Raw genomic sequence first — 72089 nt, 5'->3', positions numbered from 1 at the left:
CCTGCACATCGACTTGGTACTGGTACCCCCTGCACATCGACTTGGTACTGGTACCCCTGCACATCGACTTGGTACTGGGTACCCCTGCACATCGACTTGGTACTGGTACCCCTGCACATCGACTTGGTACTGGTACCCCAGCACATCGACTTGGTACTGGTACCCTGCACATCGACTTGGTACTGGTACCCCTGCACATCGACTTGGTACTGGTACCCCAGCACATCGACTTGGTACTGGTACCCCAGCACATCGACTTGGTACTGGTACCCCAGCACATCGACTTGGTACTGGTACCCCAGCACATCGACTTGGTACTGGTACCCCTGCACATCGACTTGGTACTGGTACCCCAGCACATCGACTTGGTACTGGTACCCCTGCACATCGACTTGGTACTGGTACCCCTGCACATCGGCTTGGTACTGGTACCCCTGCACATCGACTTGGTACTGGTACCCCAGCACATCGACTTGGTACTGGTACCCCTGCACATCGACTTGGTACTGGTACCCCAGCACATCGACTTGGTACTGGTACCCCAGCACATCGACTTGGTACTGGTACCCCAGCACATCGACTTGGTACTGGTACCCCTGCACATCGACTTGGTACTGGTACCCCAGCACATCGACTTGGTACTGGTACCCCTGCACATCGGCTTGGTACTGGTACCCCTGCACATCGGCTTGGTACTGGTACCCCTGCACATCGGCTTGGTACTGGTACCCCTGCACATCGGCTTGGTACTGGTACCCCAGCACATCGACTTGGTACTGGTACCCCAGCACATCGACTTGGTACTGGTACCCCTGCACATCGGCTTGGTACTGGTACCCCAGCACATCGACTTGGTACTGGTACCCCTGCACATCGGCTTGGTACTGGTACCCCAGCACATCGACTTGGTACTGGTACCCCAGCACATCGACTTGGTACTGGTACCCCAGCACATCGACTTGGTACTGGTACCCCTGCACATCGACTTGGTACTGGTACCCCAGCACATCGAGCTTGGTACTGGTACCCCTGCACATCGGCTTGGTACTGGTACCCTGCACATCGACTTTGGTACTGGTACCCCTGCACATCGACTTGGTACTGGTACCCCTGCACATCGACTTGGTACTGGTACCCCTGCACATCGGCTTGGTACTGGTACCCCTGCACATCGCTTGGTACTGGTACCCCTGCACATCGACCTGGTACTGGTACCCCCTGCACATCGGCTTGGTACTGGTACCCCTGCACATCGGCTTGGTACTGGTACCCCTGCACATCGGCTTGGTACTGGTACCCCTGCACATCGGCTTGGTACTGGTACCCCTGCACATCGGCTTGGTACTGGTACCCCTGCACATCGACTTGGTACTGGTACCCCAGCACATCGGCTTGGTACTGGTACCCCTGCACATCGACTTGGTACTGGTACCCCTGCACATCGACTTGGTACTGGTACAACTGCACATCGACTTGGTACTGGTACCCCAGCACATCGGCTTGGTACTGGTACCCCTGCACATCGACTTGGTACTGGTACCCCTGCACATCGACTTGGTACTGGTACCCCTGCACATCGACTTGGTACTGGTACCCCTGCACATCGGCTTGGTACTGGTACCCCTGCACATCGACTTGGTACTGGTACCCCTGCACATCGGCTTGGTACTGGTACCCCTGCACATCGGCTTGGTACTGGTACCCCTGCACATCGGCTTGGTACTGGTACCCCTGCACATCGACTTGTACTGGTACCCCAGCACATCGACTTGGTACTGGTACCCCTGCACATCGGCTTGGTACTGGTACCCCTGCACATCGACTTGGTACTGGTACCCCTGCACATCGACCGGTACTGGTACCCCTGCACATCGACTTGGTACTGGTACCCCTGCACATCGGCTTGGTACTGGTACCCCTGCACATCGACGTGGTACTGGTACCCCTGCACATCGACTTGGTACTGGTACCCCTGCACATCGACTTGGTACTGGTACCCCTGCACATCGACTTGGTACTGGTACCCCTGCACATCGACTTGGTACTGGTACCCCTGCACATCGGCTTGGTACTGGTACCCCTGCACATCGACTTGGTACTGGTACCCCTGCACATCGACTTGGTACTGGTACCCCTGCACATCGGCTTGGTACTGGTACCCCTGCACATCGGCTTGGTACTGGTACCCCTGCACATCGGCTTGGTACTGGTACCCCTGCACATCGACTTGGTACTGGTACCCCTGCACATCGACTTGGTACTGGTACCCCTGCACATCGACTTGGTACTGGTACCCCAGCACATCGACTTGGTACTGGTACCCCAGCACATCGACTTGGTACTGGTACCCCAGCACATCGGCTTGGTACTGGTACCCCTGCACATCGGCTTGGTACTGGTACCCCTGCACATCGACTTGGTACTGGTACCCCTGCACATCGACTTGGTACTGGTACCCCAGCACATCGGCTTGGTACTGGTACCCCAGCACATCGACTTGGTACTGGTACCCCTGCACATCGACTTGGTACTGGTACCCCTGCACATCGGCTTGGTACTGGTACCCCTGCACATCGACTTGGTACTGGTACCCCAGCACATCGACTTGGTACTGGTACCCCAGCACATCGGTTTGGTACTGGTACCCCAGCACATCGGCTTGGTACTGGTACCCCTGCACATCGACTCGGTACTGGTACCCCAGCACATCGGCTTGGTACTGGTACCCCGTGCCCCGTGTATATAGCCACGTTTTAATTGTTAATTTATTATTACTTTTCTATTTCCTTTCTCTGCATTGTCGGGAAGGGCCGTAAGTAATAATTTCACTGTTAGTCTACACCTGTTATTTTACACAGTATGTGACAATTAACATGTGATTTGTAGCCTTCAATCCAGCCCATCAGTAGGTTGGATCTTACCTGCAGCGGTCTCCGTAGGCGCACACACCTCTCTGGTAGAACTTACAGATGGTTGAAGGTTTACTGGTGGTCAGGTCATGAGAGAACATGCACCTAATCCCTTCTCGGCAAACACCATGGAGAAAATACCTGCATAGCAACACAAGAAACCGGCAGAATTAGCAGCGGTTAGCTATGATCATGAGGTTAGCTATGAGACCTACTGATAGCTACTTATTGAGGCCTGGTGTTCAGGGATAGAGTCTGATTAGGTTCATACACTAGAGTGATTGGTGGCTACTGGTTAGCAACAGAAACGGTCTAACATCATCAGCTTCCTCCTGGTAGTTGTCATTCATACAAGCTAGCCTAGCTAACTAGCAGCAAAGCTAACATAGCTAGCTACCGGTAGCTGCACTTTCTAGAGCTAACTAGCAAGCAAAAGCACCAATCGCGTGATTCATGGAAATGTTCACTTTAAGCAACACACTGCAGCATGTTTTCACAAATATATCGCACCAGAATCGTTAGCGGCATCCCAGCTACTTTAGCTAGCTAGCTAAGAAGCTAACATCTGCCAAATGCAAGAAATAAAACATCACACAGCTCGAGGTAAGAAACACTCAAGCAACAGTAAAAACATTAAACACGGTACAAGTTCTACCTGCAGGTGACTTGCTTCGTGTTCATGTTTTATCCTCAATAATATTGGGGCAACGGTATTTATGTTCCCGTTGTCACGTTTGAGTGCAAGCAAAAACTTCCGCCTATAAACCACCAGACTCGATGAACGAAAGGTTCCGAGGGGAAGGTTCAAGACGGGTAAGCAGCCAGGAGTCTCGAGCATACGACATGTATGTTTAAATACGATTATCTTTAAGAATACATAGTTATTCTTTATGAATATTTTTTTTTTAACGCGTTCAAATTGCTTCCTTCTTTAGCAACGTGTGTCACCTCGCTCATGTATTTCCCGGTTGAACCTTCCAATGGACTGCACTGTCTTGAAGTTTAACCATTGTGGAAGAAAAATCTATAGTTTTGACAAAAATAAGCTCCAAACAGAAAACACAGGGCGAAAATGCCCAATCTGTCAGGAGCAGATGAGATTCAGCCTCCTCGAGGCACCTGTCATAGTTCCGTGTCCATTTAGTAATGGACACAAGGTCCGGTGCGCCTTCCTCATTGGATCCTCACTGGGACCTGCTTTTCTCAGGTAAAATCAACACTTTACTGATATTCTTACTGTATATCTTACTCATATTGTCAACAACTGTTTATTTTTGCAACATTGAATGTTAAAATGTAAATCATTTTAAATGTGTATTTTCCCCTTTCATGTGTCTTCCTGACCGGACCTGTCATGGTGTTTGTCACAGTGAATGGCAGGACTCTGAGCTGCATGTTGGAGTTACTAACTCACAAGGTGCCTTCAGATTAGTTTACTTGCAGTTTGTGTGAGTTAGACTGGACTAGGTAACTAGATCTGATGTCTGTGTGTGTGTTCAAGGTGTGGTGTACAGCTACACCTCCTCAGGAGTCCAGAGAGAGGACCAGGGCTGGGAGCAGTGCCTCTGTGTGCCGCTGGTGGCCCCCGGGACTGGCAGCTTTGGAACAATGTGGGACACTGAGCTGGAACAGTTCTCCCTCCTCTCCACCTGGTCACGACACAGGTGAATATTACGAATGGAAATAGTACATTCTGAAAACCTAATAGTTAAAGATGGTGGTGCCACTTTAGAAATCCCACATAAAGAATGCCTTTAATATAAAGGGGTTCTAAGTAGTTTACAATAACAAAAACTTCAACATGATTATAGTGAGCTCCAAAAGTATTGGTACTGTGACACATGTTTTGTTTTTGCTCTGTACTCCAGCACTTTGGATTTGAACGGATACAAATAATTTGAGGGTATTTTCATCCATTTCAGGTGAACCGTTTAGAAATTACAGCTTTTTGCACATAGTCCCCACATTTTAGGGAACCAAAAGTATTGGGACACTTGTGTATTAAAGTAGCAAAAAGTTAAGTATTTGGTCCCATATTCATAGCACGCAGTGACTACATGAAGCCTGTGACTCTACAAACTTGTTGGATGTATTTGCTGTTTGTTTTGGTTGGGTTTCAGATTATTTTGTGCCCAATAAAAATGAATGCTAAATAATGTATTGTGTCATTTTGGAGTCACTGTTATTGTAAATAAGAATTGAATATGTTTCTAAACACTTCTACATTCATGTGGATGCTACCATGATTACAGGTAATCAATCCTGAATGAATCGTGAATAATGATGAGTGAGAAAGTTAGACGCACAAATATCATACCCCCAAGACATGCTAACCTCTCACCATTACAATAACAGAGGCATTTTTGGGGGGTATGATATGTGCATCTAACTTTCTCACTCATTATTATTCACAATTCATTCAGGATTATTCATAATCATAATATGGGACCAAATACTGAATTTGTCCCAATACATTTGGGTCCCTAAAATGGGGGGACTACTGTATGTACAAAAAGTGCTGTAATTTTTACGGATGAAAATACCCTCAAATTAAAGCTGACAGTCTGCCCTTTAACCTTAGTCATTGTATCATTTTAAATCCAAAGTGGAGTACAGAGCCAAAACAACAACACGTGTCACTATTGAAGCTCACTGTATTTGCTCCAGGTTTGAAGAGGAGCGGGAGTTTGGCTCGTGTTGCTATGGCTTTGCCCTGTCCTTCCTGAACCAGCTGAGGAGAGCAGAGGGCAGAGAGTCAGTCACCAGGGATGACTTCACACAGCAACATGTCCTGCCCCATGTTAAGACTGCCTCCAAATACATCACAGTCTACCAAGAGATCCATCAACATGGTTTCTACATAGCTGATTATTAAGATGCTTGTATTTAGTGTAATTTTCGTTGGGGTTGGGATAAAGCGTAAGGACCTTCCGTTGGACCTTGTATACAATTGGACAATAAAATAATATTCTTCTTTTGCTATTGTTAATGCATAGTTGTTGGTCGGCACAGATAAATCCTGATGCTTTTCATTTTTAAAAAGTAATTTACTTTGTCTGCTCAAGGGTGTAAAATACAAACTTTCACAAAAGCTCTGACGAAGGCCCGGAGGCCGACACGTAAGCTTGAATAAAAGAAGTTATACTAGCAAGAGCAGTGTGCGGGGTTAATTTTTCTATCAAGTAATCACATTATTCACAATCAACTGCAACCAGACAACTCAGAAGTGGGAGTGTTTTTTAAATGATCTCTGTAAAGGAAACCATACTGTATAGTAGCATACATGGAAAAACTATCTCCAACAAACACTGAAACAATACATGTGTTAACACCACACTGTGTAAATGACAACACCAAACAAAATATAATTATTGTAAAATTGACTGTGTCCATAAAATATATATAGTATGTATAGGGCGGCAGGTAGCTTAGTGGTTGAGAGCGTTGTGCCAGTAACCGAAAGGTCGCTGGTTCTAATCCCCGAGCCGACTAGGTGAAAAATCTGTCTATGTGCCCTTGAGCAAGGCACTTAACCCTAATTGCTCCTGTAAGTCGCTCTGGATAAGAGCGTCTGCTAAATGACTAAAATGTAAATGTATAAGCTGGAAGTAGAGGCCTAAGCATTGTTGTTCACTAGTTTACTCCAATTAAGGGAGGGGTGGTGGGGTTGGAAAGTAAAAAAATATATATTTTTAAAGGATGTATGTATGTATGTATGTATGTATGTGTGTATAAACTCAGCAAAAAAAGAAACGTCCCTTTTTCAGGACCCTGTCTTTCAAAGATAATTAGTATAGTAAAAATCCAAACAACTTCACAGATCTTCATTGTAAAGGGTTTAAACACTGTTTCCCATGCTTGTTCAATGAACCATAAACAATTAATGAACATGCACCTGTGGAACGGTCGTTAAGACACCAACAGCTTACAGACGGTAGGCAATTAAGGTCACAGTTATGAAAACTTAGGACACTAAAGAGGCCTTTCTACTGACTCTGAAAAACACCAAAAGAAAGATGCCAAGGGTCCCTGCTCATCTGCGTGAACGTGCCTTAGGCATACTGCAAGGAGGCATGAGGACTGCAGATGTGGCCAGGGCAATACATTTTTAACGTTTAACATTTAAGACTCCCGAGTGGCGCAGTGGTCTAAGGCACTGCATCGCAGTGCTAGCTGTGCCACTAGAGATCTTGGTTCGAGTCCAGGCTCTGTTGCAGCCGGCCGCGACCGGGAGACCCATGGGCGGCGCACAATTTTTTAAATAAAAATATCAACAACAAAAAAAATAACATGTATGCATTCACTAACTGTAAGTGGCTCTGGATAAGAGCGTCTGCTAAATGACTCATTAACTGTAAGTGGCTCTGGATAAGAGCGTCTGCTAAATGACTCACTAACTGTAAGTGGCTCTGGATAAGAGCGTCTGCTAAATGACTCACTAACTGGAAGTGGCTCTGGATAAGAGCGTCTGCTAAATGACGTAAATGTAAAAAGTCATTTAGCAGACGCTCTTATCCAGAGCGACTTACAAATTGGTGCATTCAACTTAGGATAGCCAGTGGGACAACCACCCTTTTTTTTTTTTTATGGGGGTTGGGGGAGGGGGGGTAGAAGGATTATTGTTATCCCATTCCAGGTATTCCTTAAAGAGGTAGGGTTTCAAGTGTCTCCGGAAGGTGGTCAGTGACTCCGCTGTCCTGGCGTCGGGGGGGAGCTTGTTCCACCATTGGGGTGTCAGAGCAGCGAATAGCTTTGACTGGGCTGAGCGGGAACTGTGCTTCCGTAGAGGTAGGGGGGCTAGCAGGCCAGAGGTGGATGAACGTAGTGCCCTCGTTTGGGTGTGGGGTCTGATCAGAGCCTGAAGGTAAGGAGGTGCCATTCCCCTCACAGCTCCGTAGGCAAGCACCATGGTTTTGTAATAGATGCGAGCTTCAACTGGAAGCCAGTGGAGTGTGCGGAAGAGCGGGGTGACATGAGAGAACTTGGGAAGGTTGAACACCAGACGGGCTGCAGCGTTCTGGATAAGTTGTATGGGTTTAATGGCACAGGCAGGGAGCCCAGCCAACAGCGAGTTGCAGTAATCAAGTGCCTGGATTGACAAGTGCCTGGATTAGGACCTGTGCCGCTTTCTGTGTAAGGTAGGTTCGTACTCTGCGAAAGTTGTAGAGCATGAACCTGCAGGATCGGGTCACCGCTTTGATGTTAGCGGAGAACAACAGGGTGTTGTCCAGGGTCACGCCAAGGTTCTTTGTACTCTGGGAGGAGGACACAATGGAGTTGTCAACCGTGATGGCGAGATCATGGAGCGGAGAGTCCTTCCCCGGGAGGAAGAGCAGCTCCATCTTGCCGAGGTTCAGCTTGAGGTGGTGATCCGACATCCACACTGATATATCTGCCAGACATGCAGAGATGCGATTCGCCACCTGGTTATCAGAAGGGGGAAAGGAGAAAATGAATTGTGTGTCATCTGCGTAGCAATGATAGGAGAGACCATGTGAGGATATGACAGAGCCAAGTGACTTGGCGTATAGAGAGAATAGGAGAGGGCCTAGAACTAAGCCGTGGAGGACACCAGTGGTGAGAGCACGTGGTGCGGAGACAGATTCTCGCCACGCCACCTGGTAGGAGCGACCTGTCAGATAGGACGCAATCCAAGAGTGAGAGTTTTCCACTTGTGTGGGTTGTAGACTCCGTCTCATGCTACCACTAGAGTGAAAGCACCGCCAGCATTCAAAAGTAACCAAAACATCAGCCAGGAAGCATAGGAACTGAGAAGTGGTCTGTGGTCACCACCTGCAAAACCAGTCCTTTATTGGGGGTGTCTTGCTAATTGCCTATAATTTCCACCTGTTGTCTATTCCATTTGCACAACAGCATGTGAAATGTATTGTCAATCAGTGTTGCTTCCTAAGTGGACAGTTTGATTTCACAGAAGTGTGATTGACTTGGAGTTACATTGTGTTGTTTAAGTGTTCCCTTAATTTTTTTGAGCAGTGTATATTTGCGGGGAAAAAACATATGGGGGATTGGAAGTGATGCAGACAATTACATTGATGGAAGTTACAATCTATCTGCAATATTAAAGCTGATCTACCCCCTAAAAACAAACACACATAAAAAAATACAAAAAATACAAATAAAAACGTGTTATTAACAACACCACACCACACCATGTGTTATTGACAACACCACACCACACCATGTGTTATTGACAACACCACACCATGTGTTATTGACAACACCACACCATGTGTTATTGACAACACCACACCATGTGTTATTGACAACACCACACCATGTGTTATTGACAACACCACACCATGTGTTATTGACAACACCACACCACACCATGTGTTATTGACAACACCACACCATGTGTTATTGACAACACCACACCATGTGTTATTGACAACACCACACCATGTGTTATTGACAACACAACACCATGTGTTATTGACAAAACCACACCATGTGTTATTGACAACACCACACCATGTGTTATTGACAACACCACACCATGTGTTATTGACAACACCACACCATGTGTTATTGACAACACCACACCATGTGTTATTGGCAACACCACACTACACCATATGTTATTGACAACACCACACCATGTGTTATTGACAACACCACACCACACCATGTGTTATTGACAACACCACACCATGTGTTATTGACAAAACCACACCATGTGTTATTGACAACACCACACCATGTGTTATTGACAACACCACACCATGTGTTATTGACAACACCACACCATGTGTTATTGACAACACCACACCATGTGTTATTGGCAACACCACACTACACCATGTGTTATTGACAACACCACACCACACCACACCATGTGTTATTGACAACACCACACCACGTGTTATTGACAACACCACACCATGTGTTATTGACAACACCACACAACACCATGTGTTATTGACAACACCACACTACACCATGTGTTATTGACAACACCACACCACACCATGTGTTATTGACAACACCACACCACACCATGTGTTATTGACAACACCACACCATGTGTTATTGACAACACCACACCATGTGTTATTGACAACACCACACCATGTGTTATTGACAACACCACACCACACCATGTGTTATTGACAACACTACACCATGTGTTATTGACAACACCACACCATGTGTTATTGACAACACCACACCATGTGTTATTGACAACACCACACCATGTGTTATTGACAACACCACACCATGTGTTATTGACAACACCACACCATGTGTTATTGACAACACCACACCACACCATGTGTTATTGACAACACCACACCACGTGTTATTGACAACACCACACCACACCATGTGTTATTGACAACACCACACCACGTGTTATTGACAACACCACACCATGTGTTATTGACAACACCACACCATGTGTTATTGACAACACCACACCATGTGTTATTGACCACACCACACCATGTGTTATTGACAACACCACACCATGTGTTATTGACAACACCACACCATGTGTTATTGACAACACCACACCATGTGTTATTGACAACACCACACCACACCATGTGTTATTGACAACACCACACCATGTGTTATTGACAACACCACACCATGTGTTATTGACAACACCACACCATGTGTTATTGACAACACCACACCACACCATGTGTTATTGACAACACCACACCACGTGTTATTGACAACACCACACCATGTGTTATTGACAACACCACACCATGTGTTATTGACAACACCACACCATGTGTTATTGACAACACCACACCACACCATGTGTTATTGACAACACCACACCATGCGTTATTGACAACACCACACCATGTGTTATTGACAACACCACACCATGTGTTATTGACAACACCACACCACACCATGTGTTATTGACAACACCACACCACGTGTTATTGACAACACCACACCAGGTGTTATTGACAACACCACACCACACCATGTGTTATTGACAACACCACACCATGTGTTATTGACAACACCACACCATGTGTTATTGACAACACCACACCATGTGTTATTGACAACACCACACCACACCATGTGTTATTGACAACACCACACCACGTGTTATTGACAACACCACACCATGTGTTATTGACAACACCACACCATGTGTTATTGACAACACCACACCATGTGTTATTGACAACACCACACCACACCATGTGTTATTGACCACACCACACCATGTGTTATTGACAACACCACACCATGTGTTATTGACAACACCACACCATGTGTTATTGACAACACCACACCATGTGTTATTGACAACACAACACCACACCATGTGTTATTGACAACACCACACCATGTGTTATTGACAAAACCACACCATGTGTTATTGACAACACCACACCATGTGTTATTGACAACACCACACCATGTGTTATTGACAACACCACACCATGTGTTATTGACAACACCACACCATGTGTTATTGGCAACACCACACTACACCATGTGTTATTGACAACACCACACCACACCATGTGTTATTGACAACACCACACCACGTGTTATTGACCACACCACACCATGTGTTATTGACCACACCACACCATGTGTTATTGACAACACCTGTCAGCTTCCTGCTTCCCCCTGTTTGTCTCCTGGCCTCTAGAGGTCAGCTGTGTTCCCCCTTTGCCTTAGTTTTTCCTCATGTGTCCTAATTAGCTTATCTATGTCACCTGTGCCTTGTTTCCCCTTTGAGTATTTTAGCTGTGTGTTTTCCCCTTGTTTCTCACTTGGTTATTGCGTCCTGTCTATGTGTCTCCTGCTTTGTCCCACCGTATCAGTCCTAGTAAGTTATTCGAAGTTATCTTTAGTTTGTTTTTCTCCCCTCGGGGAGTTGTTTTGTTTTGCCTCCTGTTTTGGAACATTAAATCTACTTACCTGGAGTATTGCCTTGGGTGTTTCATTTGGGTCCTACAACATCTCCTCTGTGGCTAAGGGGTAGTACCCCCAGCTCTACACATTTGAGACCGGAGTTCTAGCCCGGCTTGTGACAGAATAACCAAGTCAATCATGGACCCAGAAACACTCAGTTCCCAGGACCTGTTGGCGGTGATCATTCGACATGAGGCTTCTTTCCAGCGCCATGAAGCCGTTCTCAGCCGACAAGAGGAGCTGATGGCTAGACATTCTCAACTCCTGGCCGAAATGATGAGTTCCCTTCACCAGCTCTTTGAACGCCTCCTTGGTTCTCCCCCTTTCCCCCGGTCACCTCCCAGTGACGACAGGCCTTCTCGGTTGGCGGAGCCCCGACTACCACCTCCCAAGCCCTTTTCTGGGGATCCAAGCTCTTGTCAGGGTTTCCTCACCCAATGCTCCCTCACCTTCGAGCTCCAACCCTCAAGTTTTCCCACAGACCGTTCCAAGATTGCCTACCTCATTACCCTTCTTTCAGACAAGGCGCTCGCCTGGGCCTCTGCTGGGTGTGGCAGTCCCAGGAGGCCTGTTGTGACTCCCACGCTGCATTTGTAGAAGAGTTCAAGCGGGTGTTCGATCATCCTGTCAGTGGGCGGGAGGCTTCCAAGCGCCTACTGTCTCTCCGTCAGGGCCCCCGAAGCACGGCAGATTTTGCCATTGAGTTCCGAACCATAGCAGCAAGGAGCGGATGGAATGATGAAGCGCTGAGGGTCTGCTTTCAGGGAGGGTTATCTGAGCCCCTTCAAGATGAGTTAGTCACCCGTGAACCAGCTGAAGATCTCGAGTCCCTCATAGCCTTGGCCATCCGCCTGGACAATCGTCTAAGAGAGCGGAGAACGGCTCGCCGTCAGGTGTCTCAGTCCCAAGTTCCTCTGAGCAGCTCTGTTTCTCCTGTTTGGACTCCGTCATTCAGAGCTGCCCCGGCTCCTGAACTGCCCCAGGATTCCCCGGAGAGCATGCAGTTAGGCCGTTCCAGGCTTTCTTCCAACGAAAGGGAACGTCGCATGAGGGAGCCGTCGGTGCCTCTACTGCGGGGTTGCCGGCCACTTCCGCTCCACTTGCCCCGAGCTTTGGGAAACGCCTGTCCCCGCCCAGCTACAGGAGGGTTGTGATGGGGAAAATTAGAGCTCCTCCTACTAACGCGGTCCTAGCTATTCCAGCCACTCTGTCCTGGGAGGGCCACCAGCATCGGGTCCAGGCTATGATCGATTCCGGTGCCGCAGGTGATTTTATGGATGTAACCTTGGCTAAGGAACTTAAGATCCCTACCCAACTACTTCCTCAACCCCAGGCAGTTACAGCCTTAGATGGCAGACCTCTGGAACCAGGAAAAGTTACTGAGGCGACTCAGTCCCTGCGACTTACCATCTCTCAACACCAGCAGGAGGAGACCTTCTATCTCATTGACTCTCCCGAGTATCCTATTATCCTGGGTCACCCTTGGCTATGCAGACATAATCCCCAGATCGACTGGCCTACTGGCACCATTCTTAGCTGGGGTCCCACTTGCCAACTCACCTGCATGCTTCAGAGTTCCTCAGCCCCTAGTACCCAGTTTCAAGAGTCTGTTGACGTCTCCCGAGTCCCCAGTGTTTACCATCGGTTCAAAGCAGTGTTCAGCAAGGCCCGGGCTACTGCCTTACCGCCTCATCGCACTTATGACTGTGCCATTGATCTACTCCCTGGGTGCTGCCCTCCTAGAGGTCGGATCTTTCCTTGTCCTCCCCGAGCACGCAGCTATGGACACCTACATTAAGGAGTCCTTGGCAGCCGGCCTCATCTATGCCTCTACTTCCCCGGCTGGGGCGGGCTTCTTTTTTGTTGAAAAGAAAGACGGGGTCTGAGGCCTTGTATTGATTACCGGGGACTCAACAAGATCACGGTTCGGAATCGATACCCTCTTCCTCTCATGGCCACTGCTTTTGAGCTGCTTCAAGGGGCTTCCATTTTTACTAAGCTGGATCTCCGCAATGCTTACCATCTCGTGCGGGATCCGCCAGGAGACGAATGGAAGACGGCGTTCAACACGCCCACGGGACACTATGAATATCGGGTGATGCCGTTCGGGCTCACCAATGCCCCCGCAGTATTCCAAGCCCTGATTAATGATGTTCTCCGGGATATGCTTAATCTGTTCGTCTTCGTGTACCTGGACGATATCCTCATCTTCTCGAGGTCACTGAAGGAGCATGAGGGGCATGTTAGCCGGGTTCTCCAGAGGCTCCTTGACAATCACCTCTACGTTAAGCCTGAGAAGTGTGAATTTCATGTTTCTCAGACTCAGTTTCTCGGGTTTATTGTCACTCCCGGGCACCTAGAGATGGATCCCAAGAAGGTCAAGGCGGTCCACGATTGGCCCACACCTGCCACGGTCAAGGAGGTTCAACGGTTCATTGGCTTTTCTAACTTCTATCGGAAGTTCATCAAGAATTTCAGCTCGGTGGTAGCCCCCTTGACGACGCTTACCAAGGGAGGAGGGACCAAGATTCACTGGGGTCCGGAAGCAGCAGGGGCCTTCGAGGATCTCAAGCGCCGCTTCACTTCTGCTCCGATTCTGGTGACCCCTGACCCAGAGAGACCTTTCGTGGTGGAGGTGGACGCCTCAGAGGTGGGGGTGGGAGCCGTCCTGTCACAGAGGGGTGCGGATGGGAGATTACACCCTTGTGCCTTCATGTCTCGCCGCCTGTCTGAGGCCGAGCGCAACTACCACGTGGGGGATCTAGAGTTGCTTGCGGTTAAACTGGCCTTGGAAGAGTGGCGCCATTGGCTTGAGGGGGCTCAGCACCCTTTCCAGGTTCTCACAGACCACAAGAACCTGGAATATCTCCAACAGGCTAAGCGGATGAACCCTCGGCAAGCACGATGGTCCCTTTTCTTTAATCGATTCCAGTTCATCCTGACTTACCGACCTGGCACCAAGAACGTCGGCCGGATGCTCTGTCTCGAGTCTATTCTCCCGAGGTACAAGAGAAGCCCTTGGCATCGATTATTCCGAGGTCTAGGATCGTCGCACCTCTTCATTGGGAACTAGAAAGAGGGTACGAGAAGCTCTTGCCCATGAGCCCGATCCAGACGGTGGTCCTGCCGGTCGCCTGTACGTTCCTCTCTCGGTTCGGGGCCCGCGTCTTGCAGTGGGGTCATGAGTCGCCCTTGACATGCCATCCTGGCAGTGCTCGCACACTGGAGTTCCTCCGACGGCGGTTTTGGTGGCCGTCCATCAAGAAGGACGTGCAGGTCTATGTTGAGGCCTGCCCTGTGTGCAACCAGGGAAAGTCGACACGCCAGCGACCCCAGGGACTGCTCCATCCCTTACCTGTTCCTCGAAGGCCATGGTCACACCTTTCTCTGGACTTTGTTACGGGACTTCCTCTATCCCAGGGCAACACCGTCATCCTTGTGGTGGTAGACCGTTTCTCTAAGGCTGCCCGGTTTATTCCCCTGCCCAAGCTGCCCCTCGGCTAAGGAGACTGCGGAGCTCCTCATGAACCATGTCTTCCGGATATTTGGCATTCCCCTGGACGTGGTCTCTGACCGAGGTCCCCCAATTCTCGTCCCGGTTTTGGGGGCCTTCTGCAGGCTTATTGGGGCCACAGCCAGCCTATCGTCAGGATTCCATCCAGAGTCTAATGGCCAAACGGAACGGATTAATCAGGATCTGGAGACCACCCTGCGGTGTATGGCGGCCAGTAATCCCACGTCTTGGGCCACCTATATCATTTGGGCTGAATATGCCCACAACACCCTCCAGTCCTCAGCCACCGGATTGTCCCCCTTCGAATGCCAGTTCGGTTACAACCCTCCTTTGTTTCCAGAGGAAGAGGCGCAAGTTGGTGTTCCCTCGGCCCAGCGCTTTGTCCAACGCTGTAGGCGGACCTGGAAGAAGGCCAGGTGTACCCTCCTTCGGACCTCCCAGAGATACCAAAGTCAGGCTAATCGCCACCGCCGGACGGCCCCTAGTTTCCGAGCTGGTCAGAGAGTTTGGTTGGCCACTAAGAACTTGCCCCTCCGGGTCGAATCCAAGAAGCTTTCCCAGAGATACATCGGCCCTTTCCGCATTTCTAGAAAGGTTAACCCTGTGTCGTATCGTTTAGTTCTGCCTCGCTCCCTTAGAGTTAACCCCACTTTCCATGTTTCACTCCCTTAAACCTGTCTTGTCTTCTCCCTTTTGCCCCCCACACAGACCCCCGCCACCTCCCAGGATTATAGACGGCCAGCCAGCCTACACAGTCCGCCGGATACTGGACTCCCGGAGGGTCCAGAACTCTCTGCAGTATCTGGTGGACTGGGAGGGCTACGGGCCAGAGGAGCGCTCCTGGGTTCCGGCCAGGGACATCCTGGACCCAGGGTTGATCCGAGATTTTCGCACCCTGGGGCCAGGGTGTTCTGGAAGGAACGTCAGGAGTCGTTCCTAGAGGAGGGGGTCCTGTCAGCTTCCTGCTTCCCCTGTTTGTCTCCTGGCCTCTAGAGGTCAGCTGTGTTCCCTTGCCTTAGTTTTTCCTCATGTGTCCTAATTAGCTTATCTATGTCACCTGTGCCTTGTTTCCCCTTGAGTATTTTAGCTGTGTGTTTTCCCCTTGTTTCTCACTTGGTTATTGCGTCCTGTCTATGTGTCTCCTGCTTTGTCCCACCGTATCAGTCCTAGTAAGTTATTCGAAGTTATCTTTAGTTTGTTTTTCTCCCCTCGGGGAGTTGTTTTGTTTTGCCTCCTGTTTTGGAACATTAAATCTACTTACCTGAGTATTGCCTTGGGTGTTTCATTTGGGTCCTACAACATCTCCTCTGTGGCTAAGGGGTAGTACCCCCAGCTCTACACATTTGAGACCGGAGTTCTAGCCCGGCTTGTGACAACACCACACAACACCATGTGTTATTGACAACACCACACTACACCATGTGTTATTGACAACACCACACCACACCATGTGTTATTGACAACACCACACCACACCATGTGTTATTGACAACACCACACTACACCATGTGTTATTGACAACACCACACCACACCATGTGTTATTGACAACACCACACCACACCATGTGTTATTGACAACACCACACCATGTGTTATTGACAACACCACACCACACCATGTGTTATTGACAACACCACACCATGTGTTATTGACCACACCACACCATGTGTTATTGACAACACCACACCACGTGTTATTGACAACACCACACCATGTGTTATTGGCAACACCACACTACACCATGTGTTATTGACAACACCACACCACACCATGTGTTATTGACAACACCACACCACGTGTTATTGACAACACCACACCATGTGTTATTGACAACACCACACAACACCATGTGTTATTGACAACACCACACTACACCATGTGTTATTGACAACACCACACCACACCATGTGTTATTGACAACACCACACCACACCATGTGTTATTGACAACACCACACCATGTGTTATTGACAACACCACACCATGTGTTATTGACAACACCACACCATGTGTTATTGACAACACCACACCACACCATGTGTTATTGACAACACTACACCATGTGTTATTGACAACACCACACCATGTGTTATTGACAACACCACACCATGTGTTATTGACAACACCACACCATGTGTTATTGACAACACCACACCATGTGTTATTGACAACACCACACCATGTGTTATTGACAACACCACACCACACCATGTGTTATTGACAACACCACACCACGTGTTATTGACAACACCACACCATGTGTTATTGACAACACCACACCATGTGTTATTGACAACACCACACCATGTGTTATTGACCACACCACACCATGTGTTATTGACAACACCACACCATGTGTTATTGACAACACCACACCATGTGTTATTGACAACACCACACCATGTGTTATTGACAACACCACACCACACCATGTGTTATTGACAACACCACACCATGTGTTATTGACAACACCACACCATGTGTTATTGACAACACCACACCATGTGTTATTGACAACACCACACCACACCATGTGTTATTGACAACACCACACCACGTGTTATTGACAACACCACACCATGTGTTATTGACAACACCACACCACACCATGTGTTATTGACAACACCACACCACACCATGTGTTATTGACAACACCACACCATGTGTTATTGACAACACCACACCATGTGTTATTGACAACACCACACCATGTGTTATTGACAACACCACACCACACCATGTGTTATTGACAACACCACACCACGTGTTATTGACAACACCACACCATGTGTTATTGACAACACCACACCATGTGTTATTGACAACACCACACCATGTGTTATTGACAACACCACACCACACCATGTGTTATTGACAACACCACACCATGCGTTATTGACAACACCACACCATGTGTTATTGACAACACCACACCATGTGTTATTGACAACACCACACCACACCATGTGTTATTGACAACACCACACCACGTGTTATTGACAACACCACACCATGTGTTATTGACAACACCACACCACACCATGTGTTATTGACAACACCACACCATGTGTTATTGACAACACCACACCATGTGTTATTGACAACACCACACCATGTGTTATTGACAACACCACACCACACCATGTGTTATTGACAACACCACACCACGTGTTATTGACAACACCACACCATGTGTTATTGACAACACCACACCATGTGTTATTGACAACACCACACCATGTGTTATTGACAACACCACACCACACCATGTGTTATTGACCACACCACACCATGTGTTATTGACAACACCACACCATGTGTTATTGACAACACCACACCATGTGTTATTGACAACACCACACCATGTGTTATTGACAACACAACACCACACCATGTGTTATTGACAACACCACACCATGTGTTATTGACAAAACCACACCATGTGTTATTGACAACACCACACCATGTGTTATTGACAACACCACACCATGTGTTATTGACAACACCACACCATGTGTTATTGACAACACCACACCATGTGTTATTGGCAACACCACACTACACCATGTGTTATTGACAACACCACACCACACCATGTGTTATTGACAACACCACACCACGTGTTATTGACCACACCACACCATGTGTTATTGACCACACCACACCATGTGTTATTGACAACACCACACAACACCATGTGTTATTGACAACACCACACTACACCATGTGTTATTGACAACACCACACCACACCATGTGTTATTGACAACACCACACCACACCATGTGTTATTGACAACACCACACTACACCATGTGTTATTGACAACACCACACCACACCATGTGTTATTGACAACACCACACCACACCATGTGTTATTGACAACACCACACCATGTGTTATTGACAACACCACACCACACCATGTGTTATTGACAACACCACACCATGTGTTATTGACCACACCACACCATGTGTTATTGACAACACCACACCACGTGTTATTGACAACACCACACCATGTGTTATTGACAACACCACACCATGTGTTATTGACAACACCACACCACACCATGTGTTATTGACCACACCACACCATGTGTTATTGACAACACCACACCATGTGTTATTGACAACACCACACCATGTGTTATTGACAACACCACACCATGTGTTATTGACAACACCACACCATGTGTTATTGACAACACAACACCACACCATGTGTTATTGACAACACCACACCATGTGGTATTGACAAAACCACACCATGTGTTATTGACAACACCACACCATGTGTTATTGACAACACCACACCATGTGTTATTGACAACACCACACCATGTGTTATTGACAACACCACACCATGTGTTATTGGCAACACCACACTACACCATGTGTTATTGACAACACCACACCACACCATGTGTTATTGACAACACCACACCATGTGTTATTGACCACACCACACCATGTGTTATTGACAACACCACACAACACCATGTGTTATTGACAACACCACACTACACCATGTGTTATTGACAACACCACACCACACCATGTGTTATTGACAACACCACACCACACCATGTGTTATTGACAACACCACACTACACCATGTGTTATTGACAACACCACACCACACCATGTGTTATTGACAACACCACACCACACCATGTGTTATTGACAACACCACACCATGTGTTATTGACCACACCACACCATGTGTTATTGACAACACCACACTACACCATGTGTTATTGACAACACCACACCATGTGTTATTGACAACACAACACCACACCATGTGTTATTGACAACACCACACCATGTGTTATTGACAACACCACACCATGTGTTATTGACAACACCACACCACACCATGTGTTATTGACAACACCACACCATGTGTTATTGACAACACCACACCATGTGTTATTGACAACACCACACCATGTGTTATTGACAACACCACACCATGTGTTATTGACAACACCAAATCATGTGTTATTGACAAAACCACACCATGTGTTATTGACAACACCACACCATGTGTTATTGACAACACCACACCATGTGTTATTGACAACACCACACCATGTGTTATTGACAACACCACACCATGTGTTATTGACAACACCACACCACACCATGTGTTATAGGACTGACCCTAACCCTTTACAGTGAGCTATTTAGACAGTATAGGACTGACCCTAACCCTTTACAGTGAGCTGCCTAGACAGTATAATACTGACCCTAACCCTTTACAGTGAGCTGCCTAGACAGTATAGGACTGACCCTAACCCTTTACAGTGAGCTGCCTAGACAGTATAGGACTGACCCTAACCCTTTACAGTGAGCTGCCTAGACAGTATAATACTGACCCTAACCCTAACCCTTTACTGTGAGCTAAGGACTGAGCAAAACACAGGACTGCCGAACAGAGGAGTATGGGGACAGGATAGGTGCAACCTGATAGGCCCCAGACGATCTGTGACAAATGAGAAGGTTGTGTGAGTTGAGCGTCACAGACCAGAGAGGTTAAATTACCCTGCTCTCCTGCTAGGGTGTTCGTGCGAAGACCTAGCACTGGGTAGGGAACTTAGTAAGCTACCTAGTAGGGAAGCTCTATTTGCTCTGTTTCCATGGAGAAAAAGAGTGTGATTAAGTTCAGCCACTGTCAGAAGGATATCTTCTGTTTCTACGTCCCAGAGAAATGTCCAGAGTGTGGAGTGAGCTTCATCGGTGGCAGGCTGGAGCAGGCTCCTATCAGTATCCCCAACCCATTTTCTAATGGACACAAGACTCCATGCTGCTTCCTGGTCGCACCTGCTGAGGAAAACAACCTCAGGTAACCAATGACTACTGTGTTGGTGTAAAAGGCAACATGCAATTCTTAGCAGATGAACCCTAACCCTTAGGACTAACCCTAACCCATGGACAGCTGTTCCACACATCATATTGCTGTGTTTAGGGAGTTGGACTACTGGGATTACAGACAATATATGACCAATCTACAGAGATTGACTGTAGATTGATATTGCTGTGTTTAGGGAGTTAGGGTTAGGACTACTGGGATTACAGACAATATATGACCAATCTACAGAGATTGACTGTAGATTGATATTGCTGTGTTTAGGGAGTTAGGGTTAGGACTACTGGGATTACAGACAATATATGACCAAACCAAGAGATTGACTGTAGATTGATATTGCTGTGTTTAGGGAGTTTGATGGAGGCTCAGACCTACACACTGGGATCACAGACACTAATGGTAGGTTCCATTTCCACACATACTGTAGCTGTACATGCTACAACTTCCCTTCACAATTTAACATCAACATGTCATTAAGACTAAAACTGCATACGCTTAATACTGACAGTCAGTGTATTTGTTCTATAGGACTGGTGTTCAACTACACTAAGCCAGGGGTCCGGCAGGACCAGCGAGGCTGGGAGATGTGTATCAGTATTCCCCTGATCCAACCAGACATGTTCAACCTCCTCAACCAGTGGGACCAATACCTCAACAAGTTCTCAGACGCCGAGATGTGGGACCCAGCATACAAAAGGTGCACCTTCGTATTGAACTTTAAGATCCTATTACTGTATTACTGATATAGGAACAGTTGATAAATTATTACTGTATTACTGACAGAGGAACAGTTGATAAAGTATATTACTGTATTACTGACAGAGGAACAGTTGATAAAGTATATTACTGTATTACTGACAGAGGAACAGTTGATAAAGTATATTACTGTATTACTGACAGAGGAACAGTTGATAAAGTATATTACTGTATTACTGACAGAGGAACAGTTGATAAAGTATATTACTGTATTACTGACAGAGGAACAGTTGTTAAAATATATTACTGTATTACTGACAGAGGAACAGTTGATAAATTATTACTGTATTACTGACAGAGGAACAGTTGTTCAAATATATTACTGTATTACTGACAGAGGAACAGTTGATAAATTATTACTGTATTACTGACAGAGGAACAGTTGTTCAAATATATTACTGTATTACTGACAGAGGAACAGTTGATAAATTATTACTGTATTACTGACAGAGGAACAGTTGATAAAGTATATTACTGTATTACTGACAGAGGAACAGTTGATAAAGTATATTACTGTATTACTGACAGAGGAACAGTTGATAAATTATTACTGTATTACTGACAGAGGAACAGTTGATAAAGTATATTACTGTATTACTGACAGAGGAACAGTTGATAAAGTATATTACTGTATTACTGACAGAGGAACAGTTGATAAAGTATATTACTGTATTACTGACAGAGGAACAGTTGATAAAGTATATTACTGTATTACTGACAGAGGAACAGTTGATAAAGTATATTACTGTATTACTGACAGAGGAACAGTTGATAAAGTATATTACTGTATTACTGACAGAGGAACAGTTGATAAAGTATATTACTGTATTACTGACAGAGGAACAGTTGTTAAAATATATTACTGTATTACTGACAGAGGAACAGTTGATAAATTATTACTGTATTACTGACAGAGGAACAGTTGTTCAAATATATTACTGTATTACTGACAGAGGAACAGTTGATAAAGTATATTACTGTATTACTGACAGAGGAACAGTTGATAAAGTATATTACTGTATTACTGACAGAGGAACAGTTGTTCAAATCTATTACTGTATTACTGACAGAGGAACAGTTGATAAAGTATATTACTGTATTACTGACAGAGGAACAGTTGTTCAAATCTATTACTGTATTACTGACAGAGGAACAGTTGATAAAGTATATTACTGTATTACTGACAGAGGAACAGTTGTTCAAATCTATTACTGTATTACTGACGGAGGAACAGTTGATAAAGTATATTACTGTATTACTGACAGAGGAACAGTTGTTCAAATCTATTACTGTATTACTGACAGAGGAACAGTTGTTCAAATCTATTACTGTATTACTGACAGAGGAACAGTTGATAAAGTATATTACTGTATTACTGACAGAGGAACAGTTGATAAAGTATATTACTGTATTACTGACAGAGGAACAGTTGATAAAGTATATTACTGTATTACTGACAGAGGAACAGTTGATAAAGTATATTACTGTATTACTGACAGAGGAACAGTTGTTAAAATATATTACTGTATTACTGACAGAGGAACAGTTGATAAAGTATATTACTGTATTACTGACAGAGGAACAGTTGATAAAGTATATTACTGTATTACTGACAGAGGAAAAGTTGATAAAGTATATTACTGTATTACTGACAGAGGAACAGTTGATAAAGTATATTACTGTATTACTGACAGAGGAACAGTTGTTAAAATATATTACTGTATTACTGACAGAGGAACAGTTGATAAATTATTACTGTATTACTGACAGAGGAACAGTTGTTCAAATATATTACTGTATTACTGACAGAGGAACAGTTGATAAATTATTACTGTATTACTGACAGAGGAACAGTTGATAAAGTATATTACTGTATTACTGACAGAGGAACAGTTGATAAAGTATATTACTGTATTACTGACAGAGGAACAGTTGTTAAAATATATTACTGTATTACTGACAGAGGAACAGTTGATAAATTATTACTGTATTACTGACAGAGGAACAGTTGTTCAAATATATTACTGTATTACTGACAGAGGAACAGTTGATAAAGTATATTACTGTATTACTGACAGAGGAACAGTTGATAAAGTATATTACTGTATTACTGACAGAGGAACAGTTGTTCAAATCTATTACTGTATTACTGACAGAGGAACAGTTGATAAAGTATATTACTGTATTACTGACAGAGGAACAGTTGTTCAAATCTATTACTGTATTACTGACAGAGGAACAGTTGATAAAGTATATTACTGTATTACTGACAGAGGAACAGTTGTTCAAATCTATTACTGTATTACTGACAGAGGAACAGTTGTTCAAATCTATTACTGTATTACTGACAGAGGAACAGTTGATAAAGTATATTACTGTATTACTGACAGAGGAACAGTTGATAAAGTATATTACTGTATTACTGACAGAGGAACAGTTGATAAAGTATATTACTGTATTACTGACAGAGGAACAGTTGATAAAGTATATTACTGTATTACTGACAGAGGAACAGTTGTTAAAATATATTACTGTATTACTGACAGAGGAACAGTTGATAAAGTCTATATTACTGTATTACTGACAGAGGAACAGTTGATAAAGTATATTACTGTATTACTGACAGAGGAACAGTTTATAAAGTATATTACTGTATTACTGACAGAGGAACAGTTGATAAAGTATATTACTGCATTACTGACAGAGGAACAGTTGATAAAGTATATTGCTGTATTACTGACAGAGGCACAGTTGATAAGGTATATTACTGTATTACTGACAGAGGAACAGTTGATAAAGTATATTACTGTATTACTGACAGAGGAACAGTTGTTTTAGCATTGAGGTATTGTATTAAAGTATTGTAATGAACATGTTTATCTTCTGGTCCTGTAGGTTTAATGAGGAGACCCACAACTGCTACAACTACACCCTGATGTTTCTAAACTGTGTGCTAGCAACACAGGGGAAAGGTTCTCTGACCAAAGACCAGTTCACTCAGAGCTTCGTCCTGCCCAGGATCAAGAGAGCCTGGAAATACACCACAATGTGCAGGGAGATATCACAGAACTACTTTTATATAGTGGACAGTCCTGTTAATACTACATAGTAAATACATCACAATGTGCAGGGAGATATCACATAACTACTTCTATATAGTGGACAGTCCTGTTAATACTACATAGTAAATACATCACAATGTGCAGGGAGATATCACATAACTACTTTTATATAGTGGACAGTCCTGTTAATACTACATAGTAAATACATCACAATGTGCAGGGAGATATCACATACAGTGGGGAAAAAAAGTATTTAGTCAGCCACCAATTGTGCAAGTTCTCCCACTTAAAAAAAGATGAGAGAGGCCTGTAATTTTCATCATAGGTACACGTCAACTATGACAGACAAATTGAGGGGAAAAAAATCCAGAAAAATCACATTGTAGGATTTTTAATGAATTTATTTGCAAATTATGGTGGAAAATAAGTATTTGGTCACCTACAAACAAGCAAGATTTCTGGCTCTCACAGACCTGTAACTTCTTCTTTAAGAGGCTCCTCTGTCCTCCACTCGTTACCTGTATTAATGGCACCTGTTTGAATTTGTTATCAGTATAAAAAGACACCTGTCCACAACCTCAAACAGTCACACTCCAAACTCCACTATGGCCAAGACCAAAGAGCTGTCAAAGGACACCAGAAACAAAATTGTAGACCTGCACCAGGCTGGGAAGACTGAATCTGCAATAGGTAAGCAGCTTGGTTTGAAGAAATCAACTGTGGGAGCAATTATTAGGAAATGGAAGACATACAAGACCACTGATAATCTCCCTCAATCTGGGGCTCCACGCAAGATCTCACCCCGTGGGGTCAAAATGATCACAAGAACGGTGAGCAAAAATCCCAGAACCACACGGGGGGACCTAGTGAATGACCTGCAGAGAGCTGGGACCAAAGTAACAAAGCCTACCATCAGTAACACACTACGCCGCCAGGGACTCAAATCCTGCAGTGCTAGACGTGTCCCCCTGCTTAAGCCAGTACATGTCCAGGCCCGTCTGAAGTTTGCTAGAGTGCATCCAGAAGAGGATTGGGAGAATGTCATATGGTCAGATGAAACCAAAATATAACTTTTTGGTAAAAACTCAACTCAGTCGTGTTTGGAGGACAAAGAATGCTGAGTTGCATCCAAAGAACACCATGCCTACTGTGAAGCATGGGAGTGAAAACATCATACTTTGGGGGCTGTTTTTTCTGCAAAGGGACCAGGACGACTGATCCGTGTAAAGGAAAGAATGAATGGGGCCATGTATCGTGAGATTTTGAGTGAAAACCTCCTTCCATCAGCAAGGGCATTGAAGATGAAACGTGGCTGGGTCTTTCAGCATGACAATGATCCCAAACACACCGCCCGGGCAACGAAGGAGTGGCTTCGTAAGAAGCATTTCAAGGTCCTGGAGTCTCCAGATCTCAACCCCATAGAAAATCTTTGGAGGGAGTTGAAAGTCTGTGTTGCCCAGCGACAGCCCCAAAACATCACTGCTCTAGAGGAGATCTGCATGGAGGAATGGGCCAAAATACCAGCAACAGTGTGTGAAAACCTTGTGAAGACTTACAGAAAAACGTTTGACCTGTGTCATTGCCAACAAAGGGTATATAACAAAGTATTGAGAAACTTTTGTTATTGACCAAATACTTATTTTCCACCATAATTTGCAAATAAATTCATTAAAATCCTACAATGTGATTTTCTGGATTTTTTTTCCTCATTTTGTCTGTCATAGTTGACGTGTACCTATGATGAAAATTACAGGCCTCTCTCATCTTTTTAAGTGGGAGAACTTGCACAATTGGTGGCTGACTAAATACTTTTTTTCCCCACTGTAACTACTTTTATATAGTGGACAGTCCTGTTAATACTACATAGTAAATACATCACAATGTGCAGGGAGATATCACATAACTACTTCTATATAGTGGACAGTCCTGTTAATACTACATAGTAAATACATCACAATGTGCAGGGAGATATCACATAACTACTTTTATATAGTGGACAGTCCTGTTAATACTACATAGTAAATACATCACAATGTGCAGGGAGATATCACATAACTACTTCTATATAGTGGACAGTCCTGTTAATACTACATAGTAAATACATCACAATGTGCAGGGAGATATCACATAACTACTTTTATATAGTGGACAGTCCTGTTAATACTACATAGTAAATACATCACAATGTGCAGGGAGATACTGTATCCTGTTAGAGAGACGGAGGAAGGATGAGGAGGAAAGAAGGCTTGACTGTTTGATACAAGAGGACAGAGACTGAGGCAGTCGCAGCGCCACACAGAACATGAGTTAAAATGACCATGTTGTGACCATCATCCCAGAAACCCTGGACTCACTCCAATTCACATACTGCCCCCAACAGATCCACAGATGATGCAATCTCTATTGTGCCCTCAGAGCTCATCACTAAGCTAAGGACCCTGGGACTAAACACCTCCCTCTGCAAATGGATCCTGGACTTGCTGACGGGCCGACGCCAGGTGGTAAGGGTAGGTAACAACACATCTGCCACACTGATCCTCAACACGGGGCTCCTCAGGGGTGCGTGCTCAGTCCCCTCCTGTACTCCCTGTTCACCCACGACTGCATGGCCAGGCACGGACTCCAACACCATCATTAAGTTTGCTGACAACACGACGTTGGTAGGCCTGATCACCAACAACGATGAGACAGCCCTATAGGGAGCAGGTCAGAGACCTGGCCGTGTGGTGCCAGGACAACAACCTCTCCCTCAACGTGATCAAGACAAAGGAACTGGTCATGGACTACAGGAAACAGAGGGCTGAGCAGGCCCCCATCCACATCAACGGGGCTGTAGTGGAGTGGGTCGAGAGCTTTACGTTCCTCGTGTCCACATCACTAAGGAATTAACATCGTCCAAACACACCAACACAGTCGTGAAGAAGGTACAACAATGCCTCTTCCCCCTCAGGAGGGTGAAAAGATTTGGCATGGGCCCTCAGATCCTCAAAAGGTTCTACAGCTGCACCATTGAGAGCATCTTGACTGTCTGCATCACCGCCTGGTACGGCAACTGGAAGGCACCGGACTGCAAGGCGCTATAGAAGGCGGTGCGTACGGCTCACTACATCACTGGGGCCGAGCTCCCTGCCATCCAGGTAGAGGTCTTCACGGATCCACCTGTACCCGAATACCCGAGACGGGACACAAATGGGTCCGGATCCAGAATTCTAAATTATCTCACGGGTTTGGGTCGGATCTGATTATCACGGGTATGTGTCATTTTAACAGACTTGTCCGGAAGGACCAATACAAATCCGAACGTGACTGCTGCAGTAGAGAGAGAGAAATGGTATAATTTATGCTGCTGCTCTTTGCTTTTCACAAGAATGGAGCGTGACGCGTGACGCGTGACGCGTGTAGCTTGTAGTTGGCCAATCAGAAGTCATCAAAGCAGCAATAGGCTACAGTCAGGGAGGCTCCGTGTGGCAGAAGTTAGGAGATATAATCAATGGAAGGAGAAGGACCAAGAGGCAATAGGTAGGCTGCTACTTAATAATGGAGTTGTTATTTGTAACTCTGTAGTACGAGAATGCAGCTTCAATTAGCCTAGCTAGCTAGCTTAACGAGCTTCTCCTGGTTTGATGCAGTAAAGACAGGTGTAATCATATTGGATGATCAATAACCAAGCTATGGAAGCTATTCATCTACTATAGCGCAAGTCGGCTTGGTTGGTTGGTTGGTTGGTTGGTTGGATGGTTGGTTGGTTGGTTGGATGGTTGGTTGGATGGTTGGTTGGTTGGTGTCTTTAGTCTCTCCCTCCCTGTTTCCGTGTCACTCGCTCACACTCACAGTAGCATTCACACAGCACCTGCTAGAGCATCACCTCTCTACCTCATGTCCCTCGCGTTTTATCAGCTCGTTAATAAAGTAGCTTTTAGTCTATTGATCTAAGTAACATAATAAAAAAATCCCCTTCAAAATCTGTCAGTTTAAAGAAAAAAAGAAAATAATCTACTTCATATTCATAATCTCCAGCACCACCTCATCAACCAATTAGTAGGCAATGCCTCCTCTTAATTGGTTAAAATCACACGATGCACAGTGATGATGTCATTGGAAACACTTATCTTCCTCTATCTTTTTTACTAAAAAACAGAAACGAGCCATTTTCACATGTTGATGGTGGAGTGGTGCTGGAGATGATGAACATGAAGTAGAAATTGTTTTTAATGTCCCTTTAAGCCTGATGTGTTTTATGGGCTGCATCTCAATCCACCACATCCGCCTATGTCGGCCTGGGCTGCATCTCAATCCACCACATCCGCCTATGTCGGCCTTAAGCATCTGCTACAGCGCTGTTTTGTCAGACCAGGAGACATCCCAAAAATCGGTCTTCTCACAAAAACGTCTGTAGCGTCCGAACTGTTTGGCCTACAAACTAATATGACCACTCTATGGAATCCAAACAGTTTGGGCTACAAACTACACTGAACAAAAATATAAACGCAACATGCAACAATTTCAAAGATTTGACTGAGTTACAGTTCATATAAGGAAATCAGTACAATTGAAATGAATTCATTAGGCCCTAATCTATGGATTTCACATGACTGGGAATACAGATATGCATCTGTTGGTCACAGATACTTTAAAAAAGTAGGGGCGTGGATCAGAAAACCAGTCAGTATCTGGTGTGACCCCCATTTGCCTTATGCAGAGCGACACATCTCCATAGAGTTGATCAGGCTGTTGATTGTGGCCTGTGGAATGTTGTCCCACTCCTCTTCAATGGCTGTGTGAAGTTGCTGGATGTTGGTGGGAAATGGAACACGCTGTCGTACACGTCGAGCCAGAGCATCCCTCAATGGGTGACATGTCTGGTGAGTATGCAGGCCATGGAAGATCTGGGACATTTTCAGCTTCCAGGAATTGTGTACAGATCCTTGCGACATGGGGCCGTGCATTATCATGCTGAAACATGAGGTGATGGCGCAGGTTGAATGGCACTACAATGGGTTAGGGTTAGGGTTGGGCCTGAGGAGCTTGCAATCGATAAAATGCAACTGTGTTTGTTGTCCGTAGCTTATCCCTGCCTATACCATAACCCCACCGCCACCATGGGGCACTAGCTTATCCCTGCCCATACCATAACCCCACCGCCACCATGGGGCACTAGCTTATCCCTGCCTATACCATAACCCCACCGCCACCATGGGGCACTAGCTTATCCCTGCCCATACCATAACCCCACCGCCACCATGGGGCACTAGCTTATCCCTGCCCATACCATAACCCCACCGCCCCCATGGGGCACTAGCTTATCCCTGCCTATACCATAACCCCACCGCCCCCATGGGGCACTAGCTTATGCCTGCCCATACCATAACCCCACTGCCACCATGGGGCACTCTGTTCACAACGTTGACATCAGCAAACCGCTCACCCACACAACGCCATACACGCTGTCTACCCGGTATAGTTGAAACTGGGATTCATCCATGAAGAGCACACTTCTCCAGCGTGCCAGTGGCCATCGAAGGTGAGCATTTTCCCACTGAAGTCGGTTACGACGCCGAACTACAGTCAGGTCAAGACCCTGGTTAGGATGACGAGCACGCTGATGAGCTTCCCTGAGACGGTTTCTGACAGTTTGTGCAGAAATTCTTCAGTTGTGCAAAACCACAATGTGTTATTCAATCTGTCTCTATGGACGTAGTAGTAAAAGCTAAATTCAGTATTTTATCAAATATTTATTATCATTATTATCATTATCATTATTATACCTACAGGGGTCCAAATAGCTATATGATCCATGGTAATGACCATCTTAAAAAATACTTTCAGAGGTTAATAATGTAGCTTAAAAATATACTTTTCTGCTGCTTCCCTCACTCGGATCGGCCGGGGTCTGGATCCGACCAGGTCTATATGGAACGTGGCTAGTTGTCCTCGGGTCTGTTCGGAACGGGTCTTGATATTTAAAATGTTTTAACTAATTTATGCGTATACTGGCCCAATGTTCTTACCTGCTACCCATAAGCTGCTGCTGCTGTTTAGGGTTAGGGCTAGTTACTATCTGGGTTAGGGCTAGGGCTAGGGCTAGGGTTAGGGCTAGGGTTAGGGTTAGTTACTATCTGGGTTAGGGTTAGGGTTAGTTACTATCTGGGTTAGGGTTAGTTACTATCTGGGTTAGGGTTAGGGTTAGTTACTATCTGGGTTAGGGTTAGTTACTATCTGGGTTAGGGTTAGTTACTATCTGGGTTAGGGTTAGTTACTATCTGGGTTAGGGCTAGGGTTAGGGTTAGTTACTATCTGGGTTAGGGGTTAGGGTTAGGGTTAGGGTTAGTTACTATCTGGGTTAGGGCTAGGGCTAGGGTTAGGGTTAGGGTTAGGGTTAGGGTTAGTTACTATCTGGGTTAGGGTTTAGGGTTAGGGTTAGGGTTAGTTATTATCAGTCCCTTTATTCCTAGTTATATGAACATATCTACCTCCATTACCTCGTAGCCCTGCACATGGACTCGGTACTGGTACTCCATGTATATAGCCAAGTTATCGTTACTCATTGTGTATTTATTCCTCGTGTTATCTTTCTATAACTTTTCTCTCTGCATTGTTGGAAATGGCCCATAAGTCAGCATTTCACTGTTAGTCTCCACCTGTTGTTTATGAAGCATGTGACAAATAAAATGTTATTTGATTGACAGCGAGGCCATGTTGTCTTCCTACACTAGAACACTGGGAATTACATTTACATTACATGCCTTCGACCACTGCGCCAACCAATTACCCAGGTCTCCTCTAGAGACCATTACCTGCGCCAACCAATTACCCAGGTCTCCTCTAGAGACCATTACCTGCGCCAACCAATTACCCAGGTCTCCTCTAGAGACCATTACCTGCGCCAACCAATTACCCAGGTCTCCTCTAGAGACCATTACCTGCGCCAACCAATTACCCAGGTCTCCTCTAGAGACCATTACCTGCGCCAACCAATTACCCAGGTCTCCTCTAGAGACCATTACCTGCGCCAACCAATTACCCAGGTCTCCTCTAGAGACCATCACCTTACACACACACAGAGCTAATGGATTAAGACAAGACAATTTATAGCATATTCTTAATCATAATCTCAATTTTTTACTTTTACTTTCGTCAAATAGAAAAAGTTGTTAAAAAGCATGTTCAAAAACAATGTTTATTGATACTTGATTGATAGTTACAACACTAAATTCCACTGAAAATCAGTCACTGAAATGGATGGAGGGCCTTCAGAAAGTATTCATACCCCTTGACTTATTCCACATTGTTGTTACAGCATGAATTCAAATCATTATTTTCTCACCCATCTACACACAACACCCCATAGTGACAAAGTGAAAACATGTTTTTAGACATTTTTGCTAATTCATTGAAAATTAAATACTGACATCTCATTTACATAAGTATTCAGCTCCCCGAATCAAAACGTTAAGAGTCAACTTTGGCAGCGATTACAGCTGTGAGTCTTTCTGGGTAAGTCTAAGAGCTTTGCACACCTGGATAGTACAATATTCTTCTTAAAATTCTTCAAGCTGTGTCAAGTTTGTTGTTGATCATTGCTAGATAGCCATTTTCAAGTCTTGCCACAGATTGTCAAGCCGATTTAAGTCAAAACTATAACTAGGCCACTCAGGAACATTCAATGTCGTATTGGTAAGCAACTCCAGTATATATTTGTCCTTGTTTTTTAGGTTATTGTCCTGCTGAAAGGTGAATTTGTCTCCCAGTGTCTGGTGGAAAGCAGACTGAACCAAGTTTTCCTCTAGGATTTAGCCTGTTCTTAGCTCTATTCCGTTTCATTTCATCATAACAAACTCCCTAGTCCTTGCCGATGACAAGCATACCCATAACATGATGCAGCCACCACCATGCTTGAAAATATGAAGAGTGGTACTCAGTGTTGTGTTGGATTTGCCCCAAACAGAACGCTTTGTATTCAGGACATAAAGTGAATTTCTTTGCCACATTTTCTGCAGTTTTTGGTGCCTTATTACAAACCGGATGCATGTTTTGGAATATTTTTATTCTGTACAGGCTTCCTTCTTTTCACTCTGTGATTTAGGTTAGTATTGTGGAGTAACTACAATGTTGTTGATCTATCCTCAGTTTTCTCCGATCACAGCCATTAAACTGTTTTTAAATCACCATTGGCCTCATGGTGAAATCCCTGAGCGGTTTCCTTCCTCTCCGGCAACTGAGTTAGGAAGGACGCCTGTATCTTTGTAGTGACTGGGTGTATTTATACACCATCCAAAGTGTAATTAATAACTTCACCATGCTCAAAGGGATATTCAATGTCTGCTTCTTTTATTTTTACCCATCTACCAATAGGTGCTCTTCTTTGTGAGGCATTGGAAAACCTCCCTGGTCTTTGTGGTTAAATCTGTGCTTGAAATTCACTGCTCGACTGAGGGACCTTACAGATGATTGTATGTGTGGGGTACAGAGATGAGGTAGTCATTCAAAAATCATGTTAAACACTATTATTGCACACAGAGTGAGTCCATGCAACTTATGTGACTTAAGCAAAATGTGTACTCCTGAAATTATGTAGGCTTGCCATAACAAAGTAGTTAAATACAAGACATTTCAGTTTAAATTGTTATTAATTTTTAAAAATGTCTAAAAACATAATTCCACTTTGACATTATGGGGTATTGTGTGTAGGCCAGTGACACAAAATCAAAATGTTACCCATTTTAAATTCAGGCTGTAACGTAACAAAATGTGGAAAATGTCAAGGGGTGTGAATACTTTCTGAAGACACTATGTACACAGCAGACAAAAAAGTTAAGATGTCATGTCATATGTCGTCCGTCTCTGTCCGTTCTCGTGATGATATCCATCTGCTTAAAATAATCTCCTAAAGATGAACAGATTAGAGAGAAAGAGGAGAGATGAGAAGTAAAGGGTTAGCAGAGCAAGGGTTCAATATAAATATAACATGCCATTTAGCAGACGCTTTTATCTAAAGCGACTTACAGTCATGTGTGCATGAGGATCGAACCCACTACCCTGGCGTTACAAGCGCCATGCTCTACCAATTGAGCTACAGAGGACCACCCATAACAGAGAAAGGGTTAACAGAGAGAGGGTTAACAGAGAAAGGGTTAACAGAGAAAGGGTTAACAGAGAAAGGGTTAACAGAGAAAGGGTTAACAGAGAAAGGGTTAACAGAGAGAGGGTTAACAGAGAGAGGGTTAACAGAGAAAGGGTTAACAGAGAAAGAGTTAGGGTTAACAGAGAAAGGGTTAACAGAGAAAGGGTTAACAGAGAAAGGGTTAACAGAGAAAGGGTTAGGGTTAACAGAGAAAGGGTTAACAGAGAAAGGGTTAACAGAGAAAGGGTTAGGGTTAACAGAGAAAGGGTTAACAGAGAAAGAGTTAGGGTTAACAGAGAAAGGGTTAACAGAGAAAGGGTTAACAGAGAAAGGGTTAACAGAGAAAGGGTTAGGGTTAACAGAGAAAGGGTTAACAGAGAAAGGGTTAACAGAGAAAGGGTTAGGGTTAACAGAGAAAGGGTTAACAGAGAAAGAGTTAGGGTTAACAGAGAAAGGGTTAACAGAGAAAGGGTTAACAGAGAAAGGGTTAACAGAGAAAGGGTTAACAGAGAGAGGGTTAACAGAGAGAGGGTTAACAGAGAAAGGGTTAACAGAGAAAGGGTTAACAGAGAAAGGGTTAGCAGAGAAAGGGTTAGCAGAGAAAGGGTTAGGGTTAACAGAGAAAGGGTTAACAGAGAAAGAGTTAGGGTTAACAGAGAAAGGGTTAACAGAGAAAGGGTTAACAGAGAAAGGGTTAACAGAGAAAGGGTTAACAGAGAAAGGGTTAACAGAGAAAGGGTTAGGGTTAGACGGAAGTCGTACCTGAACTGTGACCCTGCAGAGACAGTCTGGAGAGGAGAGATGTTCCTCTGTCAGGTGAGATGGGTAGATGATGTAGCACAGCATCAAGTCCTAGAATACAATACACAGAGTAGCCAAGCATCAAGTCCTAGAATACAATACAATACACAGGGTAGCCAAGCATCAAGTCCTAGAATAAAATACACAGGGTAGCCAAGCATCAAGTCCTAGAATTCAATACACAGGGTAGCCAAGCATCAAGTCCTAGAATACAATACACAGGGTAGCCAAGCATCAAGTCCTAGAATACAATACACAGGGTAGCCAAGCATCAAGTCCTAGAATACAATACACAGGGTAGCCAAGCATCAAGTCCTAGAATACAATACACAGGGTAGCCAAGCATCAAGTCCTAGAATACAATACACTATATATACACTACACACTAACTACTACATAGACTATATACTACACACTGCATATACTAACTATAATACAACTCAATATTAGAAAGGTGTTCTTAATGTTTTGTCCACTCAGTGTATTTCTACATCTTAGTTATCTGTCAGGTGAGATGGGTAGATGAGGTAGCACAGCATCCACTCCTGGAATACCATATGGTTGACTTAGAGTTACTTAGTTATGAGAATGTGTATGTTATTGTGGAGAACATATTTGTATTAGGTGTAGACACCACCATGAATATGCCCCAAGGATAGGTAGGGGTGCATACAAATCCTAAAATTAGAATTTAATTATATTAGAAATAACATTGTAATTCTATGGTGGGCTGGACCCAGGCAGTAAGGTGAAGGTGCATTACCTTGGAAACGTTGCCGGTAATCCTGCTGAGAGCAGCCAGAGACCTCCAGCTGAACGGACGTAGAGCCCCTCCTCTGCACGGCTGGTGTACCTTCTCAACCACCACAGAGTAACTAGAGGGAGTGGGATGGAGATCAATATTTCAGATAAACACTGTTTAAACAATTAGTGGATCTCAATGGAAATGTTAATGTACTGTAATTCATACAAACCTTGAATGGTAGAAAGGTGGTCCTTTTCGGTAAAGCACTGCATGGAAGAGAAAATACAGTACAAGCCAATAAGACTAACAGAATCATCATAGCATCAAGAATCAAGACATCTGAGCGTCAAGAGTGTTTTGTTATGGTTGGAGGATCACAGTCAACCCATTAAAATAGGGGAGTCTAACTCATTCAATGGAGGGTCTAGTGTACATTTACATTTTACATTTTAGTCATTTAGCAGACGCTCTTATCCAGAGCGACTTACAGGAGCAATTAGGGTTAAGTGCCTTGCTCAAGGGCACATTTACGTCATTTAGCAGACGCTCTTATCCAGAGCGACTCACAAATTGGTGCATTCACCCTATAGCCAGTGGGATAACCACTTTACCATTTTTTTTGGGAAATGGTCTCTGTTGAAAATGGTCTTTCATTTCAACAGAGACCTAGACAACCAGGTGAGGGGAGTTCCTTACTAAGACCTAGACAACCAGGTGAGGGGAGTTCCTTACTAAGACCTAGACAACCAGGTGAGGGGAGTTCCTTACTAAGACCTAGACAACCAGGTGAGGGGAGTTCCTTACTAAGACCTAGACAACCAGGTGAGGGGAGTTCCTTACTAAGACCCTAGACAACCAGGTGAGGGGAGTTCCCTTACTAAGACCTAGACAACCAGGTGAGGGGAGTTCCTTACTAAGACCTAGACAACCAGGTGAGCGGAGTTCCTTACTAAGACCTAGACAACCAGGTGAGGGGAGTTCCTTACTAAGACCTAGACAACCAGGTGAGCGGAGTTCCTTACTAAGACCTAGACAACCAGGTGAGGGGAGTTCCTTACTAAGACCTAGACAACCAGGTGAGGGGAGTTAACCCATTAAACTAACAGTGAAACTATACCGCAAACATTCACAGTCAACCAATTAAACAGTGAATCTAAACCGCAAAGATTCACGGTTGTCATGACTCTCTTTGGTGAGGTGCCAGATCAGCTTGACACATGGTTGGGGAGAAGGGGGGGTTAATGGTTGGGGAGATAGATATCATCCTGACTAACATACCCTCTAAATACACCTCAGCTGTCTTCAACCAGGATCTCAGCGATCACTGCCTTATTGCCTGCGTCCGTAACGGGTCCGCGGTCAAACGACCACCCCTCATCACTGTCAAACGCTCCCTAAAACACTTTAGCGAGGAGGCCTTCCTAATTGACCTGGCCCAGGTATCCTGGATGGATATAGATCTCATTCCGTCAGTAGAGGATGCCTGGTTGTTCCTTAAAAGTAATTTCCTCTCAATCTTAAATAAACATGCCCCATTCAAAAATACAGAACTAAGAACCGATATAGGCCCTGGTTCTCCTCAGACTTGACTGCCCTTGACCAGCACAAAAACATCCTGTGGCGTACAGCATTAGCATCAAATAGCCCCCGCGATATGCAACTTTTCAGGGAAGTTAGGAACCAATATACACAAGCAGTCAGGAAAGCAAAGGCTAACTTTTTCAAACAGAAATTTGCATCCTGTAGCACTAACTCCAAAAAGTTTTGGGACACTGTAAAGTCCATGGAGAATAAGAGCACTTCCTCCCAGCTGCCCACTGCACTGAGGCTAGGAAACACTATCACCACCGATAAATCTACAATAATCGAGAATTTCAACAAGCATTTTGCTACAGCTGGCCATGCTTTCCATCTGGCTACCACTAACCCGGCCACCAACTCTGCACCCTCTGCTGCAACTTGCCCATGCCCCCCCGCTTCTCCTTCACACAAATTCAGACAGCTGATGTTTTGAAAGCGCTGCAAAATCTGGACCCCTACAAATCAGCTGGGCTAGACAATCTGGACCCTTTCTTTCTAAAACTAGCCGCCGAAATTGTCGCTACCCCTATTACTAGTCTGTTCAACCTCTCTTTCATAACGTCTGAGATCCCCAGAGATTGGAAAGCTGCCGCAGTCATCCCCCTCTTCAAAGGGGGTGACACTCTAGATCCAAATTGCTACAGACCTATATCCATCCTGCCCTGCCTTTCGAAAGTATTCGAAAGCCAAGTTAACAAACAGATAATTGACCATTTCGAATACCACCGTACCTTCTCCGCTATGCAATCCGGTTTCCGAGCTGGTCACGGTGCACTTCAGCCACGCTCAAGGTCCTAAACGATATTATAACCACATTGATAATAGACAGTACTGTGCAGCCGTCTTCATCGACCTGGCCAAGGCTTTCGACTCTGTCAACCACCGCATTCTTATTGGCAGACTAAATAGCCTTGGTTTCTCAAATGACTGCCTCGCCTGGTTCACCAACTACTTCTCAGATAGAGTTCAGTGTGTCAAATCGGAGGGCCTGTTGTCTGGACCTATGGCAGTCTCTATGGGGGTGCCACAGGGTTCAATTCTTGGGCCGACACTTTTCTCCGTGTATATCAATGATGTCGCTCTTGCTGCTGGTGACTCTCAGATCCACCTCTCACGCAGACGACACCATTTTGTATACATCTGGCCCTTCATTGGACACTGTGTTAACAAACCTCCAAACGAGCTTCAATGCCATACAACAATCCTTCAGTAGCCTCCAACTGCTCTTAAACACTAGTAAAACTAAATGCATGCTTTTCAATCGAACGCTGCTGGCACCCGCCCACCCGACTAGAATCACCACTCTCGACGGGTCTGACCTAGAGTATGTGGACAACTACAAATACCTAGGTGTCTGGTTAGACTGTAAACTCAACTTCCAGACTCACATAAAGAATCTCCAATCCAAAGTTAAATCTAGAATCGGCTTCCTATTTCGCAACAAAGCCTCCTTCACTCATGCTGCCAAACATGCCCTCGTAAAACTGACTATCCTACCGATCCTTGACTTCGGGCGATGTCATTTACAAAATAGCCTCCAACACTCTACTCAGCAAATTGGATGTAGTCTATCACAGTGCCATCCGTTTTGTCTCCAAAGCCCCATACACTACCCACCACTGTGACCTGTACGCTCTTGTTGGCTGGTCCTCACTACATGTTCGGCATCAAACCCACTGGCTCCAGGCCATCTATAAATCACTGCTAGGCAAATCCCCGCCTTATCTTAGCTCATTGGTCACCATAGCAGCACCCACCCGTAGTCTGCGCTCCAGCAGGTATATCTCACTGGTCATTCCCAAAGCCAACACCTCCTTTGGCCGCCATTCCTTCCAGTTCTCTGCTGCCAATGACTGGAACGAATTGCAAAAATCTCTGAAGCTGGAGACTCTTATCTCCCTCAATAACTTTAAGCATCAGTTGTCAGAGCACCTTACCGATCACTGCACCTGTACACAGCCCATCTGAAATTAGCCCACCCAACTACCTCATCCCTATATTGTTATTTATTTTGCTCATTTGCACCCCCAGTATCTCTATTTGCACATAATCTCTTGCACATCTAGCATTCCAGTGTTAATACTATTGTAATTATTCTGCACTATAGCCTATTTATTGCCTTACCTCCATAACTTGCTACATTTGCACACACTGTATATATATTTTCTGTTGTATTTCTGACTTTATGTTTTTTACCCCATATGTAACTCTGTGTTGTTGTTTTATTGCACTACTATGCTTTATCTTGGCCAGGTCGCAGTTGTAAATGAGAACCTGTTCTCAACTGGCTTACCTGGTTAAATAAAGGTGAAATAAAAAAATAAAAAAAAGGGGGGGTTAATGGTTGGGGAGAGGGGGGGTTAATGGTTGGGGAGAGGGGGGGTTAATGGTTGGGGAGAGGGGGGTTAATGGTTGGGGAGAGGGGGGGTTAATGGTTGGGGAGAGGGGGGTTAATGGTTGGGGAGAGGGGGTTAATGGTTGGAGAGGGGGGTTAATGGTTGGGAGAGGGGGGTTAATGGTTGGGGAGAGGGGGTTAATGGTTGGGGAGAGGGGGGGTTAATGGTTGGGGAGAGGGGGGGTTAATGGTTGGGGAGAGGAGGGGTTGGGCCGGTTTTATGACTTAACAGCCGGTCATAAATAGTTTGCAGACAAATCTCTGTTATAGAGAGACTTTTGCCGCCAAAACCCTTTTCTCCAAAAGATTGGACATTAGAACATTATTTCTAACATCCAAATGTTTGGAACGTTTGGTGGGGATGTAAACAATAATCATGTGGTTTATTATTTTGTGATGTCATTAAGGATGGTATAACAAATGAACTAACTCCGAAAGTTTCTGGGTCGGGTTTGGGTTTGGGTTAGCATCTAAATGGTTCGCATTCTGGGTCGGGTTAGCATCTAAATGGTTCGCATTCTGGGTCGGGTTTGCATCTAAATGGTTCGCATTCTGGGTCGGGTTAGCATCTAAATGGTTCGCATTCTGGGTCGGGTTAGCATCTAAATGGTTCGCATTCTGGGTCGGGTTTGCATCTAAATGGTTCGCATTCTGGGTCGGGTTAGCATCTAAATGGTTCGCATTCTGGGTCGGGTTAGCATCTAAATGGTTCGCATTCTGGGTCGGGTTTGCATCTAAAGTGTTCGCATTCTGGGTCGGGTTTGCATCTAAATGGTTCGCATTCTGGGTCGGGTTTGCGTCTAAATGGTTCGCATTCTGGGTCGGGTTTGCATCTAAATGGTACGCATTCTGGGTCGGGTTTGCATCTAAAGTGTTCGCATTCTGGGTCGGGTTTGCATCTAAATGGTACGCATTCTGGGTCGGGTTTGCATCTAAATGGTTCGCATTCTGGGTCGGGTTAGCATCTAAATGGTACGCATTCTGGGTCGGGTTTGCATCTAAATGGTTCACATTCTGGGTCGGGTTTGCATCTAAATGGTACGCATTCTGGGTCGGGTTTGCATCTAAATGGTTCACATTCTGGGTCGGGTTTGCATCTAAATGGTTCGCATTCTGGGTCGGGTTTGCGTCTAAATGGTTCGCATTCTGGGTCGGGTTTGCATCTAAATGGTACGCATTCTGGGTCGGGTTTGCATCTAAAGTGTTCGCATTCTGGGTCGGGTTTGCATCTAAATGGTACGCATTCTGGGTCGGGTTTGCATCTAAATGGTACGCATTCTGGGTCGGGTTTGCATCTAAATGGTTCACATTCTGGGTCGGGTTTGCATCTAAAGTGTTCGCATTCTGGGTCGGGTTTGCATCTAAATGGTACGCATTCTGGGTCGGGTTAGCATCTAAATGGTATGCATTCTAGGTCGGGTTTGCATCTAAATGTTGTATAAAATATATGATAAGTATGAGAATACTTTTGTGATGATAGGAATGTGATTTTAGTCTACTAATAAGATAATAGTTTTTCATATAAACTATGCACAGTGACTAGCCACGCCCCGAGTGACATCAGAGATCGTGTCATCACGATGGAACGCCCCTTTTACCCAGAGGGCATAAAAACAGCTTGAAAAACAAATTAACCTTTAGACCTGGAAGCGTGGAGCTGTGGCTACATGGCTTAAAATGGTTAGACCAGGAAGCGTGGAGCTGTGGCTACATGGCTTAAAATGGTTAGACCAGGAAGCGTGGAGCTGTGGCTACATGGCTTAAAATGGTTAGACCAGGAAGCGTGGAGCTGTGGCTACATGGCTTAAAATGGTTAGACCAGGAAGCGTGGAGCTGTGGCTACATGGCTTAAAATGGTTAGACCAGGAAGCGTGGAGCTGTGGCTACATGGCTTAAAATGGTTAGACCAGGAAGCGTGGAGCTGTGGCTACATGGCTTAAAATGGTTAGACCAGGAAGCGTGGAGCTGTGGCTACATGGCTTAAAATGGTTAGACCAGGAAGCGTGAGAGTGGCGACTGCACGTTTAGAATGGTTAGACCTTTGAATGAGAAAGACCAGACGACATGAAGCGCGAGCTCACGTTACAAATGGTTGAACCTCTACAGACCAGAAAACGTGAGACGGTAGTCCATACGTTTCAAATGACGAAACTCTCAATCTCTACACGAGAAGAAGACCACACACTAGACCAGGGTTCTTCAATTCCGGTCCTGGAGGGCCGAAACACTTCTGTTTTTTATTTCTACCTGGTAGTTAATTGCACTCACCTGGTGTCCCAGGTCTGAATTAGCCCCTGATTAGAAGGAGATGATGAAAAACAGAGGTGTCTCGGCCCTCCAGGACCGGAATTGAAGAACCCTGCACTAGACCGTAGCGTTATCAGTCTGCAGCTGGCATGTAAAGTTGTCTAGAGAACTTTCACTAAAGACACCAGTTGGGAAGGACCATCCCTCTCAGACAACCGTTGGTACATCTGAAGTATCTATTCTAACGAACACTCCATTCGAAGACAAGCCGAGTCTCACCGAAGTGGGATAGGACACTCAAACCCTTTTTGAGAAAGTGGTTCAACAGAGAGATGACGATCAAGGACAGCTACACGTAAATATGCATTGCATTTCTTATCCGAATGAGCGGTGGTTTCCAAATGTAACAACGATAAGTTGAATCTCTGTCTCTTACTTTCACTCTCTTTCTATTGACCCTCCTTCCCATAACATTTTAGTAATTTAGCAGACACTCTCACCCAGAGCGACTTACAGTTGGGTGAGTGCATACATTATTTTTTATTTATTTCATACTGGCCCCCCGTGGGAATCGAACCCACAACCCTGGCGTTGCAAACGCCATGCTCTACCAACTGAGCTACATCCCTGCCGGCCATTCCTTCCCCTACCCTGGACGACGCTGGGCCAATTGTGCGCCGCCCCATGGGTCTCAATTTTAGAATAAGGCTGTAACGTAACAAAATGTGGAAAAGGTCAAGGGGTCTGAATACTTTCCGAAGGCACTTTATCTCAAAATCATTGTCATGTGGTTCATCAAAATTCTATCCAAATCTAAATGAAAATGATACAAACTTAAAAGTAACTTCTATTGCCAACTATGTAAAAATAGCCTCCATAAAGCCAACAAATAAAAACATTGCAGCCTGCAGGTAGAAAATATCCAGATGAAAATAAATATCCTATAAATCACATTGGCTACACATGGCCTGTCTGCAACGAACTGGAAACACTGTATAAAATATTCTGGGTCCTCAGAGTTTCCTGCCAGTGACAGACACAGCTGTAGGATAAGAAGCAGTGCTTAACAGCTGTAGGATAAGAAGCAGTGCTTGACTTGGGCAGGAGCTCACCTGAGCTGAGTACTCAAATGTTCTACTGCTTCAACTCCTGTTCCTCTTATAGAATATTCGCTCAAAAGAGCTCCTGCATCTAAACGAACAGTACCAGCACCCAAAATGAGTACCGGAACCTATTAACCCTAACCCTAACAGTACCAGCACCCAAAATGAGTACCGGAACCTATTATCCCTAACCCTAACCCTAACCCAAACAGTACCAGCACCCAAAATGAGTACCGGAACCTATTAACCCTAACCCTAACCCTAACCCAAAATGAGTACCGGAACCTATTAACCCTAACCCTAACCCTAACCCATCTAAACGAACAGTACCAGCACCCAAAATGAGTACCGGAACCTATTTCAGTCCAAGTCAAGCACTGATAAGAAGTAATCAGGTACAGTGCCTTGCAAAAGTATTCATCCCCCTTGGCGTTTTTCCTATTTTGTTGCATTACAACCTGTAATTTAAATGGATTTTTATTTGGATTTCATGTAATGGACATACACAAAATAGTCCAAATTGGTGAAGTGAAATGAAAAAAATAACTTGTTTCAAATAATTCAAAAAAATAAATAACGGAAAAGTGGTGCGTGCTATGAAGCCCCTAAATAAGATCTGGTGCAACCAATTACCTGGGCAAAAAATCCCAGTGGCTAGATGTGCCAGCTATAGAGACATACCCCAAGAGACTTGCAGCTGTAATTGCTGCAAAAGGTGGGTCTACAAAGTATTGACTTTGGGGGGGGTGAATAGTTATGCACGCTCAAGTTCTGGTTTTTTGTCTTATTTCTTGTTTGTTTCACAATAAAACATAATTTGCATCTTCAAAGTAGTAGGCATGTTGTGTAAATGAAATTATACAACCCCCCAAAAAATCCATTTTAATTCCAGGTTGTAAGGCAACAAAATAAGAAAAATGCCAAGGGGGGTGAATAGATTCGCAAGCCACTGTATATATCAATGAATTGGCAAGGGCACTAAAACAGTCTGCAATTAATTAACTTATTATTAACTCACTGAGGTCAGTCCCGTACTTCACCCCAGGCTTGGGCACCCACCCCCTGCTGCGGAAGTAATGGTAGGCCATGTATGAAGTCTCAAAGTGGGGCTGGACCGACCGGAACATCTCCCACAGCTGGAGCACAGACAACGGCTCCTGAAGAGGGTTAGGGTTAGAACAAACAAGACTCTTAGCAAACAAGACTCTTACCAAACAAGACTCGCACCATTTAGATTTTAGTCATTTAGCAGACACTCTCACCCAGAGCGACTTACAGTTAGTGAGTGCATACATTATTTTTTTTATTTTTTTCATACTGGCCCCTGTGGGAATCGAACCCACAACCCCTGGCGTTGCAAACGCCATGCTCTACCAACTGAGCTACATCCCTCTGCCGGCCGTTCCCTCCCCTACCCTGGACGACGCTGGGCTAATTGTGCGCCGCCCCATGGGTCTCCCGGTCGCGGCCGGCTCGACAGAGTAAACAAACATGCACCATAACAGCAAAGGCTTTAGTTAATATGATCGTATAATATGTTTATAAGACTGTAGCTTCTTACCTCATTGTAGTAAACTGAAAGGCATCCTAATGCATAGACCAAGAAGAAAGCCTGAAATAAGAAAATAATGTTCAAAAGATTAGAAAAAGAGAAATACAGCGGGAGGACCCTACTCCTAATGTTGGGGTGCTATCTAAAGATCTATCCCTAGGTCACTGGTCACCAACCGGTCGATCTATCCCTAGGTCAGTGGTCACCAACCGGTCGATCTATCCCTAGATCAGTGGTCACCAACCGGTCGATCTATCCCTAGGTCAGTGGTCACCAACCGGTCGATCTATCCCTAGATCAGTGGTCACCAACCGGTCGATCTATCCCTAGGTCAGTGGTCACCAACCGGTCGATCTATCCCTAGGTCAGTGGTCACCAACCGGTCGATCTATCCCTAGATCAGTGGTCACCAACCGGTCGATCTATCCCTAGATCAGTGGTCACCAACCGGTCGATCTATCCCTAGGTCAGTGGTCACCAACCGGTCGATCTATCCCTAGATCAGTGGTCACCAACCGGTCGATCTATCCCTAGGTCAGTGGTCACCAACCGGTCGATCTATCCCTAGGTCAGTGGTCACCAACCGGTCGATCTCCAAGCCTTTCCTAGTAGATCGCCAAACATTTCTGTAAAAAGACCAACGATAAAGCCTTGTATCTCCTATTTTTTTATTTGCTCTGTTTGCGGTAAGTGCACTTGATTCAGCTGGCCTGCACACCGGGTAGTCGAAGTGTTCCCATTTTGAACCATTTCATGTGTCTGAAGGTACAAACTCTGCCTAACCGGCCGGCCCAGAGAGCAAATCAAGTGCACCTATAATAGGTCTACCGCTGGCCTATCAAATAGCTTAGATCACCTGCAGCTTTCACGATCCCACAGCGAAGTTGATAGTCGACCCCACCTCCTGATGTGATGGAGGTCATTGGTAAGTTAAAGATAGCAGCAGGTCATGATGAGATTGGTGCCTCCAGTGTCTTCCTCGATCACTGAGCCTCTAACGTACAGTGCATTCGGAAAGTATTCAGACCGCTTCCCTTTTTCCACATTTTGTTTCGTTACAGCCTTATTCTAAAATTGAATAAATAAATGTTTCCCCTCAATCTACACACAATACCCCATAACGACAAAGCAAAAACAGGTTTTTAGAAATGTTTGCAAATGAATTAAAAAATAAAAAACAGAAATACCTTATTTACATACAGTAACAGTCAAAAGTCTGGACACCTACTCATTCAAGGGTTTTTCTTTATTTTTACTATTTTCTACATTGGCCTGATTCACACAGTCCCCTCTGAACAGTTGATGTTGAGATGTGTCTGTGACTTTAACTCTGATGCATTTATATTGGGCTGCAATTTCTGAGGCTGGTAACTCTAATGAACTTATCCTCTGCAGCAGAGGTAACTCTGGGTCTTCCATTCCTGTGGCGGTCCTCATGAGAGCCAGTTTCATCATAGCGCTTGATGGTTTTTGCGACTGCACTAGAAGAAACTTTCAAAGTTCTTGACATTTTCTGTATTGACTGACCTTCATGTCTTAAAGTAATGGACTGTCGTTTATCAAATCAAATCGTATTTGCCACATGCGCCGAATACAACAGGTGTAGACCTTACAGTGAAATGCTTACTTACAAGCCCTTAACCAACAATGGAAATTGGCTCCAATCATGCACCGTCCACAGGGTATGGCATGGCATTGCAAAATGGAGTGATAGCCTTCCTTCTTCAAGATCCCTTTTACCCTGTACAAATCTCCCACTTTACCACCACCAAAGCACTCCCAGACCATCACATTGCCTCCACCATGCTTGACAGATGGCATCAAGCACTCCTCCAGCATCTTTTCATTTGGTCTCGTCTCACAAATGTTCTTCTTTGTGATCCGAACACCTCAAACTTCGATTTGTCTGTCCATAACACTTGTTTCCAATCTTCCTCTGTCCAGTGTGTGTTATTTTGCCCATCTTAATCTTTTTCTTTTTATTGGCCAGTCTAAGATATGGCTTTTTCTTTGCAACTCTGCCTAGGTCAGCATCCCGGAGTCGTCTCTTCACTGTTGATGTTGACTGGTGTTTTGCGGGTACTATTTAATGAAGCTGCCAGTTGAGGACCTGTGAGGCGTCTGTTTCTCAACCTAGACACTCTAATGTATTTATCCTCTTGCTCAGTTGTGCACCGGGGCCTCCCACTCCTCTTTCTATTCTGGTTAGAGCCAGTTTGCGCTGTTCTGTGAAGGGAGTAGTACACAGCATTGTACGAGATCTTCAGTTTCTTGGCAATTTTTCGCATGGAATAGCCTTCATTTCTCAGAACAAGAATAGACTGACGAGTTTCAGAAGAAAGTTATTTGTTTCTGGCCATTTTGATCCTGTAATCGAACCCACAATTGCTGATGCTCCAGATACTCAACTAGTCTCAAGAAGGCCAGTTTTATTGCTTCTTTAATCAGCACAACAGTTTTCAGCTGTGCTAACATAATTGCAAAAGGTTTTTCTAATGATCAATTAGCCTTTTAAAATGATAAACTTGGATTAGCAAACACAACATGCCATTGGAAAACAGGACTGATGGTTGCAGATAATGGGCCTCTGTACACCTATGTAGATATTCCATTACAAATCAGCCATTTCCAGCTACAATAGCCATTTACAACATTAACAATGTCTACACTGTATTTCTGATCAATTTGATGTTATTTTAATGGGCAAAAAAATTGCTCTTCTTTCGAAAACAAGGACATTTCTATGTGACCCCAAACTTTTGAACGGTAGTGTACATGTGGGTAGAGTTACAGTGACTATGCATAGATAAACAGAGTAGCAGCAGCGTAAAAGAGGGGTTGGGGTGTGGGGGACAATGCAAATAGTCCGGGTAGCCATGATTAGCTGTTAAGGAGTCTTATGGCTTGGGGGTAGAAGCTGTTAAGAAGCCTTTTGGACCTAGACTTGGTGCTCCGGTACCGCTTACCGTGCGGTAGCAGAGAGAACAGTCTATGACTAGGGTGGCTGGAGTTTTTGAAAAAATTTTGGGCTTTCCTCTGACACCACCTGGTATAGAGGTCCTGGATGGCAGGAAGCTTGGCCCCAGTGATGTACTGGGCCGTACGCACTACCCTCTGTAGTGCCTTGCGGTCGGAGGCCGAGCAGGTGCCATACCAGGCAGTGATGCAACCAGTCAGGATGCTCTCGATGGTGCAGCTGTAGAACTTTATGAGGATCTGAGGACCCGTGCCAAATCTTTTCAGTCTCCTGAGGGGGAATAGGCTTTGTCGTCCCTCTTCACGACTGTCTTGGTGTGTTTGGACCATGATAGTTTGTTGGTGACGTGGACACCAAGGAACTTGAAGCTCTCAACCTGTTCCACTACAACCCCGTCGATGAGAATGGGGGCGTACTCAGTCCTCCCTTTTTTCCCTGTAATGTAGTCCACAATCATCTCTTTTGTCTTGATCACGTTGAAGGAGAGGTTGTTATGCTGGCACCACACTGCCACCTCCTCCCTATAGGCGGTCTCATCGTTGTCGGTGATCAGGCCTCTGTTGTATCATCGGTAAACTTAATGATGGTGTTGGAGTTGTGCCTGGCCATGTAGTTATGGGTGAACAGGGAGTACAGGAGGGGACTGAGCACGCACCCCTGAGGGGCCCCTGTGTTAAGGATCAGCGTGGCGGATGTGTTGTTACCTACCCTTACCACCTGGGGGCGGCCCGTCAGGAAGTCCAGGATCCAGTTGCAGAGGGAGGTGTTTAGTCCCAAGATCCTTAGCTTAGTGATGAGCTTTGAGGGCACTATGGTGTTGAACGTTCCTCTTGTCCAGGTGGGAAAGGGCAGTGTGGAGTGCAATAGAGATTGCGTCATCTGTGGATCTGTTGGGGCGGATTGCAAATTGGAGTGGGCGTAGGGTTTCTGGGAAAATGGTGTTGATGTGAGCCATGACTTTCAAAGCATTTCATTGCTACAGACGTGAGTGCTACGGGTCGGTAGTCATTTAGGCAGGTTATCTTAGTGTTCTTGGGCACAGGGACTATGGTGGTCTGCTTGAAACATGTTGGTTTTACAGACTCAGTCAGGGACAAGTTGAAAATGTCATTGAAGACACTTGCCAGGTCGTCAGCGCATGCTCGGAGTACACGTCCCGGTAATCCGTCTGTGAATGTTGACCTACTTAAAAGTCTTACATCGGCTTTGGAGAGCGTGATCACATAGTCATCCAGAACAGCTGATGCTCTCATGCATGCTTCAGTGTTGCTTGCCTCGAAGCGAGCATAGAAGTGATTTAGCTCGTCTGGTAGGCTTGTGTCACTGGGCAGCTCGCGGCTGTGCTTTCCTTTGTAGTATGTAATAGTTTTCAAGCCCTGCCACATCCGACGAAGCCGGTGTAGTACGATTCAATCTTAGTCCTGTATTGACTCTTTGCCTGTTTGATGGTTCGTCGGAGGGCATGCGGGATTTCTTAAAAGCGTCCGGGTTAGAGTCCCGCTCCTTGAAAGTGGCAGCTCTACACTTTAGCTCAGTGCGGATGTTGCCTGTAATCCATGGCTTCTGGTTGGGGTATGCAAGCACGGTCACTGTGGGGACGACGTCATCGATGCACTTATTGATGAAGCCAGTGACTGATGTGGTGTACTCCTCAATGCTATCAGAAGAATCCCGAACATATTCCAGTCTGTGCTAGCAAAACAGTCATGTAGCTTAGCATCTGCATCAACTGACCACATCATTATTAACCAAGTCACTGGTGCTTCCTGTTTTAGTATTTGCTTATAAGCAGGAATCAGGAGGATAGAGTTATGGTCAGATTTGCCAAATGGAGGGCGAGGGAGAGCTTTGTATGCGTCTCTGTGTGTGGAGTAAAGGTGGTCTAGAGTTTTTTTTCCTCTGGTTGCACATTTAACATGCTGGTAGAAATTAGGTAGAACGGATTTAAGTTTCCCTGCATTAAAGTCCCCGGCCACTAGGAGCGCTGCCTCTGGATGAACATTTTCCTGTTTGCTTATGGCCTTATACAGCTCATTGAGTGCAATCTTAGTGCCAGCATCGGTTTGTGGTGGTAAATAGACAGCTACGAAAAATATAGATGAAAACTCTCTTGGTAAATAGTGTGGTCTACAGCTTATAATGAGGTACTCTACCTCAGGCGGGCAAAACCTTGAGACTTCCTTAGTATTAGATTTTATGCACCAGCTGTTGTTTACAAATATACACAGACCGCCACCCCTTGTCTTACCGGAGTCAGCCGTTCTATCCTGCCGATGTAGCGTATATTCCGCCAGCTGTATGTTATCCATGTCGTCATTCAGCCACGACTCAGTGAAACATAAGATATTACAGTTTTTAATGTCCCGTTGGTAGGATAACCGTAATCTTAGGTCGTCCAATTTATTTTCAAATGATTAAACGTTGGCTAATAGGATTGATGGAAGAGGCAATTTACTCGGCTGCCGTCGGATCTCATAAGGCACCCCGACCTACGTCCACGATATCTCTGTCTCTTCGTCATGCGAATGACAGGGATTTGGGCCTTGTCGGGTGTCTGTAGGATATCCTTCGAGTCCGACTCGTTGAAGAAAAAATCTTCGTCCAATACGAGGTGAGTAATCGCTGTCCTGATATCCAGAAGCTCTTTTTGGTCATAAGAGACGGTGGCAGAAACATTATGTACAAAATAAATTACAAATAACGCGGAAAAACACACATACTAGTACAATTGGTTAGAGGGCTGTAAAACGGCCATCTTCTCCGAAGTTCTCTGAAGTAATTTGCTTATTTGAGCTTTTCTTGCCATAATATGGACTTGGTCTTTTACCAAATAGGGCTATCTTCTGTATACCTTGTCACAACACAACTGATTGGATCAAACACATTAAGAAGGAAAGAAATTCCATAACTTTTAAGAAGGCACATTTGTTAATTGAAATGCATTCCAGGAGACTACCTCATGAAGCTGGTTGAGAGAATGCCAAGAGTGTGCAATGTAAAAAATAGTAAAAATAAAGAAAAACCCTTGAATGAGTAGGTGTCCAAACTTTTGATTGGTAGTGTAAGTATTCAGACCCTTTGCTATGAGACTCGAAAATGACCTCAGGTGCATCTTGTTTCCATTGATCATCCTTGAAATGTTTCTACAACTTGATTGGAGTCCACCTGTGGTAAATTCAATTGATTGGACATGATTTGGAAAGGCACACACGTGTCTATATAAAGGTCCCACAGTTGACAGTGCATGTCAAAGCAAAAACCAAGCCATGAGGTCGAAGGAATTGTCCGAGACAGGATTGTGTCGAGGCACAGATCTGGGGAAGGGTACCAAGACATTTCTGCAGCACTGAAGCTACCCAAGAACACAGTGGCCTCCATCATTCTTAAATGGAAGAAGTTTGGAATCACCAAGACTCTTCCTAGAGCTGGCTGCCCGGCCAAACTGAGCAATCGCGGGAGAAGGGCCTTGGTCAGGGTGGTGACCAAGAACCCGATGGTCACTCTGACAGAGCTCCAGAGTTCCTCTGTGGAGATGGGACAACCTTCCAGAAGGACAACCATCTCTGCAGCACTCCACCAATCAGGCCTTTATGGTAGAGTGGCCAGATGGAAGCCACTCCTCAGTAAAAGGCACATGACAGCATGCTTGGAGTTTGCCAAAAGGCAGCTAAAGGACTCTCAGACCATGAGAAACAAGATTCTCTGGAATGGTGAAACCAAGATTGAACTCTTTGGCCTGAATGCCAAGTGTCACGTCTGAAGGAAACCTGGCACCATCCCTACAGTGAAGCATGGTGGTGGCAGCATCATGCTGTGAGGATGTTTTTCAGCAGCAGGGACTGGGAGACTAGTCAGGATTGCTGGAAAGATGAACGGAGCAAAGTACAGAGAGTTCCTTGATTAAAACCTTCTCCAGAGCGCTTAGGACCTCAGACTGGGGTGAAGGTTCTCCTTCCAACAGGACAACGGCCCTAAGCACACAGGCAAGACAACGCAGGAGTGGCTTCCGACAAGTCTCTGAATGTGCTTGAGTGGCCCAGCCAGAGCCCGGACTTGAACCCGATCGAACATCTCTGGAGAGACCTGAAAATAGCTGTGCAGCGACGCTCCCCATCCAACTTGACAGAGCTTGAGAGGATCTGCAGAGAAGAATGGGAAATACTCCCCAAATACAGGTGTGCCAAGCTTGTAGCGTCATACCCAAGAAGACTCAAGTCTGTAATTGCTGCCAAAGGTGCTTCAACAAAGTACTGAGTAAAGGGTCTGAATACTTATGTAAATGTAATATTTCCGGGTTTTTTCAAACATTTCTAAAAATCTGTTTTTGCTTTGTCATTATGGGGTATTGTGTGTAGATTGATAAGGGGAAAAAAATATTTAATCAATTTAGAATAAGGCTGTAATGTAACAAAATGTGGGAAAATAATCAAGGGATCTGAATACTTTCCGAATGCATTATATACCTCACGTTTTGAAATATAATTTGTAAATGGTCTGAGAAGATCATCATTGGCAGGTCAATTCAAGCGTAGCCAATATCCAGTGATAATGTACTGGACCTACAGCCTACTGCACAAACCTCACTGCTACAGAACTCTTTAATTGGTTCATGTTGCAGAGGCTTACGTTTTTTAAAAGTCATTTAAAAAAAGTTTCTGAGCAGTAGATCTCGGCCTGCATTTTGACTCAGAAAATGATGTCTGCTCAGAAAATGTTGCGGAACACTGCCCTAGATAATGGCACTCTAGTGCACAGTATTGGTGGTGCTAGTGGAGGTGTCACCAGGACAGGGTTGGTTGTGGGGACAGAGGACAGGATTGGTCGTAGGGACAGAGGACAGGGAGGGTTGTGGGGACAGAGGACAGGATTGGTCGTGGGGACAGAGGACAGGGAGGGTTGTGGGGACAGAGGACAGGGAGGGTTGTGGGTACGGAGGTGAGTTGAGTCACTCAGCCTCACTTCAGAACACTAACAGCTCTGTGAGGTCACACAATTAACTCCAATACCCCTCTAACTCAGCAGAGCTCACACAGCAGACCCAGACCTCACACAGCAGACCCAGAGCTCACACAGCAGACCCAGAGCTCACACAGCAGACCCAGACCTCACACAGCAGACCCAGAGCTCACACAGCAGACCCAGACCTCACACAGCAGACCCAGACCTCACACAGCAGACCCAGACCTCACACAGCAGACCCAGACCTCACACAGCAGACCCAGAGCTCACACAGCAGACCCAGACCTCACACAGCAGACCCAGAGCTCACACAGCAGACCCAGAGCTCACACAGCAGACCCAGAGCTCACACAGCAGACCCAGACCTCACACAGCAGACCCAGAGCTCACACAGCAGACCCAGACCTCACACAGCAGACCCAGACCTCACACAGCAGACCCAGACCTCACACAGCAGACCCAGACCTCACACAGCAGACCCAGACCTCACACAGCAGACCCAGACCTCACACAGCAGACCCAGACCTCACACAGCAGACCCAGACCTCACACAGCAGAGCTCACACAGCAGACCCAGACCTCACACAGCAGACCCAGACCTCACACAGCAGACCCAGACCTCACACAGCAGACCCAGACCTCACACAGCAGACCCAGACCTCACACAGCAGACCCAGACCTCACACAGCAGACCTCACACAGCAGAGCTCACACAGCAGACCCAGACCTCACACAGCAGACCCAGAGCTCACACAGCAGACCCAGAGCTCACACAGCAGACCCAGAGCTCACACAGCAGACCCAGACCTCACACAGCAGACCCAGACCTCACACAGCAGACCCAGAGCTCACACAGCAGACCCAGAGCTCACACAGCAGACCCAGACCTCACACAGCAGACCCAGACCTCACACAGCAGACCCAGACCTCACACAGCAGACCCAGACCTCACACAGCAGACCCAGACCTCACACAGCAGACCCAGAGCTCACACAGCAGACCCAGAGCTCACACAGCAGACCCAGAGCTCACACAGCAGACCCAGAGCTCACACAGCAGACCCAGACCTCACACAGCAGACCCAGAGCTCACACAGCAGACCCAGAGCTCACACAGCAGACCCAGACCTCACACAGCAGACCCAGACCTCACACAGCAGACCCAGACCTCACACAGCAGACCCAGACCTCACACAGCAGACCCAGACCTCACACAGCAGACCCAGACCTCACACAGCAGACCTCACACAGCAGCTCTTCAGAAAAAGGAAACCATGTATCCTGCTGGAGTGTCAGATCTGAGCTGTTCATTATTCCCCTGAGTCAGGAGGACTGAGGGTTGGTCTTAGCACTGACACACACGTTTCTCTAACACAACTCCTCCTCCTCCTCATCATCATCAGATCCAGCTGTGACAATACAATCCTCATGAACATGTTATTGATTCCCTCCATCACAGCCAAACTATGGTTCAGGACAACTAGAATAGAGAAGAATACAGAGAAGAGTGGATGGTGTCTTACCTCCTCCAGAGTCAGTTGTAGGTACTCTAGCAGTCTGAAGGGGTTGACTCTACACACTCTCCTCACCGTCATCCCTGGCCCTGGTCTACCCTGCTGGAACACACAGAACCACAACACATCCGTTAGAAACATGATCCCAGAACACATCCGTTAGAAACATGATCCCAGAACACATCAGTTAGAAACATGATCCCAGAACACATCCGTTAGAAACATGATCCCAGAACACATCCGTTAGAAACATGATCCCAGAACACATCAGTTAGAAACATGATCCCAGAACACATCCGTTAGAAACATGATCCCAGAACACATCCGTTAGAAACATGATCCCAGAACACATCAGTTAGAAACATGATCCCAGAACACATCCGTTAGAAACATGATCCCAGAACACATCCGTTAGAAACATGATCCCAGAACACATCCGTTAGAAACATGATCCCAGAGCCTCCCGAGTGGCGCAGCGGTCTATGTAAGATCACAGATCCTCCAACACATCGCAGTGTTCACTACAGCCTGGGGTTCGATCCGGGAGTCCCATAGGGCGGTGCAGAATTGGTCCAGCGTCGTCCGGGATAGGGGAGGGTTTGGCCGGGGAGCTTTCCTTGGCCCATCGCGCTCTAGCGACTCCTTGTGGCAGGCCGGGCGCCCGCAAACAGACTTCAGTCGTCAGTTGAAAAGTGTTTCCTCCGACACATTGGTGCGGCTGGCTTCCAGGTTAAGCGAGCAGGTGTTAAGGAGCAGTGCGGCTTGGCGGGTCATGTTTCGGAGGACGCATGACTCGACCTTCGCCTCTCCTGAGCCCATTGGGGAGTTGCAGCAATGAGACAAGATCGTAACTACCAATTGGATATCACAAAATTGGGGAGAAAAAGGGGGTAAAATAAAAATATATATAATTAAATAAAAACAAGATCCCAAAACACATCAGTTACATTATTATCATCTTATCTTGTCAATAATAACACTGTTAACAAGGTCTGACACAGTATGCCTAGGCTACACAGTTTATACAGACCATCACACTGAATAACGAGTCAGACCAGGACAAACTCCTGACTACAACTAGGGCCCAGAGGTTTTCCTGGTTGGGTCACCTGGTCAGGAAGAACTTGTGAGAAAATGTGTTAAATTATTTGTCCTGATAATTACACTTTACCTTGACAACACTGTTCTCCTCTTCCTCTTCCTCCTCCTCCATCACCAGTACATACTCATACCCACGGTCTGCCTCTGCCTGTCTGTCTCCCTGCAGGGTAAGGGTCTCCAGCACGCTGTCCTCCAGGCGACAGCCACAGTCAACCAGCCAGTCATCATGCTTGGAGCACCGGACCGTATCCAGGGCCGCCTGGTCTATCTGCTGGGGCTCCTGGGGGTACAGCTCAGCCAGGGGGTCGAACCGACCGTCTCCCTGCCTCCTAGGCCTCTTAGCCTGGGGACACTCACTGTCCTGCTCCCCCTGATCGTCTGGGCTGCAGGAGGCTAAGGCCTGGACCTGCTGTTCCCCTGTCCCTGCCTGCTCTGAGGCCATGTCCTGGAGTTTACCTGCCCCTGACCCGGTTTCCTCTCTTCTGTCATCATGTCCATTTTCCTCTCTGAGCTCTGGCTCCATTGGCTGACAAAGTCTCTGCAGCATCTGATTGACAACATCCTCCTCCAATCCCTGAGCTAGGAGTACGTCCCGTGCCCAGCTCAAATGCTTCTGGTACCTGGGAGAGAGGAGAGAGGTAGACTCATGCTGTGCAACTGGTAGACACCAATACACTACATTACCAAAAATATGTGGACACCTGCTTGTTGAACATCTCAATCCAAAATCATGGACATTAATATGGAATTGGTCCCCCCTTTGCTGCTATAACAGCCCCCACTCTTCTGGGAAGGCTTTCCACTAGATGTTGGAACATTGCTGAGGGGACTTGCTTCCATTCAGCCACAAGAGCACTGGGCACTGATGTTGGGCGATTAGGCCTGGCTCGCAGTCTGCGTTCCAATTCGTTCCAAAGCTGTTCGATGGGGTTGAGGTCAGGGCTCTGTGCAGGCCAGTCAAGTTCTTCCACACCAATCTCGACAAACCATTTCTGTATGGACCTCGCTTTGTGCACGGGGGCATTGTCATGCTGAAACAGGAAAGGGCCTTCCCCAAACTGTTGCCCCAAAGTTGGAAGCACAGAATAGAATGTAATTGTATGCTGTAGTGTTAAGATTTCCCTTCACTGGAACTAAGGGGCCTAGCCTGAATCATGAAAAACAGCCCCAGACCATTATTCCTCCTCCACCAAACTTTACAGTTGGCACTATGCATTAGGGCAGGTAGCGTTCTCCTGGCATCTGCCAAACCCTGATTCATCCGTTGGACTGCCAGATAGTGAAGCGTGATTCATCACTCCAGAGAACACGTTTCCACTGCTCCAGAGTCCAATGGCGGCGAGCTTTACACCACTCCAGCTGACGCTTGGCATCGCGCATGGTGACCTTAGGCTTGTGTGCGGCTGCTCGGCCAAGGAAACCCATTTCATGAAACTCCTGACGAACAGTTATTGTGCTGACGTTGCTTCCAGAGGCAGTTTGGAACTCGGTAGTAAGTGTTGCAACCGAGGAATACCTGGAATAGTATAAAGTAATCCTTCTACCCCCCCATAAAAAAAAAAGTGGTTGTCCCACTGGCTATCCTAAGTTGAATGCACCAATTTGTAAGTCGCTCTGGATAAGAGCGTCTGCTAAATGATGTAAATGTAAATGTACCAACACATCCTCCGAGAGCAACTTGTCCCAACCATCCAAGAACAGTTTGGTGACGAACAATGCCTTTTCCAGCATGATGGAGCACCTTGCCATAAGGCAAAAATGATAACTAAGTGGCTCGGGGAACAAAACATCAACATTTTGGGTCCATGGCCAGGAAACTCCCCAGACCTTAATCCCAATGAGAACTTGTGGTCAATCCTCAAGAGGCGGGTGGACAAACAAAACCCCACAAATTCTGACAAACTCCAAGCATTGATTATGCAAGAATGGGCTGCCATCAGTCAGGATGTGGCCCAGAAGTTAATTGACAGCATGCCAGGGCAGATTGCAGAGGTCTTGAAAAAGAAGGGTCAACACCGCAAATATTGACTCTTTGCATAAACGTAATGTAATTGTCAATAAAAGCCTTTGACACTTATGGAATGCTTGTAATTATACTTCAGTATACCATAGTAACATCTGACAAAAATATCTAAAAACACTGAAGCAGCAAACTTTGTGAAGACCAATACTTGTGTCATTCTCAAAACCTTTGACCACGACTGTATAGTTCAGAACATTCAGATGAGAGCTACTGCTGTAACCATCCAGTCCTGCTATCAACAGATACTTACTTGATCAGGGAGATGACAGGCAGAACTCTCTCACCAAACTCTACAGAGACGGAGAGAAGACACGTTTAGATGGGCCAGTTCTACAACACTGTTGACCAATCCAATAATAGGCCTTGAGAGAATTAGCAGTTGAATACTCACTTTCCCATTGGTGTGAGATACTGTGGTCTGGTCTGCTTCTTGATAAGATGCCTTTACCAAAGTAACCCTTGATAACAACATGACAAAGTCAAAATGAGCAGCTCCATAATCTTGGAAAATAACGAAATCTCGCGTGAACGCTTTTCACTACGGCTAGTTAGAGAAGTAGTGTGGGACTAGTAGCTAGCTTCATCATACTAGTAGCTAGCTTCATCATACTAGTAGCTAGCTTCATCATACTAGTAGCCTCCTCTCCAGTGGATGTATCTGAATATTTAGCTAAACAACAGAGCCTGCTGTCTGCTACACACCTTGCCGTAGAGAGCCTGTATGTGTTCAGGGTCCCTGACTATCACATGCTGGTTGACCATCTCTGCTCTGTAGATTAGGGTCTGCTGCAGCCTCGCTTCCTCCGCAGCCAGAGGGACCGGGAACGGGGCGTCATACGCCTCATACACTCTGGCCCGCCGTTTGGGCGCCTGGAACACCGCGTCCGTCATGGCGTTAAGGATGGACCTATCGGACAACACAGGTGTTATCTGCCTTCTCCTCTTGTATGGATGCGGTACATTACTAGTACAAGCGGCAATGTGAACACACGCTGTTCAATGAGTGTTACACGAATTCCTTCCCTTGGAACGCACCGGTACATTAAACTTAGTTCCTAGCCACACTGAGTGTAATAAAGATTTCCAACCAGTAAGGGGAGATGTTTGTCATGTCAATGCCTGTTGGAGTCAGGAACCTAGTGTACCATCTACAACCATGATCATACTCAATTAGTATGCTTACAATTGCTTAAGGTCAACATCTTCAAACTATGATGTGGGTCCTAATGTTCCAACGTTTTTCAGCCTTATTCTCACTTGAAAATAGTTTTTGTGTGCAATAGGCTAAACCACACATTCTGTTAACATCTCCAGAGTGATCTGTCTTGCAATTTGTAGTCCATGACATTTCAGATTTACATATGATAATTTTTCACAAAGTAGTTTGTATGTAGTCAACTACTTTTTTAAAGTAACTTTAGTTAACTAAACTATATTTAAGGGTAGCTTTAGTGTAGTTTAACTTCTTCCAGTGTGAAGTAATTGGTAGCTTGGTAAGCTTGGGTCCCCTGTAGCTCAGTTGGTAGAGCATGGCGCTTGCAACGCCAGGGTTGTGGGTTCGTTTTCCACGGGGGTCCAGTATGAAAAAATGTATGCACTCACTAACTGTAAATTGCTCTGGATAAGAGCGTCTGCTAAAATCTAATCTATCTTTTTAGAGTAGCTTCTCCAACACTGATTAGTGTTGATGTTTAGAGTAGCGCAGGTTTGTATGATGATTAGTAAATACAGTGGTCCAGACACATGGAAAGATTTCAGCCATGGACGGAGCAAAGGTTGGCACTGACCCTGAATCCCTTCTTTCAAAACCAGCATCAGCACCAGTGACCTGACCCTAACCCTAACCTGACCCTAACCAGTACCAGTGACCTAACCCTAACCTGACCCTAACCAGCACCAGTGACCTGACCCTAACCCTAACCTGACCCTAACCAGCACCAGTGACCCTAACCCTAACCTGACCCTAACCAGTACCAGTGACCTGACCCTAACCCTAACCTGACCCTAACCAGTACCAGTGACCTAACCCTAACCCTAACCTGACCCTAACCCTAACCCTAACCTGACCCTAACCCTAACCTGACCCTAACCAGTACCAGTGACCTGACCCTAACCCTAACCTGACCCTAACCAGTACCAGTGACCTGACCCTAACCCTAACCTGACCCTAACCAGTACCAGTGACCTGACCCTAACCCTAACCTGACCCTAACCAGTACCAGTGACCTGACCCTAACCCTAACCTGACCCTAACCCTAACCTGACCCTAACCTGACCCTAACCCTAACCTGACCCTAACCCTAACCCTAACCCACCCATCAGCCTTTGATGCATCATAATATTACCTAAGACTGCATCATGGTCACATGCCAGTGGAGTCAACAGAAAGGAAGGAATGCCCTCATTGCTCAGGCTACAGAGCAAAGATTACTGGGACAAAGGTCAAGATTCTCCTCTCCTCTGTCACAATACAGTTTATGTACTGGAAATACTTGTATTAGGGTTGGGGTTGGTTGTAACTACTAATCCGACTGGGTTGGAATATGTGAATATGTATTGTATATTAGTTTGTATGTATTTATGTGAATATGTCTATTGTTGAAACCAAGCCCAAACACCCGGGCCATTTTCCCAGACACAGATTAAGCCTAGTCATGGATTAAAATGCATTCTCCGTTGATATTCTCCTTTGAACTGTTTAGTCCAGGACTAGGGTTAATCTGTGTCTAGGAAACCAGCCCAAATGGTATACCTCCTACATACAGAGTGTTATTCTGAGCCAATGGGCTGTGGGGAGCATCCACACTGGAGTTAGAATGAAGGACAATATTCTCTGGTGTTTTGGAACAGTGATGTGGTTCCAGACTGGAGTTAGAATGAAGGACAAGGTGTTTTGGAACATTGATGTTCTGATATCAACCAAGGCCACACCTCAGACACAGCTCAGCACTGTACAATTCGTATGACTGATATTCAACATTCATTTCAATTTGGAAAAAGTGATTGATTTGTCCATTTCACCAGTCAGTGGAAATGAATGACATCAACAGTATAAATTCCTAAAACAATTGAACATTTATTCAAATACAACATATTCAGCATTTACCCTGAATGCAGTCTCCGCGAACGCGGTAACATTGCCTTTAAATATCAATCATGCTACAGCGCGGAGCTTCCTCGCTAAGGATTGAATTTAGCCCCTAGTGAGTTCCACTGCTGAGAGTTCTAGGTGGGCGGACAGCTTTCTGGGACGGGTTTCACAATGTGTGGCCAAGAAGAATCTCTTTCTCAACTCACACAGTCTCATACACTGAGAAACCTTTCCCTTTTCTTTAGAGCTTCACAGAATGCTTGTCTCAGAAAAGTTGTTTCACAGTGTAATAAAACAGAGAAATGTTATTGAATCTTTACTTTGACTGTCTAATTTGACTTTGAACATGTTATTGAATCTTTACTTTTACTGTCTAACTTGACTTTGAACATGTTATTGAATCTTTACTTTTACTGTCTAACTTGACTTTGAACATGTTATTGAATCTTTACTTTGACTGTCTAATTTGACTTTGAACATGTTATTGAATCTTTACTTTGACTGTCTAATTTGACTTTGAACATGTTATTGAATCTTTACTTTGACTGTCTAATTTGACTGGGGATTTTTGTTGACTAAGTTCTCTGGACAACAGTTTGTACTGTGTTCTACATGTGGAGGCTGAATGTTTGAAGGATTTTCAAGCTATGCTCTTAATTTGTAAGTCTCTAAAATGGCTATGATCTGTGTATAAATTAAAATGGAAAAATACCATCAATTCACAGAGAGATTTTATATACTGAAGCACTCAATGAAAGAAAGTGAGTTATTGTAAATGTTATGAAAGGTGTCATGTCTGACTGACTAATAATCAATCTCTTATTGCAGGGTGTCAGATATTAAACACATCATCAATCTCTTATTGCAGGGTGTCAGACATTAAACACATCATCAATCTCTTATTGCAGGGTGTCAGACATTAAACACATCATGTTGAAGCCTTTGTTACCAGTGAATGACTGATGGAGAAGTCGTCAGCAGGCATGGTTGAACCTGTCACACCCCAACATTACTCATTTTAATGTAGTGTGAAATTCAAAAGGGTAAAAAGCTGATTAATGCAAATTTCCCACTCTCTCTGTGTGCTCTGTGGTCCTCTGTAGTTCAGTTAGTAGAACATGGTCCTCTGTAGTTCAGTTGGTAGAACATGGTCCTCTGTAGTTAGTAGAGCATGGTCCTCTGTAGTTCAGTTAGTAGAGCATGGTCCTCTGTAGTTCAGTTGGTAGAACATGGTCCTCTGTAGTTAGTAGAGCATGGTCCTCTGTAGTTCAGTTGGTAGAACATGGTCCTCTGTAGTTCAGTTAGTAGAGCATGGTCCTCTGTAGTTCAGTTGGTAGAGCATGGTCCTCTGTAGTTAGTAGAACATGGTCCTCTGTAGTTCAGTTGGTAGAACATGGTCCTCTGTAGTTCAGTTGGTAGAGCATGGTCCTCTGTAGTTCAGTTGGTAGAGCATGGTCCTCTGTAGTTCAGTTGGTAGAACATGGTCCTCTGTAGTTAGTAGAGCATGGTCCTCTGTAGTTCAGTTGGTAGAACATGGTCCTCTGTAGTTCAGTTGGTAGAACATGGTCCTCTGTAGTTCATTTGGTAGAACATGGTCCTCTGTAGTTCAGTTGGTGCAGCATGGTCCTCTGTAGTTCAGTTAGTAGAACATGGTCCTCTGTAGTTCAGTTAGTAAAGCATGGTCCTCTGTAGTTCAGTTAGTAGAACATGGTCCTCTGTAGTTAGTAGAACATGGTCCTCTGTAGTTCAGTTGGTAGAACATGGTCCTCTGTAGTTCAGTGAGTAGAGCATGGTCCTCTGTAATTAGTAGAGCATGGTCCTCTGTAGTTCAGTTAGTAGAGCATGGTCCTCTGTAGTTCAGTTAGTAGAGCATGGTCCTCTGTAGTTAGTAGAGCATGGTCCTCTGTAGTTCAGTTAGTAGAGCATGGTCCTCTGTAGTTCAGTTAGTAGAGCATGGTCCTCTGTAGTTCAGTTGGTAGAGCATGGTCCTCTGTAGTTAGTAGATCATGGTCCTCTGTAGTTAGTAGAGCATGGTCCTCTGTAGTTCAGTTGGTAGAACATGGTCCTCTGTAGTTCAGTCAGTAGAGCATGGTCCTCTGTAGTTCAGTTAGTAGAGCATCGTCCTCTGTAGTTCAGTTAGTAGAGCATGGTCCTCTGTAGTTAGTAGAGCATGGTCCTCTGTAGTTCAGTTAGTAGAGCATGGTCCTCTGTAGTTCAGTTAGTAGAACATGGTCCTCTGTAGTTCAGTTAATAGAACATGGTCCTCTGTAGTTCAGTTAGTAGAGCATGGTCCTCTGTAGTTCAGTTAGTAGAGCATGGTCCTCTGTAGTTCAGTTAGTAGAGCATGGTCCTCTGTAGTTCAGTTAGTAGAGCATGGTCCTCTGTAGTTCAGTTAGTAGGGCATGGTCCTCTGTAGTTAGTAGAACATGGTCCTCTGTAGTTAGTAGAACATGGTCCTCTGTAGTTCAGTTAGAAGAACATGGTCCTCTGTAGTTAGTAGAGCATGGTCCTCTGTAGTTAGTAGAGCATGGTCCTCTGTAGTTCAGTTAGTAGAGCATGGTCCTCTGTAGTTTAGTTAGTAGAGCATGGTCCTCTGTAGTTCAGTTAGTAGAACATGGTCCTCCGTAGTTCAGTTAGTAGAGCATGGTCCTCTGTAGTTCAGTAGGTAGAGCATGGTCCTCTGTAGTTCAGTTAGTAGAGCATGGTCCTCTGTAGTTCAGTTAGTAGAGTATGGTTCTCTGTAGTTAGTAGAGCATAGTCCTCTGTAGTTCAGTTGGTAGAGCATGGTCCTCTGTAGTTAGTAGAGCATGGTCCTCTGTAGTTCAGTTGGTAGAGCATGGTCCTCTGTAGTTCAGTTAGTAGAACATGGTCCTCTGTAGTTCAGTTAGTAAAGCATGGTCCTCTGTAGTTCAGTTAGTAGAACATGGTCCTCTGTAGTTAGTAGAACATGGTCCTCTGTAGTTCAGTTGGTGAACATGGTCCTCTGTAGTTCAGTGAGTAGAGCATGGTCCTCTGTAATTAGTAGAGCATGGTCCTCTGTAGTTCAGTTAGTAGAGCATGGTCCTCTGTAGTTCAGTTAGTAGAGCATGGTCCTCTGTAGTTAGTAGAGCATGGCCCTCTGTAGTTCAGTTAGTAGAGCATGGTCCTCTGTAGTTCAGTTAGTAGAACATGGTCCTCTGTAGTTCAGTTAGTAGAACATGGTCCTCTGTAGTTCAGTAAGTAGAGCATGGTCCTCTGTAGTTCAGTTAGTAGAGCATGGTCCTCTGTAGTTCAGTTAGTAGAACATGGTCCTCTGTAGTTCAGTTAGTAGAGCATGGTCCTCTGTAGTTCAGTTGGTAGAGCATGGTCCTCTGTAGTTCAGTTAGTAGAGCATGGTCCTCTGTAGTTGGTAGAGCATGGTCCTCTGTAGTTCAGTTAGTAGAACATGGTCCTCTGTAGTTCAGTTAGTAGAACATGGTCCCCTGTAGTTCAGTTAGTAGAGCATGGTCCTCTGTAGTTCAGTTGGTAGAGCATGGTCCTCTGTAGTTCAGTAGAACATGGTCCTCTGTAGTTCAGTTGGTAGAACATGGTCCTCTGTAGTTCAGTTGGTAGAGCATGGTCCTCTGTAGTTCAGTTGGTAGAGCATGGTCCTCTGTAGTTCAGTTGGTAGAGCATGGTCCTCTGTAGTTAGTAGAACATGGTCCTCTGTAGTTCAGTTGGTAGAACATGGTCCTCTGTAGTTCAGTTGGTAGAACATGGTCCTCTGTAGTTCATTTGGTAGAACATGGTCCTCTGTAGTTCAGTTGGTGCAGCATGGTCCTCTGTAGTTCAGTTAGTAGAGCATGGTCCTCTGTAGTTCAGTTAGTAAAGCATGGTCCTCTGTAGTTCAGTTAGTAGAACATGGTCCTCTGTAGTTAGTAGAACATGGTCCTCTGTAGTTCAGTTGGTAGAACATGGTCCTCTGTAGTTCAGTGAGTAGAGCATGGTCCTCTGTAATTAGTAGAGCATGGTCCTCTGTAGTTCAGTTAGTAGAGCATGGTCCTCTGTAGTTCAGTTAGTAGAGCATGGTCCTCTGTAGTTAGTAGAGCATGGTCCTCTGTAGTTCAGTTAGTAGAGCATGGTCCTCTGTAGTTCAGTTAGTAGAGCATGGTCCTCTGTAGTTCAGTTGGTAGAGCATGGTCCTCTGTAGTTAGTAGATCATGGTCCTCTGTAGTTAGTAGAGCATGGTCCTCTGTAGTTCAGTTGGTAGAACATGGTCCTCTGTAGTTCAGTCAGTAGAGCATGGTCCTCTGTAGTTCAGTTAGTAGAGCATCGTCCTCTGTAGTTCAGTTAGTAGAGCATGGTCCTCTGTAGTTCAGTAGTAGAGCATGGTCCTCTGTAGTTCAGTTAGTAGAGCATCGTCCTCTGTAGTTCAGTTAGTAGAACATGGTCCTCTGTAGTTCAGTTAATAGAACATGGTCCTCTGTAGTTCAGTTAGTAGAGCATGGTCCTCTGTAGTTCAGTTAGTAGAGCATGGTCCTCTGTAGTTCAGTTAGTAGAGCATGGTCCTCTGTAGTTCAGTTAGTAGAGCATGGTCCTCTGTAGTTCAGTTAGTAGGGCATGGTCCTCTGTAGTTAGTAGAACATGGTCCTCTGTAGTTAGTAGAACATGGTCCTCTGTAGTTCAGTTAGAAGAACATGGTCCTCTGTAGTTAGTAGAGCATGGTCCTCTGTAGTTAGTAGAGCATGGTCCTCTGTAGTTCAGTTAGTAGAGCATGGTCCTCTGTAGTTTAGTTAGTAGAGCATGGTCCTCTGTAGTTCAGTTAGTAGAACATGGTCCTCCGTAGTTCAGTTAGTAGAGCATGGTCCTCTGTAGTTCAGTAGGTAGAGCATGGTCCTCTGTAGTTCAGTTAGTAGAGCATGGTCCTCTGTAGTTCAGTTAGTAGAGTATGGTCCTCTGTAGTTAGTAGAGCATAGTCCTCTGTAGTTCAGTTGGTAGAGCATGGTCCTCTGTAGTTAGTAGAGCATGGTCCTCTGTAGTTCAGTTGGTAGAGCATGGTCCTCTGTAGTTCAGTTAGTAGAGCATGGTCCTCTGTAGTTCAGTTAGTAAAGCATGGTCCTCTGTAGTTCAGTTAGTAGAACATGGTCCTCTGTAGTTAGTAGAACATGGTCCTCTGTAGTTCAGTTGGTAGAACATGGTCCTCTGTAGTTCAGTGAGTAGAGCATGGTCCTCTGTAATTAGTAGAGCATGGTCCTCTGTAGTTCAGTTAGTAGAGCATGGTCCTCTGTAGTTCAGTTAGTAGAGCATGGTCCTCTGTAGTTAGTAGAGCATGGTCCTCTGTAGTTCAGTTAGTAGAGCATGGTCCTCTGTAGTTCAGTTAGTAGAGCATGGTCCTCTGTAGTTCAGTTGGTAGAGCATGGTCCTCTGTAGTTAGTAGATCATGGTCCTCTGTAGTTAGTAGAGCATGGTCCTCTGTAGTTCAGTTGGTAGAACATGGTCCTCTGTAGTTCAGTCAGTAGAGCATGGTCCTCTGTAGTTCAGTTAGTAGAGCATCGTCCTCTGTAGTTCAGTTAGTAGAGCATGGTCCTCTGTAGTTAGTAGAGCATGGTCCTCTGTAGTTCAGTTAGTAGAGCATGGTCCTCTGTAGTTCAGTTAGTAGAACATGGTCCTCTGTAGTTCAGTTAATAGAACATGGTCCTCTGTAGTTCAGTTAGTAGAGCATGGTCCTCTGTAGTTCAGTTAGTAGAGCATGGTCCTCTGTAGTTCAGTTAGTAGAGCATGGTCCTCTGTAGTTCAGTTAGTAGGGCATGGTCCTCTGTAGTTAGTAGAACATGGTCCTCTGTAGTTCAGAGTAGAACATGGTCCTCTGTAGTTCAGTTAGGAAGAACATGGTCCTCTGTAGTTAGTAGAGCATGGTCCTCTGTAGTTAGTAGAGCATGGTCCTCTGTAGTTCAGTTAGTAGAGCATGGTCCTCTGTAGTTTAGTTAGTAGAGCATGGTCCTCTGTAGTTCAGTTAGTAGAACATGGTCCTCCGTAGTTCAGTTAGTAGAGCATGGTCCTCTGTAGTTCAGTAGGTAGAGCATGGTCCTCTGTAGTTCAGTTAGTAGAGCATGGTCCTCTGTAGTTCAGTTAGTAGAGCATGGTCCTCTGTAGTTAGTAGAGCATAGTCCTCTGTAGTTCAGTTGGTAGAGCATGGTCCTCTGTAGTTCAGTAGTAGAGCATGGTCCTCTGTAGTTCAGTTGGTAGAGCATGGTCCTCTGTAGTTCAGTTAGTAGAACATGGTCCTCTGTAGTTCAGTTAGTAAAGCATGGTCCTCTGTAGTTCAGTTAGTAGAACATGGTCCTCTGTAGTTAGTAGAACATGGTCCTCTGTAGTTCAGTTGGTAGAACATGGTCCTCTGTAGTTCAGTGAGTAGAGCATGGTCCTCTGTAATTAGTAGAGCATGGTCCTCTGTAGTTCAGTTAGTAGAGCATGGTCCTCTGTAGTTCAGTTAGTAGAGCATGGTCCTCTGTAGTTAGTAGAGCATGGCCCTCTGTAGTTCAGTTAGTAGAGCATGGTCCTCTGTAGTTCAGTTAGTAGAGCATGGTCCTCTGTAGTTAGTAGAGCATTGTCCTCTGTAGTTCAGTTAGTAGAGCATGGTCCTCTGTAGTTCAGTTAGTAGAACATGGTCCTCTGTAGTTCAGTTAGTAGAACATGGTCCTCTGTAGTTCAGTAAGTAGAGCATGGTCCTCTGTAGTTCAGTTAGTAGAGCATGGTCCTCTGTAGTTCAGTTAGTAGAACATGGTCCTCTGTAGTTCAGTTAGTAGAGCATGGTCCTCTGTAGTTCAGTTGGTAGAACATGGTCCTCTGTAGTTCAGTTAGTAGAGCATGGTCCTCTGTAGTTGGTAGAGCATGGTCCTCTGTAGTTCAGTTAGTAGAACATGGTCCTCTGTAGTTCAGTTAGTAGAACATGGTCCTCTGTAGTTCAGTTAGTAGGACATGGTCCTCTGTAGTTCAGTTAGTAGAGCATGGTCCTCTGTAGTTCAGTTAGTAGAGTATGGTTCTCTGTAGTTCAGTTAGTAGAGCATGGTCCTCTGTAGTTAGTAGAACATGGTCCTCTGTAGTTAGTAGAACATGGTCCTCTGTAGTTCAATTAGTAGAACATGGTCCTCTGTAGTTAGTAGAGCATGGTCCTCTGTAGTTCAGTTAGTAGAGCATGGTACTCTGTAGTTCAGTTAGTAGAGCATGGTCCTCTGTAGTTCAGTTAGTAGAGCATGGTCCTCTGTAGTTCAGTTAGTAGAGCATGGTCCTCTGTAGTTAGTAGAGCTTGGTCCTCTGTAGTTCAGTTAGTAGAACATGGTCCTCTGTAGTTCATTTAGTAGAGCATGGTCCTCTGTAGTTCAGTTGGTAGAGCATGGTCCTCTGTAGTTAGTAGAGCATGGTCCTCTGTAGTTAGTAGAACATGGTCCTCTGTAGTTCAGTTGGTAGAACATGGTCCTCTGTAGTTCAGTCAGTAGAACATGGTCCTCTGTAGTTCAGTTAGTAGAGCATGGTCCTCTGTAGTTCAGTTAGTAGATCATGGTCCTCTGTAGTTCAGTTAGTAGAGCATGGACCTCTGTAGTTGGTAGAGCATGGTCCTCTGTAGTTCAGTTATTAGAACATGGTCCTCTGTAGTTCAGTCAGTAGAGCATGGTCCTCTGTAGTTCAGTTAATAGAACATGGTCCTCTGTAGTTCAGTTAGTAGAGCATGGTCCTCTGTAGTTCAGTTAGTAGAGCATGGTCCTCTGTAGTTCAGTTAGTAGAGCATGGTCCTCTGTAGTTCAGTTAGTAGAGCATGGTCCTCTGTAGTTAGTAGAACATGGTACTCTGTAGTTAGTAGAACATGGTCCTCTGTAGTTCAGTTAGAAGAACATGGTCCTCTGTAGTTAGTAGAGCATGGTCCTCTGTAGTTAGTAGAGCATGGTCCTCTGTAGTTCAGTTAGTAGAGCATGGTCCTCTGTAGTTTAGTTAGTAGAGCATGGTCCTCTGTAGTTCAGTTAGTAGAACATGGTCCTCCGTAGTTCAGTTAGTAGAGCATGGTCCTCTGTAGTTCAGTAGGTAGAGCATGGTCCTCTGTAGTTAGTAGAGCATAGTCCTCTGTAGTTCAGTTGGTAGAGCATGGTCCTCTGTAGTTAGTAGAGCATGGTCCTCTGTAGTTCAGTTGGTAGAGCATGGTCCTCTGTAGTTCAGTTAGTAGAGCATGGTCCTCTGTAGTTAGTAGAACATGGTCCTCTGTAGTTGGTAGAGCATGGTCCTCTGTAGTTCATTTGGTAGAGCATGGTCCTCTGTAGTTGGTAGAGCATGGTCCTCTGTAGTTCAGTTAGTAGAGCATGGTCCTCTGTAGTTGGTAGAGCATGGTCCTCTGTAGTTCAGTTAGTAGAACATGGTCCTCTGTAGTTCAGTTGGTAGAACATGGTCCTCTGTAGTTCAGTTAGGAGAACATGGTCCTCTGTAGTTCAGTTGGTAGATCATGGTCCTCTGTAGTTAGTAGAGCATGGTCCTCTGTAGTTCAGTTGGTAGAGCATGGTCCTCTGTAGTTAGTAGAGCTTGGTCCTCTGTAGTTCAGTAAGTAGAACTTGGTCCTCTGTAGTTCAGTTAGTAGAGCATGGTCCTCTGTAGTTCAGTTGGTAGAGCATGGTCCTCTGTAGTTCAGATGGTAGAGCATGGTCCTCTGTAGTTCAATTGGTAGAGCACGGTCCTCTGTAGTTCAGTTAGTAGAACATGGTCCTCTGTAGTTCAGTTAGTATAGCATGGTCCTATGTAGTTCAGTTGGTAGAGCATGGTCCTCTGTAGTTCAGTTAGTAGAACATGGTCCTCTGTAGTTGGTAGAGCATGGTCCTCTGTAGTTCAGTTGGTAGAGCATCGTCCTCTGTAGTTCAGAAAGTAGAACATGGTCCTCTGTAGTTCAGTTAGTAAAGCATGGTCCTCTGTAGTTCAGTTAGTAGAACATGGTAATCTGTAGTTCAGTTAGTAGAGCATGGTCCTCTGTAGTTAGTAGAGCATGGTCCTCTGTAGTTAGTAGAGCATGGTCCTCTGTAGTTCAGTTAGTAGAGCATGGTCCTCTGTAGTTCAGTTGGTAGAGCATGGTCCTCTGTAGTTCAGTCAGTAGAGCATGGTCCTCTGTAGTTCAGTTAGTAGAGCATGGTCCTCTGTAGTTAGTAGAGCATGGTCCTCTGTAGTTCAGTTGGTAGAGCATGGTCCTCTGTAGTTAGTAGAGCATGGTCCTCTGTAGTTAGTAGAGCATGGTCCTCTGTAGTTCAGTTAGTAGAGCATGGTCCTCTGTAGTTCAGTTAGTAGAGCATGGTCCTCTGTAGTTCAGTTGGTAGAGCATGGTCCTCTGTAGTTCAGTCAGTAGAGCATGGTCCTCTGTAGTTCAGTTAGTAGAGCATGGTCCTCTGTAGTTAGTAGAGCATGGTCCTCTGTAGTTCAGTTGGTAGAGCATGGTCCTCTGTAGTTTGTAGAGCATGGTCCTCTGTAGTTCAGTTAGTAGAGCATGGTCCTCTGTAGTTCAGTTAGTAGAGCATGGTCCTCTGTAGTTCAGTTAGTAGAGCATGGTCCTCTGTAGTTCAGTTAGTAGAGCATGGTCCTCTGTAGTTCAGTTAGTAGAACATGGTCCTCTGTAGTTGGTAGAACATGGTCCTCTGTAGTTCAGTTAGTAGAGCATGGTCCTCTGTAGTTCAGTTGGTAGAGCATGGTCCTCTGTAGTTAGTAGAGCATGGTCCTCTGTAGTTCAGTTAGTAGAGCATGGTCCTCTGTAGTTAGTAGAGAATGGTCCTCTGTAGTTCAGTTAGTAGAGCATGGTCCTCTGTAGTTCAGTTAGTAGAACATGGTCCTCTGTAGTTAGTAGAGCATGGTCCTCTGTAGTTAGTAGAGCATGGTCCTCTATAGTTCAGTTAGTAGAGCATGGTCCTCTGTAGTTCAGTTAGTAGAGCATGGTCCTCTGTAGTTCAGTTGGTAGAGCATGGTCCTCTGTAGTTCAGTTAGAAGAGCATGGTCCTCTGTAGTTCAGTCAGTAGAGCATGGTCCTCTGTAGTTCAGTTAGTAGAGCATGGTCCTCTGTAGTTAGTAGAGCATGGTCCTCTGTAGTTCAGTTGGTAGAGCATGGTCCTCTGTAGTTAGTAGAGCATGGTCCTCTGTAGTTCAGTTAGTAGAGCATGGTCCTCTGTAGTTCAGTTAGTAGAGCATGGTCCTCTGTAGTTAGTAGAGCATGGTCCTCTGTAGTTCAGTTGGTAGAGCATGGTCCTCTGTAGTTAGTAGAGCATGGTCCTCTGTAGTTCAGTTAGTAGAGCATTGTCCTCTGTAGTTCAGTTAGTAGAGCATGGTCCTCTGTAGTTCAGTTATTAGAACATGGTCCTCTGTAGTTCAGTTAGTAGAACATGGTCCTCTGTAGTTAGTAGAACATGGTCCTCCGTAGTTCAGTTAGTAGAGCATGGTCCTCTGTAGTTCAGTAGGTAGAGCATGGTCCTCTGTAGTTCAGTTAGTAGAGCATGGTCCTCTGTAGTTCAGTTAGTAGAGTATGGTCCTCTGTAGTTAGTAGAGCATAGTCCTCTATAGTTCAGTTGGTAGAGCATGGTCCTCTGTAGTTAGTAGAGCATGGTCCTCTGTAGTTCAGTTGGTAGAGCATGGTCCTCTGTAGTTCAGTTAGTAGAGCATGGTCCTCTGTAGTTCAGTTAGTAGAACATGGTCCTCTGTAGTTAGTAGAATATGGTCCTCTGTAGTTGGTAGAGCATGGTCCTCTGTAGTTCATTTGGTAGAGCATGGTCCTCTGTAGTTGGTAGAGCATGGTCCTCTGTAGTTCAGTTAGTAGAGCATGGTCCTCTGTAGTTGGTAGAGCATGGTCCTCTGTAGTTCAGTTAGTAGAACATGGTCCTCTGTAGTTCAGTTGGTAGAACATGGTCCTCTGTAGTTCAGTTAGGAGAACATGGTCCTCTGTAGTTCAGTTGGTTGAGCATGGTCCTCTGTAGTTAGTAGAGCATGGTCCTCTGTAGTTCAGTTAGTAGAGCATGGTCCTCTGTAGTTCAGTTAGTAGAGCATGGTCCTCTGTAGTTAGTAGAGCTTGGTCCTCTGTAGTTCAGTAAGTAGAACTTGGTCCTCTGTAGTTCAGTTAGTAGAGCATGGTCCTCTGTAGTTCAATTGGTAGAGCATGGTCCTCTGTAGTTAGTAGAGCTTGGTCCTCTGTAATTCAGTTAGTAGAACTTGGTCCTTTGTAGTTCAGTTAGTAGAGCATGGTCCTCTAGTTCAGTTGGTAGAGCATGGTCCTCTGTAGTTCAGTTGGTAGAGCATGGTCCTCTGTAGTTCAGTTGGTAGAGCACGGTCCTCTGTAGTTCAGTTAGTAGAACATGGTCCTCTGTAGTTCAGTTAGTAGAGCATGGTCCTCTGTAGTTCAGTTGGTAGAGCATGGTCCTCTGTAGTTCAGTTAGTAGAACATGGTCCTCTGTAGTTAGTAGAGTATGGTCCTCTGTAGTTCAGTTGGTAGAGCATGGTCCTCTGTAGTTCAGTTAGTAGAGCATGGTCCTCTGTAGTTCAGTTAGTAGAACATGGTCCTCTGTAGTTCAGTTGGTAGAGCATGGTCCTCTGTAGTTCAGTTAGTAGAGCATGGTCCTCTGTAGTTCAATTGGTAGAGCACGGTCCTCTGTAGTTCAGTTAGTAGAACATGGTCCTCTGTAGTTCAGTTAGTATAGCATGGTCCTATGTAGTTCAGTTGGTAGAGCATGGTCCTCTGTAGTTCAGTTAGTAGAACATGGTCCTCTGTAGTTGGTAGAGCATGGTCCTCTGTAGTTCAGTTGGTAGAGCATCGTCCTCTGTAGTTCAGTTAGTAGAACATGGTCCTCTGTAGTTCAGTTAGTAGAGCATGGTCCTCTGTAGTTC

The 72089-nt window shown here is 45.2% G+C and overlaps 4 protein-coding genes across 6 annotated transcripts in view; 2 read left to right on the top strand and 2 right to left on the bottom strand.

Moving 5' to 3' along the window:
* The window catches only part of mkrn2 (makorin, ring finger protein, 2), a gene marked incomplete at its 3' end in the record, with an annotated part of 38105 nt that extends 34455 nt beyond the window's left edge, over positions 1-3650 (bottom strand). The window contains exons 1-2 of the mRNA XM_045217951.1: positions 3565-3650; positions 2922-3050 (exon numbers count right to left, since the gene is read on the bottom strand). Of these exons, the coding sequence (XP_045073886.1) occupies positions 2922-3050; positions 3565-3590 (155 nt within the window). The remainder of the gene's footprint in view (positions 1-2921; positions 3051-3564) is intronic.
* Positions 3588-6060, top strand: mkrn2os.1 (MKRN2 opposite strand, tandem duplicate 1). Of its 2 annotated transcripts, none has more exons than XM_041891225.2 (5): positions 3588-3722; positions 3845-4116; positions 4280-4326; positions 4411-4573; positions 5577-6060. In XM_041891225.2, exons 1-5 carry the CDS (start codon positions 3687-3689, stop codon positions 5782-5784), a joined length of 726 nt encoding a protein of 241 aa, XP_041747159.1. In that variant the 5' UTR covers positions 3588-3686; the 3' UTR covers positions 5785-6060. The 2 variants fall into 2 exon arrangements, with proteins under 2 accessions (XP_041747159.1, XP_041747161.1); XM_041891227.2 differs by having other exon boundaries at positions 3699-3754.
* Positions 6061-20988: 14928 nt separating this feature from the next.
* Positions 20989-25083, top strand: mkrn2os.2 (MKRN2 opposite strand, tandem duplicate 2). The gene is made up of 4 exons (XM_041893141.1): positions 20989-21194; positions 21568-21617; positions 21747-21915; positions 24870-25083. The coding sequence occupies exons 1-4, from the start codon at positions 20989-20991 to the stop codon at positions 25081-25083; spliced, it is 639 nt and encodes a 212-aa protein (XP_041749075.1).
* An 8669-nt stretch (positions 25084-33752) lies between these two features.
* Positions 33753-58154, bottom strand: tsen2 (TSEN2 tRNA splicing endonuclease subunit). Of its 2 annotated transcripts, none has more exons than XM_041891223.1 (11): positions 57857-58154; positions 57546-57612; positions 57405-57444; positions 55202-55751; positions 54040-54132; positions 44591-44641; positions 44048-44186; positions 35933-35969; positions 35722-35833; positions 34920-35009; positions 33753-33920 (listed from the first exon to the last, which is right to left on the bottom strand). In XM_041891223.1, the coding sequence occupies exons 1-11, from the start codon at positions 58043-58045 to the stop codon at positions 33861-33863; spliced, it is 1428 nt and encodes a 475-aa protein (XP_041747157.1). In that variant the 5' UTR covers positions 58046-58154; the 3' UTR covers positions 33753-33860. The 2 variants fall into 2 exon arrangements, with proteins under 2 accessions (XP_041747157.1, XP_041747158.1); XM_041891224.1 differs by having other exon boundaries at positions 54040-54129.
* Between the last annotated feature and the right edge of the window lie 13935 nt (positions 58155-72089).

Source organism: Coregonus clupeaformis, unplaced genomic scaffold (assembly GCF_020615455.1).
Source record: "Coregonus clupeaformis isolate EN_2021a unplaced genomic scaffold, ASM2061545v1 scaf1283, whole genome shotgun sequence".
Taxonomy (NCBI): Eukaryota; Metazoa; Chordata; class Actinopteri; order Salmoniformes; family Salmonidae; genus Coregonus; species Coregonus clupeaformis.
Note: the sequence above shows the minus strand (reverse complement) of the source record. Positions and strands in the feature narration are given on the sequence as shown.

Coding starts and splice junctions, on each gene's coding strand:
- mkrn2os.1 (XM_041891225.2), top strand. CDS start 3,687: ATGAACGAAAGGTTCCGAGGGGAAGGTTCAAGACGG. Junction 4,117..4,279: donor CTGGGACCTGCTTTTCTCAG/GTAAAATCAACA, acceptor TGTTTGTCACAG/TGAATGGCAGGACTCTGAGC. Junction 4,574..5,576: donor TCCACCTGGTCACGACACAG/GTGAATATTACG, acceptor TATTTGCTCCAG/GTTTGAAGAGGAGCGGGAGT.
- tsen2 (XM_041891223.1), bottom strand. CDS start 58,045: ATGACGGACGCGGTGTTCCAGGCGCCCAAACGGCGGGCCAGAGTGTAT. Junction 57,613..57,856: donor TACAGGCTCTCTACGGCAAG/GTGTGTAGCAGA, acceptor GTTGTTATCAAG/GGTTACTTTGGTAAAGGCAT. Junction 57,445..57,545: donor TATCTCACACCAATGGGAAA/GTGAGTATTCAA, acceptor CCGTCTCTGTAG/AGTTTGGTGAGAGAGTTCTG.
- mkrn2os.2 (XM_041893141.1), top strand. CDS start 20,989: ATGGAGAAAAAGAGTGTGATTAAGTTCAGCCACTGTCAGAAGGATATC. Junction 21,195..21,567: donor GCTGAGGAAAACAACCTCAG/GTAACCAATGAC, acceptor TGCTGTGTTTAG/GGAGTTTGATGGAGGCTCAG. Junction 21,618..21,746: donor TGGGATCACAGACACTAATG/GTAGGTTCCATT, acceptor TTTGTTCTATAG/GACTGGTGTTCAACTACACT.